Source organism: Parasteatoda tepidariorum, chromosome 8, assembly GCF_982258835.1.
Source record: "Parasteatoda tepidariorum strain Cologne lab strain chromosome 8, Ptep-v5.0, whole genome shotgun sequence".
NCBI classification, from domain to species: domain Eukaryota; kingdom Metazoa; phylum Arthropoda; class Arachnida; order Araneae; family Theridiidae; genus Parasteatoda; species Parasteatoda tepidariorum.
In genome coordinates, this window is record NC_141762.1 from 27369262 (window position 1) to 27441321 (window position 72060).

Sequence of the window (72060 nt, forward strand, 5' to 3'; positions counted from 1 at the left end):
TCATCCACTCAAATTCAAATACATTTTTTTTTTTGATCTTTTAGTGGATGGCACTTGATGTTAATACAGTTTTTTCAAATATTAATTCATTAATTAAATTTATTTAATTAATTATAGTTTTATATGGGAGAAGAAATTGTAATTATTTAATAAAAAGTAACTAAAATAAAAATTTTCTTTGTTGACTTGAATATGAATTGACTTTAATTTTTCTTATTATATTACTTGCTTTAATTACAATTAGACTTTTTTTTATAATAAAAAAATAACAAAATATGTTTCTGCTTATAAGCAGAGCGCCAGAAAAAATATATTAAAAAAAACGCCGGTGTTCCATCTGAGTGAAGAGTCTGTTCAGCGCTACATCCCTGCTAGCTCAGTGGGTTGCCTTCGCGATTCCCGCAAAGACAACTCCGGGGCTTGAGACCTACCCAGCTTCAAATGGATGCGTCAATAATTAAACTTGTTTAACTTGTTTAAACTTGTTAAACTCTAAATTATATTATATTCACTGTAATATATTTCCCTTTGAACCAAGTATTAACAAACTAAAAGAATTTCATTTTATATAATAAATTGAAAGTTTTAATGTTCTTACTCATCGATATGATGCCAACCCTTGAGGCCTCCCACCTCTTTGCTAGTCACTGAAATTAATGAATGCATATAAATAAGCACATGGAATAGAACATTTCAGCTTTTGCTTAAATTCTTAAAATTAAATTTGTGTTGTTTTAATCAAACATTTGGAAACAAAAATTAAACTGAATAAAACTGTTAGAGGACCTCATATGTTTGATATACAGACTTGCTATCGGCTTAGAACATATAGCAAGAGCATGGAGCAAGTCTTTAAATATATTTATAAAAATGTTCATACGATATTCTGGCATTTTTTTTAAAAATATAAAATCAATAAAACTAAGTTAATGACATTCCGAAATATTTTAGAATGGAACATTGTAATTCCCTGTTGCGTCAGAACAGAAAAAAAGTTGGAGTTTCCACAAATTTATTTCAAAACTTATACAAAATATGAACCATCTTTTAAAAACCAGAAAAAATAAAACGTCTTATATCATACTTAACTCTATCAGAATCACGAAGTACAGCTCGAAGCAATCTTTGAATAGATCTGACAGGAGCTCTATTTTGCGTAACTATGCATGTTACGTTAAAAACTGAAACAAAATAACTCGAAATGGTCGATTATTGTTATACATCAAAGCAAAGTTTAAGATCAACAAGCAAAGTTTATGAAAGGATGTTAATCATCCACGACTGTTTTAATAAAAGAATTCATAGTTTAAAAATTTTATTCTATTCAGTATAAAAATGGATCACTTACGATTTTGAAATTGCTTAATCAATTTAATTACCGTTAGCACAAAATATAGATAAATAGATAAATAAATAAAAATAAAACTAGAAAATATCAACAGTAAGACTCCCGATGGATTATTATTAAATGCAGTAAAGACAATTTGATTATTTACAGCTAGCAAAATAACATAAAAAAGGCAATCCTAACTAACTTTTGATCTAATGATCGGATTTTCACTTTCCAGGACTTATTCTTAAAGATTCGGAGGGGTAATCTCAAATATGCTAATCAAATAGCACAGATGATATTTTAAGTTACGAAATCAGATACAAAAACTTATTTTCTCTGAATAAAGAAGATTTTTTTGGCGAATTCAGATTTCTGATCCCCAAAATGTAGAGGATGACCAGAATCTGGGAAATATATTCCCAATAGTTTGGTCAGAAGAGTGATCCGAAGTTTGGACTCTATAATGTTATTTTTACTTTTTGCGTATCACCCCATATCCAGAAAATTCTTTAAGCGAATTAAAGAAAATTTGGCACATTAGTTGTAAAATTCATTTATCCAAAAATAATTCGAGGCAAAAAAAATAACCTTTAAAGTATTTATCTTTTTTTATTATATTTCTTAATTAGTCGAAAAAATTTTGAATTGTAAGGTATACAATTTTTTTTTCGTGATTTTAAAGAATATAATTTTAAATGGCAAAATACAAAAAGTGAGTGAAATCGGTCGAATAATTTCTGAGAATTCGAATTTCAAAAAAAGTCGTATTTTAAAAATTTGATTTCTCAGGAACGGTTATCTCAATTCAAATTCTAGGAATGTAATCGATGTCCAATAATAGCTACACAGTAATATTAAAACGAATAACATTTGAATATCTTAACTGATTAGATTTTTTATTGTAAAATTACGAGAACAAATAGTTGGAATATCCAGGTAAAGTGTAATAAAAAAAAGTAACTGTATATTTTTCAGTACAGTTTTCTCAATCCAAATTCTACGAATGTAACCTATATTCAATAACAGCTTCGCAGTAATATAAAAACGAATAATTCTTAAATATCTTAACGGGTTATGCCTTTTTTTTAAATATTTAACTGCTTGTTGAATTAAACATTCTTTTAAAATGGTTATTCAATTTTTAATAATAATTTATTGAATTAAACATTTTTTCGGAGTCACTTTGATAATTATTAAGAAAAATTCAAAATTGTTCTCAATAGAAAACTAAAAAAATAATATTTATGGCATCTTTGTTAAAATTCAAATGAAAATGTAATATTACGTTACACTGATTTTTTCCATTGTTTTAAAAGCTTAAGATTTTTTTAAGAAAGTAATTATAAGAGTTCTCTCACAATAATCACATGGTTGTTGATAAAAATTTTCGCGCGCTTAACTGAGCATTCCGCCAACAACACATAGCAACAATGGAAACATATTTTTTCATATCCCGTAATCAATTGAAACATTTTCTTTACAACGACAACTCTGGATTTTTCAAAACAGAATTTAATCATAAAAATATTGCAAAAGATTGGAAGAAAAGATTTGAAGGAAATTCAGTCTTCCGAGTGAATATCGTCTGAGCATTCATGCAAAGTAACTCAAATGAAATATTTTACAGTTTCTCAGACGATAATCACAAAGCAATAATTCTTCAACTGGAATATGAGAAAGGAAAAAAAAAGCAAACGATATTTAATATTAGCATCCCCTGGAAAATTTAATAGCACTGTCACTGAAGATGAAACAATTTTTTTAAATATCCCGAGGCACATATTTTCTATTGAGATATTTATTGATGTGTAAAAATAAAGTTTTCATCGATTATTAAGTGGGAATCATAATGCGAAAGAATCTTTTATTCAATATTTTCTAATCTTTAGAAAATTAAATCATAAACTTAAGATATCATCGTGTATAGCTTAGACTGATGTTGAAATTATTACTTTTATCACATATGCAATCAAGCTATAAATAATTAGGAAAAATACAGTGCCGAGCTGCCAACTTTCTACACTTTTTTTGGGGGGGGGGATTTTTAGTGATAGCTGAGTTTATGTTTTAACGTATGATTAAATTTTGAAATTTGATTCAAAGTAATTTTCTACACTATTAATTGTACAGAGCTGCCAACTACCATGCTTCTTGGAAAAAAAATTTCTAGTGATAGCTGAATTTATGTTTTAACGTATGATTAAATTTTCAAATTTGATTCAAAGTAATTTTCTACACTACTAATTGTACAGAGCTACCAATTACCACGCTTCTTGGGAAAAAAAATTTCTAGTGATAGCTGAGTTTATGTTTAGACGTATGATTAAGTTCTCAAATTTGATTCAACGTAATTTTCTACACTACTAATTGTACAGAGCTGCCAACTACCACGCTTCTCGGAAAAAATTTTTCTAGTGATAGCTGAGTTTATGTTTTAACGTATGATTAAAATTTCAAAAATTTCAAATTTGCTTCAAAGTTATTTTCTACACTACTAATTGAACAGAGCTACCAACTACTACGCTTTTTGGAGAGAGAAAATTCTAGTGATAGCTGAATTTATGTTTTAGCGTATGATTAAATTTGCAAATTTGGTTTGAAGTTATTTTCTACACAACTACTTTGCAGGGATCGATACTTTTTGGAAAATATCCTTCTAGTGATAGCTGAATTTATGTTTTAACGTATGATTAAATTCTCAAATTTGATTCAAAGTAATTTTCTACATTACTAATTGTACAGAGCTGCCAACTATCACGCTTCTTGGAAGAAAAAAATTTCTAGTGATAGCTGAATTTATGTTTTAACGTATGATTTAATTTTCAAATTTGATTCAAAGTAATTTTCTACACTACTAATTGTACAGAGCTGCCAATTACCACGCTTCTTGGAAAAAAAATTCTAGTCATAGCTGAGTTTATGTTTTATCGTATGATTTAATTCTCAAATTTGATTCAAAGTAATTTTCTACATTACTAATTGTACAGAGCTGCCAACTACCACGCTTCTTGGAAGAAAAAAATTTCTAGTGATAACTGAATTTATGTTTTAACGTATGATTAAATTCTCAAATTTGATTCTAAGTAATTTTCTACACTACTAATTGTACAGAGCTGCCAATTACCACGCTTCTTAAAAAACATTTCTAGTGATAGCTGAGTTCATGTTTTAACGTATGATTAAATTCTCAAATTTGATTCAAAGTAATTTTCTGCACTGCTAATTGTACTGAGCTGCCAATTACCACGCTTCTTGGAAAAAAATTTTTAGTGATAGCTGAATTTATGTCTTAACGTATGATTAAATTCTCAAATTTGATTCAAAGTAATTTTCTACACTACTAATTGTACAAAGCTGCCAACTGCTACGCTTCTTGGGAAAATAAATTTCCTGTGATAGCTGAGTTTATGTTTTAACGTATGATTAAAATTTCAAAAATTTCAAATTTGCTTCAAAGTTATTTTCTACACTACTAATTGTACAGATCTACCAACTGCTACGCTTTTTGGAGAGAAAAAATTCTAGTGATAGCTGAATTTATGTTTTAGCGTATGATTAAATTTGCAAATTTGGTTTAAAGTTATTTTCTGCACAACTACTTTGCAGGGATCGATACTTTTTGGAAAATATCCTTTTAGTGATAGCTGAATTTATGTTTTAGCGCATTATTAAATTTGAAAATTTTATTTAAAATTATTGTCTACCCTACTATTTGAACAGAACTGCATATTTTTCCTTTTCAAAGTAATTAATGTAACCAAAGAAACATAACGTCTATCAAAATGACAATGCTGTGATAAAAATATTTGGCTTAAAAATTAGTTCAAATTAATTCTAGTGGTGTTCTATATTGGATGACAAATATACAGGATACTTATAAATATTTAAACTAATAAATTGAAAATCTAATAATAAAAATATTCGATAGCTATGCTTTAAAATAATCAAAATTCAATCTTATTTAATTGATGTACATTAAATATTAATTCAATTGGCGGACACGGTTACGATGCTTCAAACTCATGGTAAAAACATTAGTAACTCCACAAACTTACAATATCTCCTGGTTATAAAAGAAAAGGTGCTCTAAACTATGTAAGGAAAGAACAATAGGAAGAGCAAACAAATAAAATGAAAGGCAGATTCCTCAAAAATATATGCAATATTTTCTACAAATTAGTAAAAATATTATTCAAAAGCGACTAATTTAAAAATGAAACCTTTCATTTCTGTCTATGAATATAATGTTCTTAAATATATTGAAATTCGGAATAAATTTCTATCTCTACAACTATACATTCCTTAAATCGATCTACTACTCTAAACTTAAGCAAGAGACATTAAATCCTAAAGATTAGAGCTTTCAGCGTTAGATAAATACACGCTGCATAAATAACTTACATTTGTCGCAAAATAACCTGTTATTTAGTTAAAATGCACTAAAGATTAAGTTGTGAAGGAATACGGTTTAGTATTGTAACGTAAACAGATACTGTGTTTGCGTAACTTAAACAAAGAGAGCTGAAAATGAAGTTAAAACTATTGCGTTTGATCTGATTTCATAGATTTTTGTAATCCCTAATGTATACATTTTTTAAAATGATTTACGAAATTCAATTAGTTAGAAATGAAGGAATTGGGTATATTTATCATATTTCATTAGCCTTATGGAATCTTAATAAATTTTTAGAATGTAAACTTAAATTTTAACATTGAGGAAGCTTTCAGAAATAATATAAGTTGAGATGTTTTGACCTTTTAAATGCTCACGTGGTCTAAATTATATATTTTTTTCTGAAACCTTAGAAACTGAATAAATAATTATGGCGATACTACGTTGTTATTGTTTCTAATGGCACGTATATAAGCACGCATTTTTAACTGTGACCATTTTAGTAGACACACATTTCGAGTTGTGGCCAGATTTAAGATCGCTCACCAACGATCTGTTATACAACTAATATACGTGTATAAAAGACAAAAAAAACTTTATTTCGTATCTCAAGCGAATTTTAGGTGCGACATAAGTAGTTAAAAGTATGGTTTAAATTCAAGAGCTTGTCAATTAAAAGCAAGGCAAATGAGACTTCTCAATATGTAGAATGCCCCTGGATCACCACCAATCATTAACATTTACAAATTTAGCGTGCTTTTGATGTAGCAAATTCACACCATAGAAAGTTCAAAACAGAAGTTATCTAAGAATCTGTCAACAGGGAGACCCACGATTAAAAGCATCAAAATTTTAACATTAAAAATAAAAATCGAAAAAAAAAAATCATTCTCTTTCTGTAATCAAACAGGTTCTGTTGTTTTTAAATCTTTCTCCACCTCTGGTATGATTTATTAAATTCAGATTTATTTTTAGCTTAACTATTTGTTTAATTATTTGTAATCATCAGTTATTAAATTCTATAGAATAAGATGACTTGATCGCATCAATTGAAACAGGGTCCTCACTAAGCATTCCCCACCATGCCAAATGCGATAAAATCGTAAATCTGGTGAATAAATTGTGTTTTGGAGAATGGTTTTTTTTCCACTGGAAAGATTTATATTATATAAAACGCTAATACGTACGTATGTATCAATAAAACCGATGATATTTCTTTTCTCGCGTTGACAACGGTTTTCATTTTTAATTGATAGGCTTCGGCGCGCAAGAGCACGTAGTGAGCATCATATGGCTAATCGGGTGAATTCTCACCGAATTATCAAAAATATTCTCACAAAATTATCTTCATCGAAGCCGATGCTTTACATCCTGCGTTCAGTACTATTTCATATTGTTTTACAGCACATGGTTATAGCTCTCTGGTGGGAAAGACTTTAAAACAAAACTTACAACAGTTACTTTTCTCAATAACTGAAATTTAGAATAGTGTGATTAAAAAAAATATGTGAACTGTTGGCAATTTCAAATTCATACTGAAATGCACAGGTTTATAACTTTCTACAGTGAAAAGTGGTTGGAACTTCAGTGTTCAAAAAAGTATACAAAAGCTAGACGTTAAGAACGTATCCAATGAGCGAGCAAAGCGAGCATCGGATTGCGAAGCAATCCAAAATGAACTGCGAAAGCATTTCCGGGGGTTGGCAAGCGCCAGCGAGCAGGGGACGAAGCCTTCTAGTATATATTTATTTAACTCGATCTTACGTCAATTGCGTCAAAATGAATTTTTCAAAACAAATCAGTATTTTCAGTAGATGATAGATGTAGCGTCGCATAACAAATTAGAATTAGGTCTAAATAATATAGGCTTGAAACAAACTATCGTAAAATAATTTTCTATGGGAAAAAAAATAATCATAAAAATTTTTTAAGATTTGCATTTGTCAAAGACTTTCGAAAGTTGGCGAATACTTTTGATATTAGGCTAATTTACTGGCTAATAATTTGAAATCGTTAGCGCGGGCCCTGAGAAGGGATAATGGTGACCCACTTAAGAGGTAGACTTTTGGAACATTTAATGGCAACCGAAGAAGGGGAAGACCAAACACCATATGGATAGATTTGCTAGAAAAAGATCTTAAAACCATGGATATTAATAGAGGGAGAAACCTAGTGTCAGATCGAGCGAAATGGAGACAACTAGTTGGAACGGCTCTCCTGGAAGAGAGAAGGCCTCAGCACTGATAAATTTAGTAGTTCATCGTAACGAAAATTAACTGCGCAGTGGAGGATTATTAGAAAGATGCCACTTTGTTCTGGCTGCTAAAAGATCAAATTTATTGTTTATGGTAACCCGTGCTGAGGCCTCCTTGCTTCTATTGCTGTGCGGCCTGTTCTAGTCTGTCATACTGTTGGAAGAAGAATATATGTTTGCCATAGTGTGAATTTTTTCAAAACATTTTGACAAGGATTTTAAAATGCACGTAAAAGGCTGCGATTACGATACACGTTGTCTAACAAAGAGCCAACTACTTGAAGAACTCTTTTTTTTCTTAGTGCTTAACAAAGATGTTTCAATTTTCCGTCATCTAAGGGATATTTTTAATCCACAAATCTTTTGAAAAGTCAAAATTAGGGGATAGGTTTGCGACTTAATTTTTACCTACAATGATATTTCCTTTATTTTGTACAAACTTGTTCTAAATTCTATGAAGCCGGTGCGTATATTTTAGCATACGGAACTGAATAGAATAGCAATTCCTTCATGAAAATGTGACATTTTCGCCGAGTAAATAGGTAGGGATGATGCTGAATTGTCCGCGTGGAATTATATTGGTCTAGGATGCAGAGACTCTATGGTATGAAATTGTGAATAATGGAAGGAGGAGAGAATTCATTTTGAACTACAATTTGTAAAGACTGCCCTATTCTTGAATTCTGTCGACATATTTTAATTGCATATGCCTTTGAAACGAGAACCATGAATCTAGAAAACAAACTCAATGTTTTAAAAGACCAAAAATTCATAATACATGGCCAAAGTTTGTGCTTGGTATGGATCCTGTATAAAATATTCTAAAGAAGGTTGCCGAAGTTCTATTTGCAAATCAGTCTGTAATTTCTTCATAGATCATTTTTCATGCATAAAAAGTTTCTGTTGACTATTTCTACGGGATTTTATAAAGTTCGTTGAACAGCTGACCCAATTTTGGGTTTACGACTACTAATGTTAAACCTTAGCTTTGTAATTTTGAGCGGAATAAAATAAACAAGGAGATTCCTGGATCAAGTATTTGGCGAAAATTGAATGCATGGAAGACTTTTTGATGAAAATGACCCACATTATTGAGTTATATGGAGAGGAAAAAACAGAAATACATCCGACCGTTAGCTTGACTTTAAGGGGACTCTAACCCACGATCCGTCTACCACTGAAGATATTTTACGTCAGCACATTGGTCGTTGCGATCCAGTTGTGGAATTCGTATCGACCAGACATTGCTGGGATTCGAACCAAGTTCATCTCATTGGAAGGCGAACGCTCTATCCCCTGAGCCACCATTGCTACTTTCAAAGTGATTATCAAATTACGAATGATCAAAAACTATGATCCCTTTTTATCATTTGCTATGATTGTTCAGCGACCAATCATAGGACTTTCGATTCCATCGATTTCACGAGCACATATCGCATTTAAGAACATAACTGGCACATGTTATGCTCTTAAATTTGGCGGAGTCGAGAATTGAACCCCTATCCCTATGGACCGGAATCCGATTCTATAATCACCGGGGTACCACGTCTTTAGAGAGTTGTTGACGTCGTGAATTCAGATCAATATTTAATTTTTATAAGTGGTGTTTCACTGTCTATATCCATTTAGGATATACAACTGCTAATATTAAGCTCTGCAGACTTGCAATTTTGATCCCAACCCAAAAGACAAAGAAATTCACAAAATTGAATTTAAATATTTAAAAAGTACTGTATACCTAGTGGATTCCATGATTTTAATTTCATAACTTGGATCCAAATATTTGAATTATGTTGCATTTTCGGTTGATAGTGCTAAATTTGGTAGACTTGCAGCTTTGAACACAACTCAAAAGACAAAGTAACTCTTAAAATCAAATAAACGTAGTGTGTTCTAAAGTAGTGTATTCAAGACAAGACATTAATTTTGTTTTATAATGAGAGGTTGCTGATTTGACCCATATCAGATTTACGACTGCTTATGTTCAAATACGAAAGCTTCTATTTTTTTTAACGGAACCTAAAAGACAAATCTTCTGAAGTAAAATTAAAACTAGAATGATTTCCATGTAGAGGATTCAGCTCAATAAATGAATAAGCATATTTTAAAATTGGCTTTGCAAAGTCGATCTATAATGGATTGCGGCTACTAATTTTCAATCTCGTAATCTAGTAACTATGAACCTCATTCAAGAGATAAATGAACTACTAAAATTGATTTAAAACAAGGGCATAGTATTTTCCACTTAATAGATTCAAGTGAATAAATAATTTTTATTAGTAACATTAGACAGATTTTCGACTATTAATTCTGTTGTAAACCAGTGTTTTTGAACTTAGCCCAAAAGGCAAAATAAACTCTTGGAACATCTTGGTCTTCTGAGAGCAAATAATCTGAATTTGTTTTACATTGTAAGGATGAAATTAGTTAACAAATCTCGACCAAGTTTGTAATTTAACAGGTTTCTTAGAAGGAAAGTAAAAATAGACATTAACCAAAATTGCCTTTTCAATACTTTTAAATTTAATTATAGATTAATTTAATTGAAATTTAATAAGTAGAGAGCCTTTATCACTTATTTCCAAAAGTTGGCTTTCGTTATTAAGGATTTCTTAAACTTTTGTATATCTATTTATTATTTTTTTTTCTCGTTTAAACAGAGAAAAAGGAAACAATCACACAATTATTTAATACTGTAAAAGTTTATCGATTTTTACTTGTTCTAACAAGCAGAGATTTTTTTTTTAAAAATTAATTTGACTTGTTGGGTACATTTAATTAGAGAACTAGTTAACGTTAATCAACTTCATCTGTTGTATAATCAAACAAGAATATTTGACCTTCCAAATTATCAGTAACTCCAGATCCCTCTGAAATAAGCGATAATCTCTCTTAAGCTAGTTTTGATTGCTCTCTCTCCCTAACTAGCAATTAGAAAGATCATAAGCTGGATCTGTAATTTAGCTTCACTAATTGTTTGTGTTTTTCTTCTTTCATCATGGCTGGATTAACGAAAGTTTGGCTTACTTTTAGAGAGCGATGATTTTCTAAAGCCTTGATTTTTGTTTCTAAACAAAGAGGTGATTCATTTAATTATTGTATGATAAACATAGAAATAAATATATATTTATAACTATACAAAAATCTAAGCAAAGTTCAAAAAGCAAAATACTTTGTGATTTAATGACCAGGTTTTCTCGTAAAGGAACGAATTATTAAGAGTCATGCCAACTTGCTTCTGACAGCGAATAAATATTTTTTAGAGGTAGTCTTTTGATGTATGATTCTTGGTTTAAAAATTCGATCTATATGATTTTAACTCTACTTTTGAATAATTCGTATGCTAATGTGATACGCCACTTTGTTACAGTTAAGTAGTGTTCAGCCTTTTGAAAATTGGCAAAATTAATCGAAAGTCTGCAAATTTTATTTTGTAATTCTTTACAATTTTTAAAATATTTCGTTGAGTCCTGAGCAGTTGAATTTCTGGATTAATATTACAAAAAACTAGCCTTAAATATGCTAATCAAACAATATTTCAATTGCGATCGAATCAAACGATTACGATCAGATTTAGAAACAAAATTTGTCTTAATTACCTTTATTTATTTTATTTTATTTTACAGATTCAGATATTTGAGTATCAATAGCGAGTAGCCACATTATGGAAATTATGGTTAAAGCAGTTTTGGAAAGAATGGTTGAAACTTTAGGCACTTGATTGTTAAGAATTCAAATCTCGTAATTTTAAATTTTTATATTTCTCCAGAACTACTTGAACGATTCTCTTCAAAATTAAGTAGATTAATTGGTGTAAAAATTTGTACAAAGAAGATGGAGATAATGTGTACAGTTTTTTGCAAGGTTACTGATTATTCTTATAATCATGCATTGATTTTTTTTTCCCTATTGAAGTTGGAACTTTTTTCGCTTTAGTTTTAAATTATGAATAGGCAATTTTGTGTAGTTTTTTTAATAATATTTTTTAAAAAAAAAGTTTTTGTCTCAAGTCATGGAGCTAGTGCGAACAAATCGTAATATTTATTATTTAGGCTATTTTAAATTATAAAAAAATAAGTAAAATCTAAATCGAATTTCCATATGCGTTCCATTCTTCTGAATGGTGCCGAATGCTGGAGTCCCCGAAAATCTTAAAAAGAGAAACTTGAAACTTTTCAAAATAGATACTTAAAAATCTTCTGGCCCAATAGTATAACAAATAAAGACTTTTTAACAAAAGTTAATAAATATCCCATCTGTTAATGAATACATTTTAAAACGAAGATAGAGATGGCTCGGCCATATACTAAGAACAGATAGAAACAATCCTGCAAATGTTACAAACTCAGTTCGGGGGCTTAACCGAAAGAGAAAAAGAGGGAGACCGAGACAAACATGGCAAATATGCATTAAGGAAGATTTGGCACGAAGAGAAGAAGTAAGTAAGTAAATTGAACTGATGTTAAATTAAAACTGAAGGTTTAGTAAATAATCTTAACCTTTATAATAGTTAATGTTAAAGTCTAATAAATATATAAATTCCAATTTCTTCTATTTTAATAATACTAATATTTGCATAATAGAATAAAATTCCGTGTTTAGGTTGCTTGTTTAATCCATGGATTTAATTTAAAATAGTGTAACATATAGTTCACTAAAATGCTATATATGCTATATAAAACTAATGCTATATTTGAATTCAGGGCACCAAATTCACATGAAATCACCTCAAAAAACCTTGGTACCAAAACCACTGTTGACCAGTGTTATTTATTTTATTCTATAAAACTATTGGTTGTTTTCTTAAAAAAATATCGAATGTTAATGAAGACAAAGTATTTACATTTTTACTAGTACTTAATATAAAGTCCGAGTTGCTTTAAAAATTTAAATTTCTCTCTATTTTTCTTGTTTTTAAATATTCTCCTATGTTGAATATAATACTATTTTATAGTTTATAATCATCATTAATGCCTTAAAATAATTAGAAGAAAAAATGAGTGTTATTGCTTAGATTCATTGCTTATTTACTTTTCGAGGATTATTGATAATATTTTTTCATAATATTGATTTTTCTTATCTTAACTTAATTTTAATTTTGCTTTACTTCTATTTTAAAAGTTTGTCTTTTCATACGAGTTAATTTTTTTCTCTATATTTAATGGCTGATTTTTAACTACGTTCCAAATTAATTTCTTCGGACGAATAAATTAATTAATTTTCATTCCAAAAAATTTATTAAATTTTAATTTTTAAAGTTAAATTTTTCTTTAAAGTCTCTTAGTGTTTAATAGATATGGTAAAGTGTTATATGTTAAAGTAAAGTGTTTCGTTGGAGTAAATAAACAAGAAAAAAGATGCAAAAAATGATACGCTAGCAGAGTTGTCAACTTTCTACTCTATTTTGAAAGATTTCTTCAAGTGGTAGCTGAGATTATGTTTTAAGGTAAAATTCTTTGAATTTGTCTTAGCATAGGCTGATAATAACGATTGATTGATTGAAAAGTTTCATTTTTTTGTGCATAATTACGTACACACAAATATATTTCTCACTGAAAAATGTAGAACAATGATTAATTTGGATAAAATAATCCCTATCACTGCTTTTCTATTTACTTCAAAATTTCTATAACTGCGTTTTCTGGCATCGCTGACCTTTTTAACAGTTGCCTAATTTTTAATTTTATGTTGTTAGTATTTTTTTCTTCAAAGTTTAAGGCTTTTCTACGTCTTGAAAATACTCACAAACTTAAAATTTGGCAACTCATTAAAAACACTTCAAAACATAAAATAGAACAATAAATATTCAAAAATCCTAATTAGTTACTTAATAAGTAAAAAAATCGCGTTCATATAATATCCCATAGGTTAAATTGAAGGAAGTATTAATCCCTTATCTGTTTGGCAGGAACCTCTAAGCTTTACATTTTATCTTAAATTTGCAATCGTGTAACAGGGGGATTAGGGCATGTTTTATTTAATACTATAAGTTTCTTTTTAGACATTCAAATCTATGAACGACTCAAAAAATAACAATAACTAAGCCTAGTTAATATTTGAATGAATTTTTTGATTTAAAAGTTGTATTTAAAATATGCAGTATACCTTTTGCTAAAATCGACGTTGTGTATTTAGATTTTATTATGTTTCATATCGAATTATTTTTATGTCATTTATTCATCCAATATCGCTTGTACGAGTATATGTTTTAAAAATTAACTTGAGAACAATCACAATCGTTTAACATAACAATGACTTAATCCAAAACAATGAACAAGTAGAGTAATATTGTTCTCAATATTTTTCATTTTTTGTATAATCCTGTTCAAATATTCAAGTCCCAGTTATTTATGGTTCATTATACAGTAAGAAAAGAATGATGAAATTGTATCATTAAGACTTTAACTATGAGCATAAAAATCGTTTTAATTAATAACGATCTCTGCCTTATTGCTGCAGACAATTTAACAAAATCGTCTGCAACTAGCTCGAAGAAAGTAAAACAATTTACATCACAGCTGTTTTTCTTTTTTACCTTTACCTGGAGCTCAAGGACATGTGTCTTTGACAGGCAGGAACTTTTTATTCATTCTCCTTCGACTTATTCCTGTTTTATGAGAAAACGCATGCTACCGTCACTGTTGTTAATCCCGAACTGTCACGTGATCTCGGAACATCAATAACTGACAACTATTCTTATTATAACACTCTCTATCGTTTCCGTAGATAATTTTTACTGTGGAGCCTACTTTCTGTTTTTATTTATGCTGCAAGTTGATCGCACTGCATATTCGCGTTATTTCGGAATAAAAGAGGAATTTGAGTTTATAGAAAACTGGATTTAAAAGTAATTCAAAATGTTGGATTTTTGAGATAGAAAATTATTTTTGATGACGCTAGAGAAAGAAAGAAAAATAAGTTTTTTCTTTATAAGAAATATTATTATTATTCTAAAGAAATAGATCGAAGATTTGTTGAAATAAGATAAGTTTTAGAAAACTTCAAAAAAATTTTACTTTACGCTTTTTAATAAAACTGAAGATCTTTCTATAAATGTCTTTGCATGCTTCGATATTTGTTCAAACTACGAACAAGAAATATATAAATTGCCCCTTCACAGAAAACTCGATTATGCTTTTATGTTTGATATAAAAAGGGAGCAATAATTCTATGTAGCAAAAGTAAATAAAAATTTTCAAATTTTTAATACTTGCTCAAGACACGAAAGTTTTTTTTTAACCAGTTTTCAAAACTATAAAAATATAATAGAGTTATTATAGTATTTATATTTATACAAGTTTTTTCACGTTTCTTAGTATTTCTTAGGTTTTAAATCTACATTTCATATATATTTCTTTATATGCATATTTTTTTATGTTTAAAATACGCATTTCAATTTTTAAAATATAAGTGCATAAATTTTTTAGAAAATAATGGTTTCCCAGGATTCATCTACATGGATAAGACAAGTATTTCATAGTATTGAGTTATCTGGGCGCAACTGATATTTTCTTAATAAAAATATAATCATTTTTAGAAAAGTAGATTTTTTTCTTCTTTTAGAATTCAATGTTTTTAAAAACAGCCACAGGTTATTAGTCAAGTTTCTCCGATTTTCCTCTTTATTTCGAATGCAATTGGGAGAATATTTTTTTATCTCTCTTTTTAAAAACGCATGGCTTTTTGGAGCAAATTTAAATATGGAGAGGTTTATAGCAAAGTGGCATGTTTAATGCATAACAAGGGATAAATAGTTTTTTAATACGAAAAAAAGGAAACAATTTATGACATTTAATGCATTTTGTAAATTTCTTCACGTTGCTTCATAATAAGGATTTTCTTAAATGCTGGTTTTGTATAAATACTCTTTAAACTACTACGAAATTTTATCTTTCCATATTTGCATTAATCCGCATCTAACATATTATACTTCCTTTGGAAGAAAAATCTCGAGCAGTTTAAGTTAGGATTTACTACGAAATAAGTATTGGAAACATAGTTTTCTGCTTAAATCTTCTCTTTTTGCTTGATTAATTTGATGCAAATAAATGCAAAACACCCTGAATACCTTTTGATCTGATTTTTGAATTTTGGATACAATAGATATAGATACAATAATACGTATTGGGAAGTGGACTATAAAAAGGTTTTTTTAATTAGTGAAAATATTATACTATTAAATTTAAATAGTCCTTAAATAAATATATGCAAGCATAAACATACGTATTTTTTTTCTTAAAGTAAGAGGGATTTAATCAGTTTAAGAAACGGAATTTTTGACTTCAAAATTTAGTAGATATGAATGACTAGCTTTCGAGATTCTTTTTTTACAATTTTACAATACAATTTGAGCATGTATTTTTATCTTTTACAACTTTTACAGTTTGTACTTTCCCTCATCACTTAAAAAAATATGCTATTTCCCTTTTAACGTAAATTTCTCATGCTTATTTCTGCCCATTCTCTAGTTTTGTTTGAGAAAAAGCAACGATTAACCTTAATAACACATTTTTTTATAAATACTGATCATATTTTCATTATCTACTAGCACTAGCTGAATACCCGTTCTTTGTATGGGATGGAAAAGAATAAGCAATCTATATAGATCAATAATAAATAAAACAACGAAATCCGGCACAAAATTGGACATACCAATACAATTACTAACACTAAAATAATTCCGCTTTTTTTTAGAATTATTATTAGATTTGTTGCTTTCCGGTGGCTTTGCGTTTTCAGATTAAGTAAAACACGCTTTTAGTAGTTCATCGAATATCAAAATGAAGATTAACTGTATTCAGAGCAATTTGGAATGATGCTGTTGTTCAAGGGCAACTCATGATAGTCAAAATTTACCACAATGGCGTGATTTTCTCCAGTACTTGTCCCTTTAGAAGGACTCAAAAAAGCTGTGATAAAGCTCCCAAGCATCCATTCAGTTTTAATAGGTATCAAAATTATTATAATAATAATTTGCATCTATATTTCTACATTTGATACCGACTAAAACTGCACTAATTACCATAATACCAAGAATACCTATTACCAAAATTAATTAAGCACTTATTACTGGCATCAATTATTATTGTCAGTAATAATATATCGATTGTTTACATTTTTCCTAAACTAATTTGTGTCATTTCTGTACTAATTTCAATTATAGTACTTAGAGTTAATGGATTATTTTTATTTCAGTTAGTACTTATTACCAAATTTAATTAGCATTATTGGCTTCAATAATAGTTTGGTGATTTTTTAAGCTTCTCTTAAAATGATTAATACCACTACTTTTATTATTAACTAGCCGCCTAAGGCGGCCAGCTGTCCGCCACGCTGAAGGTTTTCACAAATAAAGTTTTTTAAAACATAGCAGGAAATCTGAAGATTAGTGGACAATTAAAGTGTTCCTGTCCTGCAATTTTGTCTTCATATCCAGTTCTGCTGCAGATGTGTTATAGCTCTTGAGGATGTTTGAAATTATATAGCTACAACGCTTAAGAAGGAAAAAAAACTAAAATGCCAAATACATGAAAAGAACACGAAAACGAATAAATTTTTTATGGTATCAATTTTTATTTCTATATAATTTTTTATGGTATCAAATTCTATTTCTATATCTGTTACGTCAAGCACTCAGGTATTATAATTTGATCTAGTTGTGCTTGTATAATTTTGATCTAGTTGCGCTTTCTACGTCATTTTGTTAACATCGTTTGGTTTGTTATTTAACATCGTTTGGTTTGTTATTTCTAAGTTAACTTTCAAAAAATTGGCTGGCATCAGCATTTTTATTCTTTAAGTTGTTTACTTTTTCTTTTGGAATTCGTTCCTTTTTAGCGAAATGTTTTTCAACCTAATCGAATTCTTTGCCGACTGTTCTCTGTATATATAAAGAAAATAAAGTAAATATTTTTAAAGTGTTGTGAAAAGAATTTTTAGTTGTACAAAGTACTACAATATCGCTACAAAAATTATCGTTTTCGCTTAAGAAAAAAAATAGAGCGTGGAAAGAAGAAAAACTTATTATAACAATTATGAACAGCGACAAATATATCAAAGCGAAGCGTTCTATTTACGTATCGAATATGTTGCCACATTTTTAATACAAAAGTTAAACTTTTCTCCACTTTAATAAATGTAAACTAATGCGAACTTTACAATTAAATTATTAATTCCTTCGTATATTATTGGTTTAAGTTGTCGAAAATAAATATTTCAATTGTAAGGTTCGCATTAGCATACATTTATAAGAGTGGGGAAAAGTATATGCATTTTTTAATAGTTTTTTGAATATGGCTCTTTGAAGACGAAAAAGCAGACGAAAAGCATAGACTTACAAAATGACTGATAACTAAATAACTAATCCAAATTTTTGAAAAAGAAAAAAAATACTTCTTCATTATGTCAAAACACAATTATGTGCCGAGTTTCGTGCCTGGGCGAGGCTTCTGGGGCGATATATTGTGATTACAGACACACACACACACACACACACAGCCGCTTTTATTATTATGTATAGATGTATAGATATTTCTTTAACATAACTTATTTTTAATTTCAAAGAGCAATTACTAACAAAATTAACTAAGCATCAATAGCACCAATAGTAACATGACGATTTTTTACGTTTCACTTATATCAATTCGTACTATTTCTGCATTAATTGTTTCTAGTACACAGTTATTTAGTTATTCTAATTCGTACATATTATCAAACTTATTTAAGCCTTAATGGAGTCAATAAAAGTATGGCACTTTTTAACGATTCCTCATAAATAATAAATGCATTTTCTCCATTAATTTTGTTTTCTAGAGCATACTTTATTTTTTATTTTAATTGGGTACTTGCGCTTCAAGAAGTAGAAGATCATCTATACCCACACATGTGATCTATGACAGCAGTGCCAGCTGATCGTTTGTAAGAAAAATGGCGAGTTAAAGTTGAACTTAGCTACTCCACGTAAGTTAATGAAAGTGAAGTTAATTGAATTCAGCACCGTATCGCACTTCGAATATGTTGAAAAATAATTCTTTTTCGACTACAACTTCTACTAAAATTAGATTTATTATTTGTTTATATATTTTATTGTAACGGCGATATATTTTTGTTTTGTGTACCTGGCATCTTCCATGCATAATTAGTTTGTTTATTTTCTATATGGCATCGTGGTAATCTTTGTGTTAAGATAAAAATATAAAGTGGAAGAAATGAAATCTTTGTGAAATAATGTAGTATGTGCCAATTAAAAGACTTGATACTTGATGGGCTTGACTTATTCGAAATAGAATGGACAGAATAGTTGCTAACGTAAGCAAATGTCACGGCAGCCAATCGGGATCAATTTACAAACACAACGTCACTTGCGCGTATCCCATTAAAACCTGTTACCAACTGTCATTAAGCATTATTGACGTTTGTAATAGATGGCATCGACTTTTTATGCTCCTCCTACAAATAAGTGCTATTGTTCCTTTAATTTTGCTGATATTTTTTCTGACATAATTATTAAAGAATAATTTAACATTAAGGAACATACAACAAACTATTTCTCTTTAATAAGTTCTATAATCTACCAAATATCACTGATGTAATTTTTAACGTTTTTGAAAGAAAGATGATCATCTGTATCACTTTCATTCTTATCAATGGCGAGTTCCAAATTTCCATTTCTTACACGGTTCCATAAAATGAGCTAATTGAAAACTCCGAACAACTTTTAGGATCGGGGAGTAAATTTGCCCTTTGCAGTGGCTGTCCAAATTTCAGGATGATAGAACAAACGATTCTTAAGTTATAAGAGGGACATACACTCAAACAAACCAACTCTTTTTTTTATTATTATTTCAGATGTTGCGATATTAGTTTGATTATGAATTCGAATCGATAAATTTACTTTACTTTTTAACATATATTTTTGATATAAATTTTCAATGAAAATTCTAGTTAGTTTCTGAATTTCCCTTAATTTTTTTTTTTTGATGACTTTTGTAAAACCAGTAAAAGAAGCTCATATTAATTATAATCTTGTATACAAAAAAAATTCATTTACAGTAAAAAAAAATTTATTTACACTTCTAAATTTTATTTTTCTGCATCTTATATTTTTGCCTTCGTCAACAACTTGTTACTTTCCACTTAAAATCTCACATTAATTTATTGTTCCACACCAACACTCCTTGTTAACTTTACTGATTTAAAGGTAACATTCTGAATTATTATTTTAGCTTCATATTTCTGCAAATACGGACAACCTTTTGACAAAATATGATAAAAGAATGTTAGTTTAATTGTAAATCCATAAAATTACCGTCATTCTTTAACATACATATATCAAATAGGAATTTAAATTCTCTTCATTTACAGTATCATATTGAACAGTATTAAATTCATTTACAGTAAAATTTCACAGCATGTATTTTTAAATTATAATATTTTACAACTTGTATATTTAGATGCATCTTTTCATCGTTGCATTTTGAAAATATATGCTTTCCACATAATTCTTTTTTTCTCATTGCTGCTTATTGCATAGCATTCTAAATTCTTTCTAGTTTTCTATTTAAAATAAGATCAGAACAGTATATATTTTAAACAAATAAATCACACTTGCAATATATCTATCTAATTATATATATACATAACTTTTTACAACTTATACTTTTAATATTACTTTTTTTTTATCGAAACTTAACTTATAAAATCGTTTCCTACAGCTTTGCTTGCTCGTTTAAAAGTAACGTGCTAATGTCGCATATTTAAACAAAATATTTTTTTTTTAAACATGATCCTATTTTTTTAATAACTTGGACTACTTTAAATTTGCTTACAGATCTATGAATTAATCCACATTTTTTAATGTGAAAATTTATTTAAATAAAAGTTAACCTTCTTTTAAATTTGTTTTCTTTTATATCGGTCATTTTATAATATTAGTGAAAAGAATCTCATAAATTATGGCACAGTGTGTGAACAAAAAATATACACTTACAGAAAAATTTAAAAATATATTTTTTAATTAATTTTTTGAAAATACATTTTTATAATAAAACTTTTACAATTTTTACTTTTGCCAGTACCGTTTTATTTTTACTTTTCAAAAACCACGTTTTCCATTTAAAAATTTTTTTTTTTAACTTTACTATGCATCACTGTGTATTTTTTTAATATTTACTATGTACATGTTTGTTTAAAAGTAACGCTCGCATGCATAATGTAAACAAAATATTATTTTCTGAGAAAACAAATTAAAAAGAAATTTAATTTTTAATTAAAATATATACTAAAGAATATAAGGTTAAATTTATAGATCAGTTCTCAAATCAACCTTAGAACAAGATATTCAATAAATATCCAATAAATGTTTTCTTTTAACATCAATTTATCGTTTTATATTGCTGCTCTTTACTTTGTATTAGTGGACGTTTAAAAATAACGTTCGTTTATAATATAATAGCTAATAATATGATAATTAAAGATATGGGTCATATTTACATTCAAAATTTTAAACTAATGTTAATTTGATTACAGATCTGAAAAATTTGTCCTTATTCTTTAATATATATTTTAAATGAAAATTAAATTTCTTTTAAATTTGTTTCCTTTTTTTAACGTAAATTCATAGTGAATTATGGTACTATTAAAAAATACGCATACACTTTCTGTAAAATTTGAAACTATATTTTATACTTATTTCTTCATCTCTATTTAAACTTTCGGACAGCTACGTTTTCCATTTAAAATCTTTTTTTTTCTTTTTGCATCAATTTCCTGTTTTACATTGCTGCTCTTTACTTTAAATTCATGGTCGTTTAAATAACGTTCCTATGTATTATGGAAACAAATATTTTTAAAGATATGGGTCATATTTATGTTGAATGTCTTGAACTAATGTTAATTTGATTACAAATCTGTAAATTTATCCTTTTTCTTTAATATATATTTTAAATAAAAGTCGAATTTCTTTATAAAACTTTTTTTCGATGATTCTATAATCCCAGTAGAAAAGCTCCTATAAATTATGGCCCTGTTTACGAAAAAACTTTCTTCGCTTTTATAAATGGCGCCAAAAGAAAGGAATTTTTTTTATTCATGATTCGTACATGATGGACTGCCGAAATCGAATGACATGACAGAAGTGGGGCAGTCCTAGAAGGAAAAAAAAACTAAAGATTATTTATATATATGTATATATATATATTAAAAAAAGAACATTTTCCATGTAAAAGATGATAATTATTATAAATGATGCTGGCTATTTAAATACTGACTTATCGTCTTTGAATGAAAGCGCTTTTTGATTGCCGTGTCAGCAAACTTTCATTCGCCATTTTTCACTGGTGAATTTTTTTCCTTAGAGAATTTCATGAAAAAATAAATAAATACGCGTTTTTGAAACTAATATGAAATTCTAGAAAAAAATAATAAATAAAAGTTCACAGGAGTAAAGAGAATAAGATAAAGACAAAGATTAATGATTGATTTCCAATTTTTCGTTTGATTTGTAGCTCGATTCCCAATGATGTGAACCAGGTTCGAATCAAAACAACAGCAAGAATTTTACTCCCGGTTCGCACTTACCAAAGTGAAGTAAAATATCCTTAAATGGCAAACAAGTCATGGGTTAGAACCCTCTTGTTGTCAGACTAACCGTGAGATGTTTTCTTTGTTTTCCTTCCCATTTCACTCAAATGCGAGATAGTTCCATCGAAAAGTTCTCCTCAAAAGCTAGTTTGCTCCGATGCTTGGTCTAAATGTTTCCTTGTCTTCTGGGCTAGGTAAAGAATTTCAAGGTTATGTAGTTGAACATTGCTCATTGTAAACAGAGCATAAGGTTCTCTAAGATCGTAACAAGCATAAGCATATCTAACAAGCATATCTAAGAGCATAAGATCGTCTGTTCAATTCAGGTTATAGAATAAAATATTCTGGCATCCAGAATGAAAAAAATATTCAATGATAAATTATATCAAATTGAGAACTAAATACCCTTAGTTTGCGGGCAGCTTCAAAATCTCAAATACTTTTATTTTAATTGCAAATTTGGATTCTTCAGAAAAAATACAGAGATTTGCAATTTGTTTTGTAGATGAAGCTTTAATCACAAAATTAAAATGGGATATAAATTATTCAAAATGGAGATATCTCGAGATTTTCATATCAGATCAAAAAATATTAAAATAGACGAATTTCATATTCTGAAGAAAAAAAAATTCTGATTAAATCAAACTCTACTCAAATATGCTCAATTAATATTGGAAATATGTTCTATCTAAAACAAAAAAATAAGCTACTTACAGAAAAAGAATATGAATGAAGAAACTGTACTAATTCGTTTCAGGAGAAATGTTGCAAAAAATAGCCATGCTACTATTGACGCCAATGATGATTAATTGTTTTTAGTAAAAGGTTTTAATTCAAATGAAAAAAATGAGCTATATAAATTGAAAAGCAAATTTAATGGCTAATGTATACTAATTTGTTAGGGAAAAACGCATAAAATCGTCATACTCTTAAGGTTAACTACTTTTAATGTATTTTAAAAAAGAAGACAGGTCGAATCGGAAAATCAAAGTAACTAGTTTGATTTTCTTCTTTTTTTTTCTGCAAAATAGTTTTTAAATTGACGGCTTTTTCTAATTCTTAAAAGTTTTTTTTTCAGTTGATACATTTTACAAAGCAATCAAATTATACACTGACTCATATTTTAATTTCCAATGCATAATGAGTTACCATAGCAACTGTTCATCAATAAACCAGTGCAAATATAGTTATTGGAAAGTTAACCACTGCCCAAAATTCCCTTCTTTAGCTATAATATTGCAGAAAAAAATTTCAGGACAAAATAGCAAGATTTTAGACTTTTCATAATCTTAGACATAATCTTTTCATAATCTTTTATCAATCATAGACTTTTATCGATTAGTTTGAAAATCGATATCACGATTGCATTTCTCTATATCCGATGTAGTATTCTCCAATGTAGTATTATTGTAGTATATTTTATCGGGTTCGATCCCGAATGGCGGCGTGAAAGCCCTACCGACTTTAGATAGATGGGTAACACCGTGTCTGGGAAGTAAAGGCAGCCTGCGCGCAATGTCGATCACATTGCCCCAATCATGCCATTGGTCATAAAATTGTGGAGCTTTATTGGTCATGGCTCCCCTATCCTTCACCGGATTGTTGTGGGAATGCTTTGCTTTTGTAGTACTATACTATTGCTGATTGATAAACCAGGTAATATATTGCAGCTCGTTATAATTCATTTCAGGATGTAGTACAATATTAACCATCAGTGTTTACATCAGTGTCATATATAAGTGCAAACTTTTTAGGAAATCTGATTGAAAAAACATTTCTTTTATAAGGTTTATGTGAACAATATAATACAGGCTTTAAATATTTATTTTGCAAACCGATGCCACGATTACAGTTCCACAATTATAATCTATACATAATAATAAGCGCGGCTGTGTGTGTCTGTTTGTCTGTCCGTAATCACAATATATCGCCCCAGAAGCCTCGCCCAGGCACGAAACTCGGCACATAATTGTGTTTTGACATAATGACGAAGTATTTTTTTTTCCTTTTCAAAAATTTGGATTAGTTTTTCAGTTATCAGTCATTTTGTAAGAAAATCTATGCTTTTTCGTCTTCAAAGAGCCATATTCAAAAGACTATTAAAAAATGTATATACTTTTCTCCACTCTTATAAATGTATACTAATGCGAACCTTACAATTGAAATATTAATTTTCGACAACTTAAACCAATAATATACGAAGGAATTAATAATTTAATTGTAAGGTTCGCATTAGTTTACATTTATCAAAGGGGAGAAAAGTTCAACTTTTGTATTAAAAATGTGGCAACATATTCGATACGTAAATAGAATGCTTCGCTTTGATATATTTGTCGCTGTTCATCTGGATATGAAGACAAAATTGCAGGACAGGAACACTTTAATTGTCCACTAATCTTCACATTTCCTGCTATGTTTTGAAAAACTTTATTTGTGAAAACCTTTAGCGTGGCGGACAGTTGGCCGCCTTAGGCGGCTAGTCTGACATAAAAATTACAATTTTAGAGTAAATCATAGTAATGATTACACTGGTGGATAAATTTTTAATACTGGCATCATACAAATACGTCATCCAGTGGCTTCCCCTGTAGTTTCCAAATTCCTCAGCCTCCTTTGACTATTTTATTTTATAACCGTCGTTGAACAGCCGACCCAATTTCATGGGTTTACGACTACTTACGTTCAACTCCGTAGCCTTGTAATTTTGAACCAATACAGAAGACAAGGAAACTCCTGGATCAGTACCCCCAGAGGTATTGATTTGTTGTGGGAACATGGAGGACTTTGAGACTCGACAGATTTAACGTGCATCAGTCACCATTTACTACACGGGGAGTCTTCGGCCGGTGAGGATCGAACCCACGACCTCTTGGATATGGGCCCAGTGCCCTACCGACCAGGCTATCCTGGCCCCAGGAGAGCAATTGTTTGGAACCCACGTGTTGCCATCTATTGTCACCAAGCTTTCCACGTGTGTTCTTCTTTGCCTATTTGAACAGTTGCGTGCGTGCACTTCGCATTATCACTAATTCCGGGGTACTCACTGTTGACCGCGGCGGGTTTAATCTTCGCTTATAGAAATACTAGATCTTGCGTAATTAAGATGTCAGGTTATCAAATTTTGAATTAATTTTGCTCCTAAAGTCACGGATTTTTCTTTAAAAATAACATATTTGTCGAAAAGTACGAGTTTAAAAAAGTTATCATAACGGAGGGCCACGTAAATGCCGCGACAAGGTTCTAGGGGTGTTAAGGGACATAATCAGGATAAAAATAGCATGGAAACCGATGCCCTGAAACGTCATCGTCTGCGTATAGGGTCACTTTTTCATTATGAACTGTTCAGAAGCATACGAAGAAATAGATCATTATAGAGAAGCGCGTTTAGCGGCGTATTACCACATTTCATGACATGGTTTCCTATGCGATTTCGTGCTCTCGATGATGTCCTCTAACCTCCCTAAAAACTTGTCGCAACATTTATCTGACCCTTTTTTTATATAACGTTTTTTGACTTGTACATTGAAACAAAAAATGCTAACAATGTCGATTAAAAAATACTGTAGGTTGAAGAGAGAAACTTATTGCAGATTTGAAATCAGTGATACGAAAATATCTCATATCTGTCAGAAAAATCTCATCCCGAAATCAAAAACAAATGTACGCCAACATTATCAACTAAAAGAAATTCCGGAATGTTTTTAATCTTGTTAATAGAGATACAAAACTTAGCTGTGTCTGATTTTAAATTAATAATGTACTGCCAAACGAAAGTTAAAGATTATAAAATTCTGTGCAATATGGTAAAGAGTTATTTTAGTTAGAAAGTCGTTTATAATTACATTAACAATTATGAATAATACATTTTACCGAGCGAGCAATTTATAACGCAAATCATATTTTCATTCCCAATGCTTCAAGAAACGATGCGTTACCATAGCAACTCTTCATCAGCAAAACAGTGCAAATATAGTTATTGGAAAGTTAGCCACTGCTTAAGATTTCCTTTCCTTGGCAATAATATTATTGCAGAAAATAATTTAAGGATAAAATAACAAGAGTTTGAGTGACAAGTTATTCGAGAACTAATTCGATTCGGAGGAACGTGTGCGTCGCCCAACCTAGTGACGTTATTGACTGTGACAGTTTTCGAAAGTCTTTCTTTGTGGGGAAATTAATTTCATTGTTTGCTACAAACGTTCCAGAAAACGTTCGATTGGAGGCCCTCTAGACTGTTCGAAAATGGGATGAACGTCAAATTCGAAATCAATACGTAGACATTAAGAGAGTTCAATTAGAGAGACAGTAGAGTTAAGACTTTACGACTGAAGTAGAGTCTTCTGTAGGTAAATTTATGTGATATGTAATGCAAAATAGAAGCCCTGCAGGATTTTGAGAAATTTAGGTTGTCTTTTAATTTGAAATTTACAAGGTTATTTTGTAAAAATTGAACCAATCTTTGTTTAACGCATATCTTTATATTTTTGCGATTTTCGTGAGCAGTATTTTTATTAAAATATTTTATTTTTTAATTGTAAAAAATTGAAAAGGAAAAGGATATTCATTTACATTTTACTTTATTTACTATAATGAGAAGTAAATTAAGGGATATTTCAGAAGCTTGCTGCGAAAACTGCGCTGTACAAAACCTTAAATCGCATACCATATGTAGAAAAAATCACCGACAAATTTAAAAATAGTAGGAAGGGGGTACGAATGTGCATCTTTTAAAGCTTTGCGAAGAAAGCCAATTATTTTCACACCCAATTTAAAACTTAGATTGAAAGTTCGTCAACGGATAGAGTTGTTGACCAGAACAACTATAAACCATATTTTCAGCCTTATTTCAGACCATTTAAACTGAATGTGTGCATATCTATTAATTTTGTCTATAAACAAAACCGTGTTCTTACTGAAATTGCTGGTCATTTTAAAAACGTTGTTTTAGTTTTTCTCAATTAGTAGCATGATCTTCTGATGAACATGGCAGCATATTTTATAATTCATTGAAAATAAAGCCCTGATTTCCTACACCTGGTATCTAATTTTTCAAATTGTCTTTCATTTTTTTCTACTTTCAATAATACTGCAAACACAAACTATATATGGTACAGACAAAGCATTACTCTGAAAGAATCCTGCTGAGTGGGAATTTGGATAGTTTAAATACCGAGTAATCAGAACATCTCCCAGATCAGACTTAGAAGCTATAATATAGAGTACACAATTTCATAATTAGGGAATTCACAAACAACTGGAAGTGAAATAATGAATAAAGCTGTATATTGGTTGTGAAAACACAGGCAGTAAAAACACTGTGAAGGGCAGCAAAAATATACTCAATTGGGTATACTATAGCCTACGTCACAGATCGTGTTATTCCTACTAAATTTAACTAGTAAACAGCATTTTCTGCGAACCTGATTTCTAGCAACAAGTAAAAGCATCAAACGAAGTGTCTTGTTTATAAGTCGCTACTCGCCAGGTTGGAATTGTATTAGTCTAGTTCCTTAGGAAATAATTTATATTGTTGTTTTACCGAAGTTTATGAATTTAGTAAGCATATTTAAAACTCAGTATATTAATTAAACTAAAAGGTAAATGTTATTCCTAGTAAGTGGAAGTAGTTGTGCTTTTTTTCATTTTATACCCAATTTTCCAAGAAATTATACTGTATGCTATTGTGGCAACACAGAGTTTCTTTTTAGAACTCTGCATAGCGTAGCGTATCTTTGTTTACAGCTCTGTATATCATGTAGCGCCATCTTCTGTCGACTTTTATATCTATTCTCAAAAATTATGTATAAAATAATTTAGGTATTCAGCTAGTTAAAATATGAAACCCAAGAAAAGAAGCTAAATTTGTTTCATTCATATTCAAAAATATATTAATAATTGATTTTGGAAATTAAAGAAATTTCTGTGATGTATAACTAACTATATCTCTGAGATTTGAATAACTACAAATAACTGAAAACTTAAAAAATTATTGTTTAAAAGTGTGCCGTGTTTGGAAGATTTCACCTTTACCACAGAAAAAGACACTGGTGCTTCATGCTGTATTTCATAAATTTATAAAATGCTAAATAAAATATTTCCCTCTTATTTTTCCTATATTGATACACAACAATAAAAAAGGTACAAAAAATATCTGTGGGATAAACTCTGCTTTAAAGGGTTAAAATTAACTTGCTCAATAGCTAATCATATCACTTGACCAGCTAATTAGCCAACAAATTAGTGAGGTTTTGATATACTTGTCGTAAGAGGCATTACGTTAGTCTATAACTTATTTTTCGTTTGATGTAACTATATACTGAATACAGCCGATAGCTCTTTATAACGCATATTTTCAAAGGCGCGAATCACCGCCATTTCTGCTATAATTCAAATATTGCATTAGATATGGAATTTTTTTCGTTTTGAGGTTGAATTAGCTTTTTAACTTACCCAATGCGTATGGCAAAAATTTGGTCACACGCATCAGGTAAAGAATTACTATTTGTTTATGGCAAAATTTTGCCATTCGCTTACGAAAAAAGTTTAATGTAAAATTTTACCATAGTCAAAACCCCATGAGGGATATCCTATGATATTTTTACGGTAAGCCGACGGAAATTCTCCAAAGGATATATTTTACTCATTTCATCTTTCTGTTTAATACCGCACTTGGTTTATTAAACTCAATTTATAGATTGCATCGATTAAACCCGTTATATACAAAGTATTTTCTTTCACAGAATCATACTGTTTTTAATTTGACATCGCAATGAATAAATTTCTCATTCAGAGAAAACACCTAACAAATTAGTTTTATTTTGCCTAAGAAGAAAAGTTATTGCAAAAATCCCATCAATTTAAAGCATCATTTAAATAGTCTTAAATTACTTAGCTATAAAACAATTGCAGAGATGGCGTTCAAAAACTTGCGACTTTAAACATTTTAATGGCGATCATTTCCTTCTTACATAATACTTTTATAAAAAAGAAATTTCCAGTAAGTCCCAAACCTTTTAAAGACATTTATTTACAATTTTTTCTGCCATATTAAGATTTTACTAACTCAAAGAATTTACTAAAATGCTATTAACTTTAATTAATTGAAAAGAAATTGATTACTTCTTTATTTCGAAGGAAGCAAAAAACTAATGTAAGCTTTTGTTATTCTGACCATGTGAGCCAGATGCATTAAAACGCCCGCTAAAGCGAGTAATTAGATTTTTAAAATGATAGATGCCATCTTTTAAAATGGATTTTGAGAATATAAAAAGAGTAAATATTTTTCAATTTATCTTCGGAAACATTGCATTTAATGCTTGGAAGGAGCTGGAGATATTTTAAAAGGTAATTAGAAACTGGAACTAAACAGTGCATCAATTATCTTAAGTAATCTTTAATTATTTTTATTTCCATCTTAAAGGAGAAGTATATTATTCAATTTAATAATTGATTGCGTATATACTCTATTTATCCAATCGATTTCAAGAGTTTACTTTCACTAAATAAACTTATCGTAATTTAAATGCTTAGGCAACTAGGAAGTAAATAATTGCCTTAGGTACATATTTTTAACTCAATTTAGTTTCATTATTAAAAAAATTGAGGAAAATAAGGTAAAATGGCCCGATTTAATCCTATTATAACATTAAATTACCTACTTCACTTCAAATTATTCTACATAGAGTTCGTAAAATTGAAAAAATGTGTAGTTTTTCTCTATCTCAAAGTCTAATAAGATATGAGTTTCAAATTATATGGGTCACGTTGCAAATTATTTGACTAATAAAATCTGTAGCCCGTACTCTAGTATTCCCAAGTACCAACATCATTAAATGTATCTAACTGCCCTGGTGTGCTAAAAAATTGAAATAACAATGGAAGAATCTAGATACTATGTCTTATCTTAGTACCAAATTCGTAGAAACTTCATAGAATGTTCTTCCTTTTATTCCTCTTGACTAATAGAGAAGACTACAGTATTGGTATTTCTGGAATACAGCATTAATAACACGGAAATCAAGTTTCTTCGTTTTACACTTATTAAGCCTAACATCATAAAATATGTCTAATTCATTCCTTAATAGTAGTGTAAGCTGCAGCGTTAGTGAGCTAGGAAACAGCAATAATAATTCTGGAATTAAGATATCTAGGAAACATATATAATAATTCTGGAATCAAGTTTTCCCGGATACAGCAATGATAATTCTCGAATCAAACTTTCCCGGAAACAGCATCAATAATTCTAGAATCAAGTTAACCCGAAAACAGCAATAATTCTGGAATCAAGAATCCAGAAAACAGCAATAATAATTCAAGAATCAAGATAAAGAGGAAACAGTAATAATAATTCTGGAATCAAGCACCGTTATACACTTTTAATCCAAAGTACTAATACCATAAAAGTTTTCTAGTTAATTCTTGAATAGAAGTGCAGGACAGCATTAGTATCCTAGGAAACAGTAATACTATTTTTTGAATCAAGCTATCCTGTAGTGCACTAGTAATCCGAAGTATTAACACCATAAAACGTTTTTAATTCATTCTTGAGTAGAAATGTAATCACAGCATAGGTGTGCTATCTAACAGAAACAGCAATGAAAGAATCAAGCTACTATAAGTTACTCTAGTAAAAACTTCCTAAAATGTTCTTTTCGTTTTCATTCATGATTAACAGCGTAAACTTCAGAATTAGTGTGCTAGAATATAGCATTCATAACGCTGCAATCAAGTTGTTCCGTAATACCTTACTTTTTCCCAGTACATAAACATTTGTTCTTCGCGCAATAAGCATTAATTTTAAATGACAAATTATGTCAAAAAGTTAGTGATACTCTTTTAAACCCATTATCTGAACATCATTTCGAAATGCAATCAGTTGTACAACTAAATACCGACGTGGCACAGTAATTCATTTATAATTAGTATTCATGAATGTACAAATACTAACTCTTCCCATTTTAATGTAAATTAAATATAAGGTAAAGCGCACTTACAATTATGATTCATTATTAATCGATCATTATGTTTCAAAATGATTATTTACTAAGTTAAAAACCGATATTAGCACGAGGGATGTATAGAATGATATTTAATAAAACATTTCCTTCATAAAATTTAATTGGGAATTTATTAAGGTAATATTTAATGTCTAAACTTATTATGCATACTCACCAATTGAGCAAGCTTTTATTTCTGTAGAACAAAAGAATTATTTACGCAACTCAAAGTAATTTAATAAAACTGTATAAAATTAATACTTCTTTATAACTAATATAAAATTAATACATCTATAAGCAATTGATCTGGGCGGTATAATTTAATGAATTCTTATTAATCAAAACAGCATTTAATAATAGAATCCTTTTTTTAAATGAAAACATTGTGATCTATAAATTATAATTCACAGTTTTGTACTTTAATGAGGAAAAAAATTGCTGTCAAATTTGACGTATCTTGCTCAATCACAAAAGTTTTTCAGGACCGTAATTACATATACGTGATCCCGCCATTCTCTCTTCACGGCCTACGGTATCGTGTATAAGACTAGTCACCTGACTCGAGTGGTTCGAGATCATATGGACATGATATCAATACTGTACTCTCGAACTACATACCTTATTAGCACATTTACGATCTCTTTTGTGCGTAGACTACTGGCCATTAAAATTGCTACACCAGGAAGGAGAAGCACCACGAATGTGAAATTTGCAAGACGGATAAAGCATGTTGTGGTATGCGAATGATTAGCTTATCAGCGCATTCATGCAAAGCAGGTGGAGGTAGCGACACCTACAATGTGTATAAAAGAAGAGATTTGACAGTAAGTTTCTCATACAGAAATTGGCTTTGTACGTTGCTCTTGGGTAAAAAAAGTTTTTGTTATGCCTCGTGTAAGAAGGAGAAATGCCTACCAGCACGTGTCTGAGTTTGATCGAGTTCAAATTGTGACCTACCGGGATTGCGGTACATCATAACGAAGTATTGCTGTTCGCGTAGGTCGAGATTCCATGACTGTTAGCAGAATATGGAATCGATGGGTTCATGACGGTCATATAGAACGCCGTGCAGGATTTTAACGGCCCCCCATCACTAGCAGTCGAGAAGACAGACATGTTATTCACATGGCCTTAAGGGATCGTACAGCTACGTTACGAACCCTGAGTCAACAAATGGGGTCATTTACAAGACAACAAGTGTCTGCACGTATAATTCGACGTCGTTTGCAGCAGCATGGACAGTCAGTACCATGGCTTCGGCTACCTTTTGGCTCTGCATCACAGGCAGGATCACCTCCAATGGTGTGATCAACAACGAACCTGGAAGCAGGAGTGGCCTGACGTCGTCTTTTCAGACGAATCCAGGTTCTGTATACAGCATCATGACTGCCACATCCGAGTTTGGCGACATCGTGGAGAACGTTCAACGTTGGCAACTTTCATTCGAGATCGTCATACTGGCCCATCACTGGAGTTATGATATGGGGGGGGGCATTGGATACACGTCTCGATCACGTCTTGATCGCATTGCCGGTACTTTGAACTGCCGCCGTGACATTTCTGATGTGTTAAGGTCAGTTACTCTGCCTTATCTTCGAGGCCTTCAGAAAGCTACTTTTCAGCAGGACAATGCAAGACAGTATGTTGCCCGCTCTGTTCTGGCCTTCCTTGACACATATGTTTGCCTGGTGCTCCGGCCAGTACGTTCTCCTGATCTCTGACCAACTAAAAGCGTCTGGTCAATAGTTACCGAACGACTGGCACGCCACCACTCGTCAGTCACTACGGTCGATGAATTGTGGCATAATGTTGAAGCTGCATCGAATGCTGTACCTGACCATGCTTTCCAATCTCTGTTCGACTCGATGCCCTGGAAAATAACTGCTGTCCTTGCCTCCTTAGGAGGTTGCTCTGAGTACTGATTCCTCAGGATCTATACATCCAAATATCCTGGAAATTTAAGCACTTGTTCTTTCAACTATAATGTATGTGTCCAATAGATACCACTCTGTCAATTGTATTCCTTCCTGATGTAGCAATTTTAATTCCCAGTAGTGTATAAACTCGGCCTGGGAAAGCTCTTCTTACCCCTACTGAAGGGATTAAATGCTGTTAATTTTTTTTTCAGAGAATAGTAAAAAAATATTGTATAGATACTGATTACGATTTACCTTGTAATATGTTTAGGTAATAAAACTTGTTGTAAAAGCTTCTTTTTATATGTTAGTTTACTCAGATGCAGTAATGTTTCTATTCGAAAATACAAGCATAGTATGAAAGGTATGAAATCTACGCAAATAAGGTATAGTAACAAAGAGAAAATGTGCTTTAGAATTGTTTTAGATACATCGACAGTAAAAAAGACAAAACAAGTAATGTGATATTAAATAAAAGAACTTTACAGTTTTTTAAACCACCTGTAGATCATATGCTCTGTAAAAAATTCTAGATCAAATTATGGAAAAAAAAAGTACAGGCACTCAGGGTTCCGGGATTTTTCCCGTAAAATCTATTTTTACCTGAACATGTTTTGGAGTAAAAAAATATAATATACCGTAGCGTTTGCAGCAATAATTATCACCTTAAAATCACTCTAATTAAATTAATATTACGGTAAAATAGAAAATAAAAAATTTACTGTAAAAATGGATTTTACGGATGATGCCCCCGAAGTGCTGGTACTACCACAATAGAATCTGGAATTTTTTGCTTAGAAACATCAACAAGGTGTTTACAAAGCAACCTTCTCCACTTGAAAACAGTCTTGAATAATGAATTAGGTGAATTAATGAGTGAATAAATAGAACGTTTTAAATAAGTTCGTCTACAAAGCATTTAATAACTTTTAATTTAAGCGGCATGGTTTTACTTCGATTTCCTGAACTGAACTTGATTTATAAAGAATAAAGCTTAAAAAACAATAAATTAACGATTTAGAATGATAAAAAAATTTTCTTTCTGACTACGTTATACGACTTTGATTTAGAAAAGATTTATTCTTTTAAGAATAGCATGTTGTACACTTTATCAGAACATAAACTCCGTAGCACTTTATTTATTAAATTCCTTTTGAATGCTGCTTGACGCAAATCTATCTTAAGAATTGAATTAGCACCAGCACCATACACTCGTCTCCACTTACATTCCTTTTGCATTCATTCACATAAGAATTCTTCGGCGAAAATCATTGTTTCCACCAATATTCATAAAACTGCAAATGCAACGGCTCCCTGGAGCATTAATATGCCAGTATTCATTAAGAGCGCGTCAATTATTGTCTTATCGATGATGATTAGTTGTACAGATACGATACGTCATCTTTTCATCGATATTAACAAAGACTGTTTCTCCTTACAACTTGCGTAGCCTTGCTGGGTCCATAAAGGAGAAGATAAAACCAGGATGGCATTTAATTTATCGCCAGGTATACTTTTAGAATATTTTAAAGCCGGTTGAGTTATCTTGGAGTAGTATTCCCGGCGGAGTTGCATTATGCAGCTACGGCCTTATTTGTAACATGAACAGGTGGAAATATTAGCACAGTAAAAGGGGGTTTATACTATTATTAAATAGATATAAATATTTCTGAAAGTGCATCTCCTACTCTCACAGGAACTTGATCATTATTTTCAGTTGAAAGACGGTTGTATTTTAAAATCCTTAATGATACGAAAACAGCTATCTTGTTCTGGTTGACGTTTCAATTTACTTATTAAACAAAAACTATGCCAAGTTTATTATTTCGATCAGTTTAGTTTATAAATAAAAACTTGTTTTTTAAACGGTATTTTGTTAAACATTCATTAAAATATCTCTTTTCAATAAAAGTCTGCAGTTTATGAGTATTGACATTCTTCGTCGTTGGTAAATGTTCCATAAAAGCATGTTTTCGATGTTATGTAAGACTGTTTTTGTTAATTTGGCGAGGTGTGTTTGGTTTATAAAAGAGAAAATAGAACCAGGATAAAGTTTAATTTATCACCAAGTGAATAGTTTTAAATTTATTATGTCATTTTAAACCCTATAGGGTTGCATTGCGTATTTACGGTCGTATTTGTAACATAAACTGGTTGAAATATTAGTAAAGTAAAATGGAATTTATGCAAGTATTAAATCGGTATAAATATTTCAGAAAGCATAATTCTTAAGTCCCATAAGAACTTGATAGTTATTTTAAATTTTAACATGTTCGTATTTTGAAATCTTCAACTATGTGAAAACAACTGCTCAAATTCGCAATAGTCTTGTTGGCATTTTAATTTGCTAATTAAACAAAAATTGTCCAAATTTATTATTTCATTTAGTTAAGCTTGCTACTAAGTGCCCTAGTTTGTGTAGAATTCATAGAAGTATCTGTTTTCTCTAAAAATTTTAATTGCTCAAATGCAGATTGCTAAATAATATTTTCGGTGAAAATTTAGTGAATATATGAATTTTTAGTGAACTGCATGTTTTCGATGTCTGTGTTGGTTGTAAACGTAAATGTTTTCTAATTACAATCAACACTAAACAAGTATCTCATAGAACAAACTCTTTTACTATCAAAAGTGTACACAAAAAATATATACATGTTGCCAACAAAAGAATAATGTAAGAAATAATATAATAAATAATATAATAAATAATCACTGCATCTGCGTTCACGCATTTGCGTCTGGTAATCACTGCATCTGCTTTCACGCACTTGCGTCTGGAACATCCTCCCCACCCTGATCAACCTCAAGAGGAATGATGAGTTGAACAGGTCGGGAGATTTCTACTAGATGCTGCAGGTTGTGAAGGAATGGTTGTAAGTCTTTTACCGGTAAGAAAATGGGATGGTGTTAATGATTCTTCAGGATCATCATTTCCTTGTTCATAAACTAACGGTCGACTATTTAATGCGGCTTCAACACCAACTAATGCTGTAGAAAGACCTTCTTCATCTAACAAGGTTCGACCTAGGGATTTTCGCAAACATCTTTTTGTTAGTCCGATCAAACGTTCCCACCATCCTCCCCACCAAGCCGCTCGTGCAACAATAAATTTCCACTTAACTCCCGTCTGGGCATAATATTGCTGAACTTTTGAAGATGTCAAGTTGTCCCATAAAATGGATAACTCTTTATTAGCGGCATGGAAGGTAGTGGCGTTGTCAGTGTATATTGTATGAGGGACTCCTCTTCTGCCTACAGATCTTTTTAGGGCCATGAGAAATTTGTCAGTAGTGAGATTAGAGACTAGTTCAATATGTACGGCACGAGTAGTTGAGCAAGTGAAAAGCGCGATATAGGCTGTATTTAAAGGTTTCAAGTTGCGAACATAAAGTGGGCCGGCGAAGTCTATGCCAATAGTAGTAAATGGAAGGCAAGGTGTAATTCTGTCCCTAGGTAAAGGAGCTTCGATTTGTTGACTTCTAGATGCCTGTGAGAGTTTACAAGGTAGACATTTATAGAACACTCGTTTAATGGCTTCACGTCCTCGTATTATCCAGAAGTTGGAACGAATCTCTGAAAGTACTATTTGAACACCTAAGTGATGAAGCTTCACATGTGTGTAGTATATGAAAAGATGTACAAAAGGATGAGATCCATCAAGAAGCAAAGGGTGTTTTTGCTCATTTTTGAGCGATGCGAACTGTAATCTACCTCCTAATCGTATGAAATTTTCTTGAAGAAACGGGTTGAAACGGCTAATTTTTGAAGATTTTGGCAAAGGTGAATTATTTTGTATGGCGTTAAGCTCTGCCGAAAAGCATTGCTTTTGTACTGTAAGAATCCAATAGTTTTTTGCTGTGTTAAGCTCATCACATGTGAGGTCAATAGAAATGCGTTGCTTGGATCGACAGTTATACAAGAAACGAAATATCCATGCTGTAACTCTAAGAAGTTTCATATATGAACTGAAGCGCGATATATCAATAAGAGGTTGGCAAGAAGTTATCGATAAAGATTGAGAAGCTGGTTTACGTAGTTCAGCGTAAATATCTGGATTAGCGTAACTCAGTTGTTTTGAAGGCCAAAACTCTGATGATTGTGTCAGCCAGGTTGGTCCTAGCCACCAAAGATCCAATGATTTAAGCTCTGTTGGTGCAACACCACGAGACAAGTGGTCGGCAGGATTTTCATTGGCAGGGCAATGCCGCCATTGTGTTGGATTTGTGTAATTGAGAATTTCGTTTGTTCGGTTACAGACAAAGGTTTTCCACCGATTTGGATCAAATTGTATCCAATTTAAGGCAACTGTTGAGTCACTCCAAAGTGTCGCTGTGTTCCTATCCAGTTTAGTTTCTGTACAAAAATAATGGAGTAATCGAGCACCCAATAATGCGGCTAACAGCTCTAAGCGGGGAAGTGTTATTCTTTTCAGAGGAGAAAGTCTATTACGACTGCAAACCATTCGAACATGAAATTTAGTATCTTCTTTGAATCGTACATATAACAATGTTCCGTAAGCACGTTACGAAGCATCGCAGAATACATGAATGGTAACATCAGCAGAAGATATTCCAATCCATCTGGGGATTCGAATGTTGTTTAAATGTGGCAAGTCCATAATCCATTTTGACCACCTTGATGCGATAGAGGGGGGTAAAAGTTCGTCCCATTCAATACCACATAGCCATGTATCTTGAAAGAGAATTTTTCCCACTACAGTAGATGGTGAGAAAATTCCCAAGGGATGAAAAATCTTTGTGATTGTTTTCAGAAGAAAGCGTTTAGTGACCGGTTCCTTAAATAAATCGTGGTCATGCTCCTTAATATTTTGATGAAACGAATCTTCTTCTGTATCCCAATGAACACCTAAGACTTGAGTCTTACTTTTAAACTTTATTTTTTCTTTCTTCCATTCGTTTTTCAAAACTTGTGAGTTGGTACTCCATTTCGCTAAGGGAAGGCTTATAAGACTTGTGAGTTCTCGCATTTCGTGAAATAGGGTCTTCGCTTCGATTTCTGAATCAACTCCCACAACGAAATCATCCATGAAAATATTGCCTTTTAGATGTTTAGCTGCTGTGGGATAAATGTTGGAGTACATGCAGCATAATTCGTCAAGTGTAGCTGAAAGAAGGAATGGGCTGCTGGTTAATCCAAAGGGTAAACGTGTAAATTGATAGACCACAATTTCATTCTCTAGCTGCAAATGCCCATCATCATTTTTCCTAGTTTTGAACCATAGAAACTTAGTAGCACATCTGTCTTTTTCCCACAAAGTTAATTGTAAGAAAGCCTGACTTCCATCACCAATAATTGCTTGTTTGTGAAGACGAAATCGTAATAAAGTGGCTAAAATTTCTGGAAGTAAGTTGGGACCTTGTTCTAGAACATCGTTTAATGATGGATGGCCTGGTGTGTGAGAAGAGGCGTCGAACACTATTCGTCCCTTAATTTCTGCGTTCTTCTCTTTAATTACTACATGATGGGGTAAGTAATAGCTTTTTTCTTCTTTATCATGTTTTTCCGGTGCTATTTCAACTTGCCTTTTGTCTGTGTAATCTTCCATGAGTGTAACATACATTTCCTTTAAGCTAGGATCTGTTTGGAGCTTCTTGCACAATGTATTGAAGCGTTTTGATGCTACGTGATAGTTATTTGAAGAAAGAGTAACGTCTTTCTTCCAAGGTAATCTAACAACACGACGATTTTCTAAGACTTCATAAGAACTGCGAAAGTCTTCCAATATTTCAGAATTGCGAATGGACATTTCTCTGTCTTGCATGGCTTTAATACCTAAAGTATCTAAGTCCCAGAATTTCCTAACTTGATCATCCAAAATATATGGTGATGTGATGCTGATATTATGAACTGACGATAAAGAAGCGACAGATGTATGAGATCTGGATCCAGACAAAATCCAGCCAAAGATTGATGGAATGAGCACAATTGTTTCCGAAAGTCTGAAAGGAATCTCAGAATTCACCACCGTCCAGTAAAAATCTGCGCCAATCAAAACTTCTATAGGCATGTCTTGCAGAATGTCATTCGGGTCAGCAAGCTTAAATTTTTTCTTGTTAGCCGTAGAAGCAATCTCTAATGGAACTGATGGATGAACTGCATATCTATTAGAACTTTCAAATGCATGTAGATAAATTTGTGACTGATTCCAAATACTTGATAGTTTAAATCTTACTTTTCGTCTCGATTGAGCCTGATTTGATGATTCGAATGCATGAATTTCAAGTGAATCAGAGCTAATAACATCTAATTTTAGGTAGTCTACAAGATGTGAATGAATGAAACTGGTTTGGCTTCCACAATCTAAAATGCATCTTGTAAGCTTAGTAATGCCAGTTGGGCCAATTATATATACTCGAGCAGTCTGTAAGTGAGTAAAATTAGGTGTACGAGTATCTATGTTATTTGTAGAAATAGATTGGCTAGGTTGAATTGAACTGTCATTTTTACAAATAGAGACATGGTGCTTCTTTTTGCATCTTATGCAGAACGCTTTATCTCTGCGAAGGCAATTTTTTATACTATGGCCACGATTAGTACACAGGAAGCATCTACCAGAGGTTTTTAATTTTTGGATTCGAGTATCAATATCAGTTATATTCGTACAATCTTGCGGCCAGTGACCGTTAATTTCACAGAAGGGGCAAAATGGAGATGGTTTTTTAGTCTGGTTAATCCTTTTAGAATTCACATGCAAGGCTGCAGTAGATGTTTTAAATGTGTAATCAAAGCTTTGCTCACCTCGAATTTTTAGTGTTGTGAGAGCACCTTCTACTTCTTCAGATAAATATTGCACTAGTTTATTCATATCACCTTCAGATATTTTCTCTCTTTTTGCGTAAATGATCCATCGGCGACAAATATCATCCGGAAAGGCACGTAAAATTTTTGGAGCCAAAACTCGCCCGTAAGCGTTGATATCCTCTCCTAAAGCCGTTAAAGCGTTTAGTCTTCTGTTGCATTCTATAAATACTTCATTCAATGCAATAGGAGTGGGATTACGTATTGGCGAAATATTCTCCAAAAAGTCTAAATGGGCTTGAATTATTCTGTTTTTGTCGCCATATCGGTTTTGAAGAAGAGCTTTTGTAGTTTCATATGTGCTGGCACTAACACTGATTCCGTCGACTAAACGTCTAGGTTCATCTGCTAAATATCCTCGCAAAAACACATGTTTATCAATTAATGATAGACTATTATTATCGTCAATAGAAGATTTAAATTGTTCCCAGAAACACTGCCATTGTTCAATATCACCTCGAAAAGTATCTAGTTTAATAGTAGGGAGTTTCACTGTGTGAGAGTGAGAAACGGGTAATTGCATAACGGGTACTTGTGTAACAGGTATTTGAGAAACGGTTACTTCTGGCGATTGGAACGTATTATATTCAAAATTAATTCTACTACCAAATTTTTTTGCTTTAAAGATAGCGAGCTCGGCATTATCCACGTATTCTTCACATTGAATAATATCATTGTCATAATCATCATCTGTTAATGAACTATGAATGTCATTATCCAATTTCTTCATTTCTAACAAGCTATCGGAAAGCCGATGAGTAATATATTCGACATTTTCATTTAAAGTGTCAGAGGTTGCAGAAAGATCAGAATTTAATTGAGTAATAAATCGAGTAACATTACCTCGCACTGTTCTTCTTTTTCTTTTCAAAAGTACCAGACTATCGCCAAGTTCTTTGTCGTTTGGTTTCTCCATCATTGAGTAATACTGATGTTTGACGTTTTGCTAGTTTTTTAAAGAGTGACTGCGTAAATTATTCATCTGATTCGTATTTAATTTTAAACCGAGTTGTTTCGGCACCAAAATGTGTTGGTTGTAAACGTAAATGTTTTCTAATTACAATCAACACTAAACAAGTATCTCATAGAACAAACTCTTTTACTATCAAAAGTGTACACAAAAATATATACATGTTGCCAACAAAAGAATAATGTAAGAAATAATATAATAAATAATATAATAAATAATCACTGCATCTGCGTTCACGCATTTGCGTCTGGTAATCACTGCATCTGCTTTCACGCACTTGCGTCTGGAACAATGTCAACAAAAACTCTTTATCAACTTGGCGAAACTTATTTGGTTTGTAAAAAAAGAAAGAACTAAAATGGCATTTTACTTACCTCCATGAATAAATCCTCCATGAATATTTTAAAGCCGGTAGAGTTATCTTCGACTAGTATTCCTGGTAGAGTTGCATTGTGCAACTATTGGCATATTTTTAACACGAATTAGTTGAAATATTAATGCAGTAAAATAGAGTTTATATAAGTATTGAATAGATATAAATATTTCAGAAAGCGTAATTTTTACTCTCGCAGGAACTTATTTTTTTTTTTCATTTAGAACATGTTAGTATTTTAACAATGAGAAAACAACTGCCTCCAAATTGTAATAGCCTTGTTCTTGTTCATGTTTTAATTAGATTATTAAAGCAAACATATGTCAAATTTATTATTTCGTTCAGTTAGACTTGCTTCTAAATACCATATTTGTTTACAAATCAGTAATTTGTGATAGAAATCATGGAATTCATGCTGTAAAAATCTGAAATTAATGTCAACATTTAAATAGTCGTTTTTGGTGAGTGCTCTAAATATATATATTACCATTGTTAACGAAATATTTTGCACACTCAGCGATGCTTGTTTGTCTTATAAAAGAGACGAAAGAACTAAGGTTATATTTAATTCATCTCCAAGAATATTTTAAACCTTGAAGAGTTATCTTGAACTAGCATTCCCAGTAGAGTTGCATTCTGAAACTACGGGCTTATTTGTAACATGAACTAACTGAAACATTAGTACAATAAAGGGAGTTTATACAAGTAATAAATGGATAGACATATGTTCCTTAAGGCGTTATTCTTACCCTCGCACGGAATAGCAGTTTCATTTGAATGATGTTTTCATTTTAAACTGTTTTAACAATAGCCTTTAGGTTGTATTTAACAATGTGAAATCTTCTATTACTAAGTTGTAGTGAGTTAACTTTTAAGTTGACTTTTCATTTGTTTTATTGAACAAAACAAAAATATGACAAAACAGTTTTTACAAATTTATAACAATAGTAGTAAATTCATGTTAATATTAGTAGCCTTTTTACTTTCTAAGACATCATTTCCACGTCTACACATCTGAATTAGTTTACACTGAATATTAAAGGTTATGCATTGAATCGTTTATATATTACGGCTTAGAATTCTCATATCAATTTTTCTTAAAAAATGATATATAGTGGTGGTTTTAAATTGAAGTGGGGTTTTAATTCCGCCACTATAACCTTAAAATTGTTTATTTCTTTAGTTTAGCATTTAATTATTTTTATTTGTTTAAAAAAACTGACCCGTGAATATACACAATATCAAGTGTAAACAACTAAAAATTATAGGAATGCTGAAAACATGAAAGTTAAAATATACACTTTATTATGCAGTTAAAAAACTAAAGAAAATCTACCAACTTCGAAAACAATGAAACACAAAACGACATACGATAAATAAAATGTATAAAAAATTTTTTTTCTAAAATAGCATAAGAAGTTATGAAGAAAAGGTGTAATATAAAGGATATGTATATTTATTCGCACGATTTCGAACTAAGTAATTCGAAAATTTTGCCATTCTAGTTCATACTGGAGAGGCATTTATGTCAAAATGAGCATAAACTTTGTCAACAGGTACTTTAAAATTATGTTGACGCCTGCTAAGACGAGGGAGTTTGTAAGTTGTAGGGCATCCAATTTTCCTTATCAAATTTGTGGCAGCTTTATTATGAGTGAATGAGGCCAAATAAAGTCCTTTCTTCAGTGGAAAAGACATCATCAGCCTTTTCATCATGGTTTCGGCAACGGCTATATGATCAGCATACAATGGTGCGATTAGCGGGACATTTAATATACTGCGTTTTATGCTTCCAAATCCAACACATACTCCATTTTTGAACGCTATTAGAGTTTTAGTTTCTTTTGCTTTAAAGCTCAGTTCCAATGCCAGCTCTCGATTAAATCCACAGATTTCAAAATCGTAATCGAAAATGAAAGGTAGGTAAGATGCGTGGAACGGAACGATTATAACATCGTCTGGTAGAGAATCTACGAGATTCTCTGGGTGGATTATATCTTCGAGAGTATCGTTTTCTTGCACTTGGAGATCTTCCTCAAGGAGAGGGAAACCAGCTTTCGTTTGGTACATGCTTACTTTGTCTGGAACGCCATTCAGAGATGCGTTTCTACATCCTAAGTGATCCATGCAAACATCCCAAACCTGAAATGAAAAATCTGTTTAAGATAGTTTGCTGACTTTTCAATCGAGACGGGGTACCACCTTCTTCAGAAAGATGCCACTTCTTAAAAATAGTCCGTTTGAACCTCTCTGGGAGGGATATTTTAAACTGGAATAGCCTATAAAAAATTTTTAAAGTCGAATCTAAAGTTAAGGAAATGTTTTATATGAAGATAAAAGATTTGTTGTATTACTGTTCTTTGTAATTCTACTAGGGGACTATAGTTATTAATATTTTCAGTTTCAAAAGGATTTAAAATTAGAAACTGTGGTAAAAAAGGTTAGAAATTTTAATTGACTGTATGACGCGCAGTACGAATTTGATTTTTCATCAATTTCAAAGATCTGGATTTACCAATTAACCTACAACATATATATGACGGTAAAAACCCGAAGTCCTATAAATTCTACGTCTTACTTGTAAAACCTAGCTTTTAACAAAGTGACTTGATAAAAGTTCGAAGTAAGCTTGAATGTGATTCTAGTTTAGCCTATTACCTAGCCTTTACGGTGAAAACTAAAAGTTACCAAGCCACTTTGGAAACTTCTATGTTTTACCGGTAAAACCAGGGTTCACCCGATTTCGGACTTTTACAGTTGTTAAGGTAAAAACCCGAAATCTGGTTTAATCAAAGTCTTACCGACTGAAACTTACAATTTTCTAAAGTCGCTTGGTAAAAGTCTGAAATATGCTTGAATATGATTCCATTTCTGCCTTTTACTAAGCCTTTGGAGTAAAACCTAGGAGTTACCAAGCCACTTTAGTAAATCCTAGGTTTTGCCGATAAAACTTAGTATTTACAAGATTTTGGTCTTTTACAATTCGGTCTTTTATAACTATATCTAAAGAAAGATTTAGATTATTTGATTATAGATAAGCTTTCCGTCGCAGGAATTATGGGATATCCTGCAGCTACAGATATTCCATAATCCATGAAATTATGGGACTTAAGCGAACGGTCAGAAGAACCTTAGATATTGTGAGGGACTTTCTTTCTATGTCTGTACATGTATGCAACATGTATGATTATACATTTATGGTAAATTATTTTGAATCGACAGAGTCTGGTTATTTTAACAAACTTTAAAACAGTCTTAGCGGGGTAAGAATAAAACATCATTTTTACAACGATTTTGGGCATTTGGTTCTCGGCCTAAGTAAACCACACCTCCCACATGTTTTTAAAAATGTTTAAAATTGTCAAACATCAAAGAATCACCTTTTTACCAACTCCCATCCCTCTATATGCCTTCTTAACAGTATAAAAGCCAACAAAGCAGTAATTTTGCTGTAGACGCACTGCACAACAGAACCCCAGAACAATTCCTGTTGGAAAATTTAAAAGAAATATATAAACTTTAACAGAAGTTATAATAATAATGATTGTATTTTTTTCATCCAAATACGAAATAGAATAGAGCAAATCTGTTCAAAAAACAATTTCAAAGGAGAAATACAAATTTTTTAACCGTTTTACGTGCCCTAATAAATCAAGAACTGTTGCATTTTGTTTTAAAATTTAGTTGACTGAGGTTTGAATTTTAAAAGAGTAAGACTTTCTTTAATTTTATTTGGGTATAACTGGTACTGAACTAAATCGAAATGTATTAAATTTTGTTTTATGTAATTTCTTTTTAGACCATTTTTAATTCTATGTTACTTTATTTTTATTTTTAAGAAATATGTTTTGGGGGAAATTTCAGGGAAAAACTAAATTGAACGCATAGAATTAAATTTAAATTAATATCAATAAAATATTGTTTTGTTAATTAGAAAGATGGGTGATTTCACAATTAAAATTTTTTTAAAATTAATTTGCTTAAAAGTTTGAGAAAAATGACATTCCAAATAGTTCCATAGTTCAAATGACCTTTTTTCTATCATATTAGGCCTAAAATATTACCTTGACATTTTTCAATCATATTTGGCGTAAAATATTACCTTGACATTTCTCAATCATATTTGGCGTAAAATATTATATTGCCCTTTTTCTATCATATTTGGCTTATAGTAAAATCTGCGAAGTCAACAAAAAGAATATTTAAAATAATTGGCAAAATTTTTCTTATTTAAAAACCTAATGATTAAAATTCAGAAAAACAATACAAAATCGAAAAAGAAATCTATGAAGATATTTAAATGTGTAGGCAAATGTTATAAGCAAATAAATATTCTTGCAACAGTACATAAGCACTAAAAATTGGAAGAATTACAATAAATTATTTATTTTCAAACAAATAAAATTTATGTCAAATTAAATGTTAACTATTTTCACCCAAACTTTTTTACAAAATAAACTAAAATCTTCCTAGAATTACTCTTATCAGACCTATGTTTAAGATACATGCTTTTATTGATATATTTTTTTGCAATCGGGGTTTAAAAGCTGACTCCATTTTGAGTTTACGACTATTAATGTTCAATTCCATAGACTAGTAATCTTGAAATCAACCTAGAAGACTTGAGAGCTCCAGAACCAAGTATTGGACGAATTAGCCTTCGTGGAAGATTTTCTGCTGTTGCGTTACACGAGGAGGAAAATCGCAAAGACCTTCCATGGGTAGATCGCCGATGAGAAGATTCTATTTCTTGAACCGTCTACCATTAAAGATGTTATAAGTCAGCACTGTGATCAGTGTGAGCGGGAGAGGAATTCGTATCAACTAGCAACCGTTGTCATTCGAACCTTGGTCATCTCTTTGGAAGACGTATGCTCCATCCTCTGTGCTCCATTGCTAAATTTTATTTTATGACAATCGTTGAACAGACGACCCAATTATATAGGTTTGCGACTACTAATGTTCAACTCCGTAGCCTTGTAATTTTGAACCCAATCCAGAAGACAAGGGAACTCCTGGATCGAGTATTGGGAGAAATTTGACTTCGTGGAGGACTTTTTGATGGAGCTAACCAGTATTTGCGCTACATGGAGAGGAAGACCACGAGAACCTCCCACGGTTAGCCTGACGACAAGGGGACTCTAACCCATGATCCGTCTACCACTGAGAATACTTTAAATCAGCACTGTGGTCGGCTCAAGCCGGATGCGGAATTCGTATCGACTGGGATTCGAACCCGGTTCGCCGCATTCGAAGGCGAACGCTCTATCCCCTGAGCCATCACGGCTCCATTGCTAAATTTTATTGTTATGGATGTCATAAAGTAATTTATGCCAAATTTTGGTCAGAGAAATGATTCCTACGAGCCTATGGTACATGCTACGAGTCGGGCCAGATACCTTAGGAATTCATGAGCTCAAAATGAAACAAATTCTAAAGTGGTAAAAAAGATTTAACAAATGATAATACCTGACATTAATCGTCAGTATAAGAAAATGTGATAGTATTAGGAGAAAAAAAAATTTTGAAAGAAAATATACTTTCATATCGGATGATCCTCCATAATGCCGATGTCATTTTAAAAAAATCTTGTTTATAAGTATAAAATGACATTCGTGGAAAATCCCATTCCGTTTAAAGATTTCTTTTAAAATTTACAATAAAGTACTTAGAAGATTGGCTGAAACCTTTTAAGTTTTCAATATATTTAATTTGGACTTTTCTCATAAGTTACCAAATGCCATTCCTAACAAAATTGTGGAAATGCTTTTTTTTCTTCATATTTTCTTTTTGCGCAGCATGAAAGGACTTTTTAAATGCTCAAATCTTGTGCAAGTTTTGACTACATTTTTTTTTTCAAATTTTGAAAAGATAATTTTGTTATTAGTTAAAAATTGCCCCGAAAACTTCGTTTAGGTTTGTTGAATATTTTTAAATTTATAGTAAAACAAATAGTTTTTATAAAAATATCCCTACCTTCATAAATATTTCCGCTAGTCTTACGAAATTTAATACAATTATTACTTATAATAACTATATTACCTAAATTATTGATACAAGTTACAAGTTTATTACTATATTTTCTGACATAGGGTGTTCAAAAAAAATCTTGAATCTAATTGCCGGTCATTCAAACCTCTGAGGCTCTTTTTGAAACCTTTAAACTTTATTGAGTGGAGTGAGAAATTGCAAGATCTCCCAGAGACTATTCTATTTCTTTTTTTCTGTTTTCGTTTAATTCTTCGATAAATCAAGATATTATGACACAGATTATCCGCTAATATTAAGGACATTAATGACAATTAATATTAATAACATAACAATATATTAATCTTAATGACTATATTATGGCATTTATTTATTTCCAAATCTGAAAAATTGTTTCTCTCTTTTCAAACTATTATTTTAAATTATTTTTAATTTTAAACATAAATCGGATGCCATTGTGTAAGTAATATGTTTACATTTAATAAAAGCATTGCTATGATTTTAGTAAAACAAATCTTTTAATAATTGTAATTTATGTCTTTTAATAATTTTCGAAAACTGTTAATTGAAATAAGGATGACTGATATTTTGCTGATATGGTGTAAGTCTATTGCTACGTTTTCTGAAAAAGTTATAACAAAGTTCTAAAGTAATTAGTACCGAAAGTTCTAGAGTGAGTTAAACTTTGAATTTTTTTTAAGTCACTACTGTGAAATAATTAAAACAGAGTAGCATTTTATATAGATGTTAAGATTATTTATATCTGGAGCTTAGCAAATTCACGGTTCATTAAATTTTCTAAATCAACAATTATATGTTATAATGTTAAATATTTAAATATTATAAATATCAATTTCAAACTAAATGGTGGTAGCTTAAAATATTTAACTTATCATTTATTTATTTTTATACAATAATAAATGTTTTTGTAGTCAGGAAGTATCACCATAAGAGATATTGCTAACTTTCAAGATATTACCATTGTCAGTGACAGCCACTTTCAAACTGTTAGGGTCGACTTCTTGCCACATCTGCAGACTATAGGGGCTTATATGCCAGCCAGTTTCCCTGTAAATGTCTAAAACTTGAGGCAAATCTCTTTTCTTCAAATTTCTTACTCTGAATTTGACAGGCTCACTATTAAATTTCTTTCCGTTCAGCTAAATATAATAGTGTAGTTATAATACTAATTCAAGAAATGTATTTTGCAGAACTAAAAAGACTTAGTTTTGCTTTTATGTTAGTCAAGAAATATAGTAGGGAGATTTCGCACTTTTGCGTTAGCTTCCATACGCAAAATTTGAAGCAACTGCGTATGCCTGCCTTAATTTTAGATGCTACGAATCTTTATGTTATGTTAGAGTAATTAATGCTACAATGACAAAGCTATAAGCACACAGTTTATAGCTGTTAATTGGGTATAATATAAAAAAAACACAACTACTTCCACTTAGTAGGAATAACATTTACCATGACGCAATGTTAAATTCTATGCCACTATCCACATAAATGCCACTATCCACATAAATCAATTATTAATCGAAAATCGAATATCAATTACTTTTCTTTATAATGCAATAAAATCTGGCGAGCAGCTATTTAAACGATCAAACACTTCGTTTGTTTATTTGTGGCTTGAAGTTAGGCTCGCAGAAAATGCCGTTCTTGGGTTAAATTTAGTAGGAATAACACAACCTGTGACGTAGGCTATAGTATACCCAATTGCTGTTTTCTGCTTAAGCTGACCTTCAAACTAAAAACATGGACATGGACAAGGTAAAAATATACTTGAGGGCAGGGCTCGAAAAACCGCCCGTCCTCGGCGGTCAAAAATTCCCCGTGGACAACGAATTTCTCAAATCCGACGTCCGTGCGGACGGCAATTTTCCCGATAATGTTCGTGATACATTTTCAATTTTTGTTATCCTACAAAACTCTAGCTCCTCACTTATAAAGTGTCCCTCTAATCTAAATATACAGCAACATACTGCGTATGGAGGAATTGATGCTTTCTCTGTCTGGGAGTACTGCAGTGGTTGAAAGGGGCTTTTCAGCAATGAACTTACATAAAAACACACTACGTACCTTAAAGAAGTAGCATTATAAACGCAATTATAAACATCTACCTAAATGGAAAACCCTTTTGAGATTTCTGTGCAGAAACCTCAGTAAATCATCGGCTTGATTGTGGAACTGGCAAACGTCATATTTGATTCATTTAATAAACGCAGTACCCTCGGATAAATTGACATTCCAGACAACTTGACCTTTGTCATTTAAATTAATTCATAAAAGAAATAAATTATTTCATAAAAGGAGTACTAGGTTACTATTAGTAACCTAGTATATACTATATAATGTAATGCGTATTACTGTATAATATAATCCTAGTATTTGTAAGCCTAGTAACTATTATTTCATTGTGCAATTTATATAAATGTTTATAATAAATAAGAAAAAATTATATTTTTATTTATTTAGAAGCGACGGGTTAGTTTCAAAGGAGGACGGGTACATTGTTGGACAAGCCGTCCTCGGGGACGGGTAAAATTTCGAGCCCTGCTTGAGGGTGCCCTTTGGCGAAATTGACGACTTATATTTGGCGCCATTCCTGTTTGCGTGGAACACCGTGGTAACAGGAATGGCGGCCAAAACGTAATGATATTTCAAAAAAACATTGGAAAATTTCGACAAAACATCGGCCAAAACTGTATACATTGCAATGAACCCAATATAAGCAAAATTAATAAACCCAATAAAATGCATTTTGAATCAAAGCAAAAATTAATGGAGTAAGCACAGAAAGAAAAAAAAACAACTCACTTCTTCATTAAACTTGAATATCCTCAGATTTAGGTGCACGGAATTCACTAATAGCAGTTAGATACTGTCTAAATTTATCATGAATAGAATCTGTGTACCTCCATCGCCACATAAATTCGGCGAAATACGAATTGAAAATGGCATCTGTGGTACCGGACTGGCGGACATTTTTATGACTGCCCACATACCTTCAATCTTATTGATCAGAAGCAAAAATTACCTTACCAGCCGGTATCCAAAGTAGAACTAACGAACCTCTGAAATTACATATACCGTTGAACATTTAAAAATAACGCTAAAATCTAAAACAATCAGAATCACGATTGGGTTTCAACATCGCCCAGCTTGGCGATCAACGGCAATCACAACTTGGCGAGAATCAAGGGCCACCCTCAAATATAGTCTACCCTCGAATTTGAAGAAATGCATTGATGAAATTTAGAAATGAATAATGCTTTATTACAACTACCTTTTCTGTGTAGTTTAAAGCCAACTACTGTAAGTTATAGTAATTTGTGGACCTCATATATAAACTAAATTTCTTCAATTTGACCACAAATCTAAGTAATAAGCTGCATTCTTTATCGCTGAATTCATCAAAAACTACCGATTTTTTCTGCTCACAGAACTGCAGTTTTACGTAAAGCAAAGCATTTTGATTCGTTTGCCGCTGCTTAGTGTGTACGTCAATTTTAAATATTTGTTTTGATTTTGTAGTCACGGTTAAAATGATATTCTACTACGATAGCGCATATGAATAAAAAAATGGATACAAATTTAATAAAAACATTAATTAATTACATTTTGAATGTTAGCATCTATTACACCCAGAAGAGCTATTTGTTGATTCATCATAGACAGAACAAATTCAATTAGAGTGCTGTTATTTTTCCTCAATTCGAAGCTAATCAGGCAGTGATCTATAAGAAGCAAGAAAATTTCCTTTAATTTCATAGAGTAAAGCAAGCCATCAGTATTAAAATAATAGAAGCCTAATGTCTCCTAGAGAAACAAACCTGTTGACTTCTCTAACTTTACATCGAGGAATTTCTCAAATATCATTAATGTAATAATTTCATAAATGTCATGAATTTCAACATTATATTTTACTGTCAGTAGTAATGTTGAAGGCATAAATATGCTTATTCTTTTTCGTCCAAACGACATTTCAGTTTCAAGTTTATTAAATTTCAATACTAAAATTTTTTGAGCTGTAATGGCTCAGTGGCTTAGGCACTGAACTGTCATTCCCAAGAACTGGGGTTCGTTCCCCAGTGTTGGCTTGAAGCCCACCCAGATTCAAATATATAGATACCAGTTTGTAAACGCAGAGCTAAGCACAATTCCACAATTATATCGTTGGTCACGAAATTGTGAAGCCCTTACGGGTCACGGAGGTAACTCCGTGACCCGCTTGGACCACAATGGGCAGTTGCGGAAATGCTTCCACTAAAATATTTTAACTGAACTATTAATAATAGTAATTAATTATTGACAATACTTTTTATCACGAATTTTCAATTCACAAACTTTATACTATTATCATCCTTTAAATGAAAATATAATAACTTAACTACTTTAAAATCAGTACTTATCGTTTATAGGTACCGTGAAGCCAAGTTTTCCAAATAGTAGAAAACAGCCAGGTTCTAATTTACACAAGTCATCAGCTACCCATTATTAACATAGGTGTATCGAATATGAAACTATCATAAATATTATGCTAAGTCATAATTATTGAATTCGATGATTTTCTGAAAGTTATTTAATTTTATTAGGGTAAAAAAAATATTGACATCAATGTAGAATTGAGATACTTGGAAAAATATCTCGATATATATTTTAGACAATGCAATGCGATATTAAACTTTGCACACATTTTCCATGGGTGTTAATGTTTGTGTGGGTGACAACTCGAAAAAGCTATTACCAACACATGATTCTTATAACCGATAGGTTAAAGATGGAAGGTTGGGTACCGACAGCGGATAGATGCTCCAAACGTCCATAAATTATATACTTGAATAAATGTAAAGTCTGATTTTAACTTTTTATAGCAAATGCTGATTTTCTTGATTAACCTATCCTTCGGTTGTTGAACTATGCCATTAAGTCATTTTCTTTTAAATTTATTCTTGGCATTGTGCACTGTTTTAGATCCTGGAATTCTTTTAACTTAAAGAAATTCATCACAGTTAAAGTTCATTTCGTTTCTTGGAAAAAACTCTTAGAATTAAATTCAATGGTACGCATAATAAAAAAAAAAAAACAAATAAGAGCACAGTTAGATTTTAATAGAGTTGTCATTTTGTTTTATTATCCTTATAAAGCATCATTGAGATAATTAGCATATTTTTTTAAAATATTAACCCATATTGTACGGAGCATATTAATAACAAATTCACTACTATACCATAATGATCTGTCAGAAACAAAAATTAAATGCACTCTCCCTTGGGAAATATTAGTTTACTAGACTTAAATATTGTCTTGATTTTTGACTGTCCTATTTTAAATCACAAAACGCTTGAAAATCTACTTATTTAAAAACCGGTGAACCAGATGTAGCTCGCAGATTGTAAATTTAGAAAAGGAATATAGTGTAAACGATGTAAGGTTTATAAAATATGTAAAGAAATGTCAATTTCTTTGCTTAATTCTATCATAAAAGACTGTTACAAACTAAGAACAGTTGCAAAAATAGCATATTATCTTCCAAAGTTATAAGCGTATTTTAAATCATTTTTCATAATAGAATGTATTGTTGTCTATAATAAAGAGGTTTGTAATATGATGAAATATATTCTGATAAGAAAAGTGCTAAAATGTTACACGGGCTGTGTATGGTAATCGCATTTCAAAATATTAATAGGTGTTTTGATTTTTGGTACAGATTAACGACTTTGCAAATTAGCAAGCTATTGAACAATTTTCAAACACCTGATCATAAGAAGCAATTTATTTTTAAGAAAAAAAAAAGAGAATTTCGAATTAGTTTAATAAAAAATTTCAAAGTATTTTGAAGCTTATAAAATTTATACTTGTTTTTCGTGAAAGTGAACTTTTGTATATAAAAAAGTTATTGCCGATTAATGAATATATGCCAATTAACTCGGAAAAAAAACACTATAGAGAATACGAAGTAAGTGTATATCGGACAATGACAGTTAACTTTAAAACAAAATATTAGGTTGTAGAGATTACAGGTTATTTATAAATATATACATATATTTATAAAAATATTTGAAAATAAATATATATTTGTTGAATTTTATTTCTTAGAATATTAAAAAAAAAAATTCAGTGGAATTTTTAAAACTGAGGGAGACTTGCTACGAGAAATCTACATTTGAAATCAACATTTTAATAAAATATGAATTATGATTCTTAAAATAGTAAAAACAATTAAAAGAAATATTTAATTGAAAGGAATTCTTTGGAAATTAATATTATTTTTATCTAAATTGTTTTAGAATAAATATAATTTTCTTTTGTATTTCATCCTCAGATCATCCTAGATCCAGTTACTCATACAAATAACTATCAATACTGTTGGATAATTTTTGACAAAAAGAAATTGTATTTGAAAAATCAATTCTCAATAGATTAACGTAATATAATTTATACTTACGAAAATAGAAGAGGGGGAACAGTCTACAGTTCTTCCAGCCAGCAGAAACTTTAAGTTGTCGAAATACACGCACGTTTCTCAAATTTATGTGAAAATGAAGGTTTATTTTCAATAAATATTTCAGAATAAAAATCAAGAAAGTTCTGACAGCTGAATAAATCCATAAGAAAAATATATAATAATAATAATGACTAACGTAAGCATCGAATAACAATAACTCTATTGTGCCTATTAATTCAAACTCCTGTAAATAAAAATGTTAACTTTGTTTATTACGACAAATCACCAATAATATTTTTTTTATTCAAAATCATATTATGCGACAAAAAAAAGAGAAAAAAAGATATTCTAAAAAAAAACCTCACAATCTGTATAACAGCTGAGCCATATATCTATTAAATCTTAAAAAAATATTATTAAAAACATTTATATTTATTTGTTATTTAGACGTCATATAGTCCATTCCAGAACTTCGGGATTTCTGCGTGACGCTACTTATATTAACATCATTATTACGTCATGATCACTTATAACAGACCGTTAAAAACCAGCTCAGATTTTCCCCACAACTTTTCAGACTCCTTACAAAATTAAAATTTTTTCGAATGAAATTTTCCTATATTTTTCTTGTTGACTTTTTTTCAAGTATTTTGAAAAAAATTAAAAATAAGAGGATTTTAATGTCTTACTTAGACAGTGCTCAGACTCTACACCAACTAGTCGGTGAAAATAAGAAAGTCATAAATCGCATTTGTTAAATTAGTTACGTTGCAAAATTTTTTACGTAAACACTTATAAGTGCTTACGTAACAAGGATTTATATTTATAAATGTTTGTTACGTTAAATTTTATAACTTATTTTTCCTGTAATATTAATCTTTTTTATTCTATCTTTTGACCCACCTATAATATTTATTTTTTGTATTCAAAATAAAAAATTCGTAGAAATATTTACAAAACTATAAAAGCCCGAAACTGGTAAAAGAAGAAAATTTATCTTTGACTATGCTATTTTTTTTTCCTTTTGTATTCATTACAAAAAAAAACACAAAAATATTGATTAAACTGTAAAAGCCGGAAACCCGTAAGGGAACAAAATCTACCGCTGATTATCCTATTACATATTTCTTTGTATTCATAGTAAAAATTTCACTACAATATTTACTAAACTATAAAACCCCGAAAAAATTTGAAAAAACTAGTAAAAGGGCAAAATAGTTAAAGGAATTTTTCTAACTAACAATCATCTCTTTAATTCTTAATTTTTAATAATTATTAAATAGTATTTTAATTATTATTAAATATTATCTTTGAATAAAAAAGTTTTATAATTGAGCGCAATTTTTTTTCAGTTCACTTAAAAAGCTCTTGATATATGAGAAAATATGATAAAAGTAAAATTATCGTTAATGGATCTCAACTTTCAACAGCTCTCCTGACCAAACTATTAGGATCATATTTTCCAGATTACAAGACCAAAGAATATCAAAAGTTTAAATTAATCGAAAAAATGCATTTTTAATATAAGGAGGGGTACTGTGTCTGATTTCATAACTTAAACTATTATCTACATTAATTAATTATCGTGTAAAAGGTTAGACCCTTAAGCCATTTAGATTGAGTCTTAGAGCAGGAAAATCCGATCATCAGACCAAAGGTTATTCAGGATGATCAATTTTCGATTTTGCTCGCTGTTCTATATTTTGTATCGAAATTCTGTTTATTTGAATAAAAATATTAATCTTGCATAAAACTAAAATAAACATTTTTTTCAGATTTTTTAGATCTTACTTTCATTTTATAATTTATACCATGCCCTTGTCTAGTGGTGCATTCATTTTGTTTTTGAAAAAAAAGCATAATCTTTATATGGTATAATTGGTGCTAACGTAGGTTAAGTTCGTGAAGTAATGAGATTGTAAACTGTTCCCAAATGGTTGGACTGTGACGTATAAGCAGTGTTGATTCATTTAGGAAGAGTATTAAGTTACCAAAATGGAATCTATCAAGTTGTTGTTGCTTATCCTCATAGATCGGACATCAGTCAGATCAACTCCAAAAAGTTGTTGACAGCCAGAACAGTCAAAATGGAATCTATCAAGTTGTTGTTTCTTATCCTCATAGATCTGACATCAGTCAGATCAACTAAAAAAAGTTGTTGACAGCCAGAACAGTCAAAATGGAATCTATCAAGTTGTTGTTGCTTATCCTCATAGATCTGACATCAGTCAGATCAACTCCAAAGAGTTGTTGACAGCCAGAACAGTCAAAATGGAATCAATCAAGTTGTTGTTGCTTATCCTCATAGATCTGACATCAGTCAGATCAACTAAAAAAAGTTGTTGACAGCCAGAACAGTCAAAATGGAATCTATCAAGTTGTTGTTGCTTATCCTCATAGATCTGACATCAGTCAGATCAACTCCAAAGAGTTGTTGACAGCCAGAACAGTCAAAATGGAATCTATCAAGTTGTTGTTGCTTATCCTCATAGATCTGACATCAGTCAGATCAGCTCCAAAAAGTTGTTGACAGCCAGAGCAGTCAAAATGGAATCTATCAAGTTGTTGTTGCTTATCCTCATAGATCTGACATCAGTCAGATCAACTCCAAAAAGTTGTTGACAGCCAGAGCAGTCAAAATGGAATCTATCAAGTTGTTGTTGCTTATCCTCATAGATCTGACATCAGTCAGATCAACTCCAAAAAGTTGTTGACAGCCAGAACAGTCAAAATGGAATCTATCAAGTTGTTGTTGCTTATCCTCATAGATCTGACATCAGTCAGATCAACTCCAAAAAGTTGTTGACAGCCAGAACAGTCAAAATGGAATCTATCAAGTTGTTGTTGCTTATCCTCATAGATCTGACATCAGTCAGATCAACTCCAAAAAGTTGTTGACAGCCAGAACAGTCAAAATGGAATCTATCAAGTTGTTGTTGCTTATCCTCATAGATCTGACATCAGTCAGATCAACTCCAAAAAGTTGTTGACAGCCAGAACAGTCAAAATGGAATCTATCAAGTTGCTGTTGCTTATCCTCATAGTCAGATCAACTCCAAAAAGTTGTTGACAGCCAGAAAGTCGATGACAAGAAGGGGAACGGAAATTAAGTCCGCCCTAGACAGTCCGACACAATCAAATATATGTTTCGGTGAGACTGATTGGATACAGCATTTTTTACAAGTCGGGTTAATTTTTGTGCCACGTTCGATTGTTAAACAATTTAGGTGACCAGTTGAGAATCTGGAGCTTCGATCGCAATTGATTCCCACAAGGGTGCCAGCATATGTTGCTGCGTAGCGTTGGTGCTTAGGTGGAGTTTTCCAGATTGAGTTTTGTCTGTATTTTTCATTGGAGTAAAAATCCTGATAAGTAAGCGATGACCCGGTGGTTATATCTTCCTCAATGCCCTCTTTGTCCTAGAGGCTAATGAAAAGCAATAAAAAGTTTCTGAAGTTGAATAAAAAGGTCTAAATTTAAAGTAATTAAAATGAATGTCAGCAAATAGGCGACATTAATCGTACCACCATCATGGGCACAAAAGAAATGTACGCATAATTAAATAAAAGAAGAATTATTATGATGAGTATCAATGCAAACATCTATATTAGTTTTTGGATGTCCGAAAACAACAAAAATCAGACATAAAACTGCAATCAAAAAGTGGTTTGAAGTAAATATTGCTTTTGTTGAAGTTTTTCTTATATCAAGCTGTTTGTAACCAATAAGCGTATTGACAGATAATTTTAACACGCACTTCATTTTAACAAATACTATTGCTTACGAAAGAAACTAACAGTTAATCACATTTCAGGAATTTTAATTCGACAACGGTATAATATTAATATGTTATTGGCGTATAACGTCGAACGAAGAAATAAATTAGCCTTTAACATAATTTAATTCATTCTATGCGAAATTAAATGACACCCACTATGTCATGTTATCCATGGGTGTTAAAAATTTTAAAAAGTGGTGTGGAAAATAAACAAACATTAATTATCGTTTGTGGCATTTGTGACTGTACAGGTTATGAAATTCCTCCGTTACCAGTGGGAAATATAATTTTATAAAGGGGAATTCTCTGATTTAAAAATTAAAAATTTAGTTTTTTATTTTGCAGAAACAATTTTTTAATTCCTTCATGCCTTACACATTGCTGACCGAGATTACTCCTCTAGGACTTGTGCATTGAAATATTCAAATTTTTTTTAAGGATTTAAAAAGTACTTTTATGTAAAAAGTGGTAGAGTATTTAAACTTAGAGTAGCTTGATGTTTTCGTTTGTTTGCTACCACAAATATCGCGGGGGATCTACATTCAGATCAAAACAAAGATATTAAGGGGCGTTCCTTTCCGTATGGTCTCACCGAACAGTCACGATAACCCAATCATGCCATCAAGAAAGACTGCACAACATTGAAAAGACGTGCAGCAGATGAAAAGTTAAGATAAATGCAGACAAATCAAATTTCAGTATAGCCAGGCAGCATGAGACAAAAGCACAAATAACAGAAAAATTACTATTTCTCGGAAGTTATTCCTATAATCAGCAAAGCCAAGTGTCTTGGAGTTACTACAAACACACAATTTCAACAGGAAAGAATAGATCAAGACTACTTTCTAAAGAGCACAAGGCGAATATAAATCACTGAAATCAATAATAGGCCACTTGTCGAGACTTTACAACAAACGTCTATGTCATGTGCACATGCCTATACACTTCACCCTCATGTGCGACAGCAACAACATCTCAAAAGCACAAAATCGATACCTTCCTAAACAAATTATTACGATAGATGCTAAATTCACGCTGACTCATGACCAACAGAAACATTCACGGAGATTTGAAACTACACGAACTCAGTCACTATATTGAAAAATTTGAATACATCATTTTACAAGACCATTCACGGTAACACTGCTAACTTCAACACCATATTTCAACAAGAGCTTATCCACACAACGGCTGAACTAATCCAGTCACTTTTTTCTTTCTATCGGACACTGTCTTTAGTACCATTTACAAACACTGAAGATGTCAACACACCACGAACAACCCTACTGTCAACAACTTCCTTCTCTAACAATATATATTAGATGTGACAATTTAGATATTAATTAAATAGCCACCGATGGATTGGTTGGTGTTGCCATCGGCGGTAGGTGCTGAGATGTAGACAATAATTAGAATTAGAATTCAAATTAGAATGAGTTAATATGCATAATATGCACTATAAAACTGTAAAACAGTGAGACGAAAGTTACGGGTTTACGAACATTTTGTGACCAATAAGTTACGTTTAGATAAAAAGTACAGTACTTTCATGCATTTTACAAACTTTTAAAAGTGGAAATGAAAATGGAAAAAATTTCCATATTTTAATATGTTTATGTACTCTACATAAAACTTTTGGAGGGAAATATATATGTATGAGAATTCAAAGTTGTTAGATCTATAAACTTTAAAGTGATGTCTTAAAAATAGAAATCTCTACCAATATAATGTTAATTTACTACCAAAATTATAAATTTTTAAAACTCGTAGAAACACTCAGCATCGGTTTCTTACAGGTCATTTCAAATTTTAAAGATTATTGTCTCAATTAATACAAGAGTCGATATTTTATTATATTTGTAGGAACAATGTCTCTTACCCATATCTTCCAATATTTGATGTTTTTGTACAGTGCGCAAAGTAAAAAAGATATCTCTCTGGATAACGTTCGTTCTAATGATCGGATTTTCACGTATTAAGAGTCAGTCATAATGGTTCTTGGAAGTGAATTCAAATTATGCTAATTAATCATAGCTAACTATTAATTAAATTACAAAATCAGACACAAAAAGGTACTTTGTTTGAATAAACGTATATTTTTTGTTACATTTTTGGATTCCTGACCCATCAAAATAGGGGGTAGACAAAATTTCAAAAAGATTGGATCATAAATTGGGGGTATAGGAAGCTATACGTCACAAAAACAGCCAGGGATTGTCACCGCTGCAAATGAGTAATTTACGATAACCATAGACTATTTCAAGAGAGCAGTACCTAATTTTACTCCGTTGCTAAGCAATCGAGTTCACACAATTAAAAGAAGGAAATAGCGGACGAAGAGGTTTATTTATTAATAGTTAATAGAAAAATTTCTCAAATTTTATACACAACAGACTTTTTTCGAGCTGACTAATTTCGGACCTAAAAACAAAGAATGTTAACTTTCTAATATCTTTTGAAATTTGAATTGTTTAATAAATTATTCATAATTTTCCAAGATTTTAGAATTTGAACACATGAACTCTTTATCTGACATTGCTTGGGTTTTTACTTCGTTGTTTTTACTTCGTTGCTTGTTAGGGTTTTCCATTAAAATCAAATTAATATAGCTTATTATAATTATATACAAAATTCTAGAGATAATCATTTCTATAGCTTTGATCGTGTCTTTTTTGGCAAAAGAGATTAAAGAAACAAAAAAGTGCATGAAAAAAATTGAGTGTATGGTAATTCTAACGCACATTCACGAAGTTCTGCATAATTTTTAAATGGTTCACGATATTTCTTTTTACTGTAATTGCAGATATTGGTGAACAAATTTGTTTTACGATTCTCAATATTACTTTATATATCTGATACGATACGATACTTTTAAACAGAATTCGCTAGGTCTTTAAGATACTGAAATGGTGGCAGCAAAACTAAGTAGATAAATAGTTTTTTTTCGTTTATATTCAACGCAATGTTCAATTTCATTTACTCCAAATATTTTGTTTAAAAGTTTTCATATTAAAGTTAAAGTAGATAAATCCATAAATACAATAATAATACAATATAACATAAATACAATATCCATAAATACTTTAAGGACAGCTTGAGCCCTGTTAAAATATTAAAATACACATTTTACTTCGACGAGCATAAAAAAATTTTCAAAATAATGATCAAGACCAAAAATGTAACACAGTATATTTGATGATGAAAACTTTATTCGCTTCAAAAATTATGAAGATGAAAATAAATGTCGACATGCTTCGAGCTCTCAAAAATAAGCACCCATTTTCAAAACTCGACAGGAGTGAATAACTTGTTCCGTCTATTTTTGAACTTTCAAGACAAGTCAGTCAACAAGTTAACTTTTACTGTCATTTTCATATTTTTTGATGTCCGTGAAGATTTTATTTTTTCGCCTTAGTTTCTTGGGATTATTCAATTATTAACACAGTATATTAAATTCATGCGATATTAAAGTGAGTTTTACGTAAGATAATGGCATAGGCTCTTAGATTGAAAAAAAAAATTTTCTAAAAGAAAATCAAAGCAGTATATATTTTTTAACGCGTAACCATTTTTAAGGATGCCAAAAAAATTCCGTTTAAAGCTGAAATTTCAAAAGTCGAATGGGAAAATAGAAAAAAAAAATACCTATCACCAGAAATAATCAAAAGTAAAAACTACTTGGACAGTTATTTCAAACAAGTTAACGTTTCTGTCCGACTCGAAAATGTTTAAAAATGTATTTTTTATTTATCGATTCTAAAATTTATTCAAGATATATTTTACGGTATAATTTAAGCGCACTTCGATAGAGTTTATTTTTACACCCTTATTTGCTTAAAATTATTATAAAATTTGATTAAAATAAATTATTCAAGCTATATGATTTAATGCATCCATAGCTTACTAGTAATCCTACGCATATCTTTATTCTTGATACCGCTATCAATAAATTAATGGAGTGAGCTTAAGTAAATAATAATAGTTAAATTGTATCTCGTTACATCTTTCAAGCAATAATATGCTTCGTTTAAACAGATTCAGGAAATAACGAAATTATTGAAAGGATTCTTTGAAGCAATATCATTCTTATACTCTTATGACGAAATGTAGGGAAAAATTGTATTCATAATTTCTGTTAAAAGTATCTTAACCCTTTGTTGCGTATTTTTTTATCAAAATAGTTTCAAAAATTGAGTATTTTTTATCATATTTCAAATCAGATGATGATTCTGAAAATAGCACTGGTTTGGAATTTCCTTATAATTTTCTATCTTCAATATTTGTTGAACAAGGCATTTTCCTGATTGCAAATTATACTTCAGTAATATCGTTCGAATTGTGCTTAGTTAAAAAATAATTTTTACCAAAAGTAAATTTTTTCTTACATCTTTTTTTTAAAAAGCACTTTCTTACAGTTAACGGTGTAATGTATAAGTTTAAGTGTCAAAATAAAATTGCAGTTCAAATTTGTTCATTTAAAAATAAAACAGCTCTGGTTTTTTTAAGTGCACTAATATGTAGTTACTTTTAACCAATGAAGCAAAGAAGTAAATAAATAAATAGTACACACACATATATATCCTTTCTTACTACCAGAAAAATGTTTTTTGTAACTGGAGGTTATGCTTTAATCTTTTTGAGGGTCTAAAAGTTTGAATCAAAAATTTTAGTATTTATCTTCATATATACTTTTAAAAAATTTTAAAGTTGTTGATTGAAAACAACGATTAAGAATACCACAACGTCGTTGATTAAGAACGTAGTTTATAGTATAAAAACTATATAAGTATCAGTAGTTTGAGTTATTGTTCACAGTGTCCATCCTACAAAAAAATTAAAATCATAGCCAATTATAGCTAATTACAGCCAATTTACATTAAAATTACAAGCAAAAGCTTTAATTTAATTTAAAATTAACAAGATACTTAATTTTTAGGTTTCACTTCAATTTAAAAATAGCATCTTTGTCAGTTTCAGAGCTTCACTATTAGCCGTGGTAGTCAAAATACCTCTTTCCATTTTAAAGTAGCGTGAAATTTCATAATTCTTTTACCACTATTTTAATTTTAATAGAATACCTAATTATCTTATCAAAAACAAGGGAGGTATTTTTTGAGCTGAGAGGGCATTTGTATAACATAAATAAGTTACCATTTTTATCTTATAGCCACTTTTAATACCATTTTAAAAAAAAAGAAAAATGGGTTAAAAAGCTTAGCTAAAACTACATCGGTTAAAATCACGCAGTACTTAAACAATCGGAATTGACTTCTATCTGCAAAATAACTTACTTTAAGGGTTCTGTTAACAATCTAGTAATTCATGACGCGCAGGTCTTTGATTTGAGCTGGAATTCAACGCCAAATTAGCAATTTGATACTGTTCGATAAGGTAGTGGAACATGCTTAATTGCAAATAGGGTGGCAATTATTCCCATTCATTTCACTGAGTCAGCTTTCTAGGCAGGCGTCGTTAAATGCAGAGCACGGCTTTAGTCAATTATTGACGCAGTGTTGGAACAGTATGGGGGTATCTTGATAAAATATGTATATTATTCCGGAGAACCATCTTAAAGGTAGTTAGCTATGGCTCTTAGTACAGCAAGAGAATATATTTTATAATGACTCACGTTATTCTAGTGTAAACAGAATTATGTGCTGTATTCATGAAGAATGATGAATAACGGTAGATGAAATTTCTAAAGTAATAACTAAGGGTTGTTTTCTAAATACCGTCTTATCTGTATGTTTTTAGAACTCTTTCCAAAGATGAATACTAAGATGAATCCATTAGAGAGAAATAAATAATAATAATTAAGGGTTTGTTTTCTAAATACCGTCTTGTCTGCATGTTTTTAGAACTCTTGCCAAGGATGAATACTAAGATGAATCCACTGGAGAGAAATAAATAGTAATAATTAAGGGTTTGCTTTCTAAATACCGTCTTATCTGCATGTTTTTAGAACTCTTGCCAAAGATGAATACTAAGATGAATCCATTAGAGAGAAATAAATAGTAATAATTAAGGGTTTGTTTTCTAAATACCGTCTTGTCTGCATGTTTTTAGAACTCTTGCCAAGGATGAATACTAAGATGAATCCACTGGAGAGAAATAAATAGTAATAATTAAGGGTTTGCTTTCTAAATACCGTCTTATCTACATGTTTTCAGAACTCTTGCCAAAGATGAATACTAAGAGGAATCCACTAGAGAGAAATAAATAGTAATAACTAAGGGTTGTTTTCGAAATACCGTCTTATCTGTATGTTTTTAGAACTCTTGCCAAAGGTGAATACTAAGATGAATCCACTAGAGAGAAATAAATAGTAATAATTAAGGGTTGCTTTCTAAATACCGTCTTATCTGTATGTTTTTAGAACTCTTGCCAAAGGTGAATGCTAAGATGAACATGAGATCCATCTACATGAGATCCATCTACATGAGATCCATGATGAACATGAGATCCATGACATGATCCACTAGAGAGAAATAAATAGTAAAAGTTAAAGAAAATGGGTCAAAAAAATTTAACCCATTTTCTATAAAGCACAATTTTTAATAAATGTGTATGAATACAGTTTTCTGCTGATGTAGATGTCCAACATTTTGTCCTGCTGTACCTCACCTGACCTAGTCCAGGGATTTCATGATGGTTGTTCGGGATTATTAACTGCTCGGACCGCGATGCAACTATCCTGGTCACGGCACCATGTATGCCATAATGGAAAGTAATTTTAATATCTTATTCTGATTATTGCTCAGCTGCCAAATAGCAAATCTCTACATTCATATTTAAATTTTTATAAACATAAAAGTGAACTTTAATTCAAAAGAGATATAAAACCTTTTCCTATTTAAAAAGTTTAGAGCGATGTAAAACTCATTAACAAGTAAAATTACTTCTCATATATTTCTTGTTATTGAGTCACACAGTCTGTGCACGAGTACATTTGAAGTACACACATTTCAAGTTCATTTGATTAGTTTTCAAATCCATTTAATTGATCATTTCCTTACAATTAGGATCTTAACAAAATGTTCTTACATTATATTATACTAGGGGGCTAAGCCCCCTGTTCGCTACCGCTCACCAACCCCGATTATTGCTTCACAATAATTGTCTTTTCTTGGCAGAAAACAATTTTTCTACTAAAGTTAAAACTATTCACTTAACATATATGTACTAAAAGGAATTCTGTTTACTTACTCTTGTGCCTCTACTTCCCACGTCTAAATATTACTCTCAAATATTACTTCACCCAAATATTAGATCTCTAGGTGAACGGAAGTGATTTTTCGAAGTAATCATTTTTTAAAATAACATTTATATTCTTATAGCATTGTACTGTTCAAACAAATTTGATGAGTTCACAACCATAATTTAATACTCTCGCTAATAGTAGCAGTACTGGAAAATAAGTTTAAATTAGGGATACAAAAATATTTAAAGAAAAACAATACCTTTACGACTATTGTTAATTTTGTGCTGATGACAACCAAAGCAATATGGAAATGAATGAGGGAAAACTGGATCCTACCACGTGATTTTCTGGCCAATAAAAATGCACCGACAACAATGGAAAACTGCGACACCATCATTAGAATTTTATATATAGTAAGATTCACAGTCCAATCACATTAATGTGACCACAACCTACTTCCGACGTCAACGTGAAATAACCAATCACAGAAGGCAGATGGCAGCGCATTACAATGGAATGTATATAAAGAATGTCCTAGGGCATAGGAAAGCATTTCAATCGCTGGCCTAATGCAGAAACGTAGCAATTTATCCGACGTTAAAAAAGGCATGATTATTGACTTTCGGGCCAAGGGTGGAAGCATTACGGAAACGGCTAATTTTGTTAACTGTTCGCATGCCTCCATGGTAAAAGTTTACCGTGCATGGCAAAATGGTACTATCCAAAATCAGCGGCGTGGCACATGTGGTGCACCACGGGCTATAGATGGCAGAGGTGAACGAAGACTACGGAGATGCGTTCGGGCGAATAGACGTGCAACTGTTGAGCAACTGGCCGCCCAGATGAACTAAAGAGCTACCAAGAGTGTATCCTCAACAACGGTTCAGCGAACATCCAGTAGCTGTCCGCTCTGCCAAAGGTGGTTATTCTGGCTTTTGACAGGTGGTCACATTAATGTGACTGGACTGTGTATTTTATTTACAAAGTGTTCTTTATTTTTGTAGAAAATATCGACTTTAAGAGAAATAATAATGGCTGAAAAGCTATCATGGGGGGTTGATGAACGGAGTGAGCAGGAAACGAGACCTCCAGGTTATTAGTAAGTGGTAAGACAGTTGCACTCACTTTTTTATAGAGTCAGTTAACATTTTATTTTTAAAAAGTAAATTTCATCTGAATGATCTTGGATGAACATAAGGATAATTAAATTATTAATTTATAATAATGACCACGAAAAATTAATACGAAAACAAAAATTTACAATTATTTATTTTTTTAGTTTTATCAGGATGTGCGAAAATTGTAATATTTTAACGATATCGGTTGAATAGTTAAGACTGAAACTGAAAAAGATTATATAAAATTTTTGTTTCAAATTACGAAAAGTAAAGCTTTCTGAACTCTTATATAATATCTATCTCCAAAAATAACATTTGGTTTGTCGGTAGATAATTTTTTTCTTAAATCTGAAAATTAAATAGTCATTTCTTAAGTACTTTTTTTTTTCTTTAATATCATTTAACTTTTATTAAATTTTTCTTTAATACTGCAATTTATGTTTTCTATTATAATTTGTATAATTTTAAGCCAAAAATAACTAGATCTTCTAGGTTTAGAAATGATCCTACCATGTGACTTTTCTGATCAATGAAAATATTCGAAACGAGACGATGTCAAAAATCGTTTTATGACAAAAGATAAACACAAAACCTGAATTATCAACTACTCATTTTCAAAATAAATTTTACTCTTCAAAAATGTTATTTGAAGCACAATAAACCACCAAAGAAATTTTCATTATTATCACCACATTTTCTTTTAATATAAACGTCACATTAGATATTTTGTTACGTTCGACCTATTATTTCATAAAAGAATTTTCAACTAAATACATTAGAGACCTAACTCTTATTTATAACCTGACTCTCTCGAGAATTTTGAATAAGTATTTCTCTGTCACGTTTCCTAACTATCACTAGTTAAATTCTTAACATATAAAGACCTTTTAAACGAATATTGATTAGCAACATTTTGGAACAAAAAACACCATTGACGTGTTCTACTCTCAAAGGGCATGCCTTGCTCTGAACACATGTAAAATAAATAAGGAGTTTTGAAGAAAATTCAATTTCATACCTTTGAATCATACATCTGTTAAAGAATTCATTCTATCTTAATTTTTTAATGTGTTCGGAATAAGAAAAATGTACCATAAATGTAATTACATTCACAACAAGAAAGAAAATGGCATTTTTAGAAACCTTTGTCCCAGAAGAGCCAATTAAAACCGTTGATTAATTATAGCATTCGCGAAGTATATTTTACGAACGTAAAAAGATTAAAAGAAATGCACTAATGTTTACTAAATTAAGTTAGTTTACAGGTTCATTGGCGTAATGTGGTAAATAAAATACTCTAATGGTTTACTAATAAGATTTTATTTGACTTAGATAAGTTTTTCTTAATTTTGAGGTATGTTAATGAACTAGAAAGAATATTATAAGATTTGTTTTTATGATTTAGATGGGAAATTAACATTACTTAAAACTGGCTTTAGAATACTTAAGGCGTCAATTTGACGAAGTAATTAGTGCACTTAGGGAATTTTAAATATTTGGAAAAGTCGAAAGAAATGATTTGCATATAAATAAATTTGAATATCAATTTTTTGGTATTGAACACGTAATATATTAAAATTATATGTTTTTTAAACTTTTAGTATATGTACTTCTAATATTCTACCTTTGAAATAATAATATTTTGCTGTTGAACTTTTTTTATTGTATGCTAGCTTTAAATATTTTGCTGTTGAATTTTTTTTTTTTTGCACTTTGCTAGCTTTTAATATTTTTCTGTTGATTTCTTCACATTTTGCTAGTTTTTAATATTTTGCTGTTGAATTCTTTTTTACATTTTGTATACGCAATATACAATGACATTTTGTATACGCAGTTTTGTATACAAATTGTATACGCAATAAAAAAGCTCCACATTTTAAGTGCCTGATATTTGAAATTTTAAAGTATAAATACTATATTGCTTAAAGAGCTGGGCAAACTTTAAAACGGACAAATCACGTAAATAATTTAAAAGTTATTAAACTTTTTAAAAAAATCATTAATTTGGCGAGACTTTTCTATCTAGATGAAAACGATCAAAACCAATGAATACTTCTTAATTATTGCAATTTTGTGAGCAGATAATACAAATTTGGAGTAACTTTTTAAATATTAAAACATTGGATCACAAACGCTTCTGTTTTTTCACAAAACTGTTGCTTTCCTTCATATTGACGTTTTGCGTTATTTTCACAATTAGCATAGAAAGCGCTCACTAAAGAAAAGCGAAAATTGACTTTATAAGTCATGAACAACTGTTTACATAAATCTCATATAATTCACTAAAAAGCATTCTTTTCATGCATATTACGAAACAATCTTCGGAAAACAAACTTATATATGGGTGACCTCTAATTTAAAAAAAAAAGAAGGAAAGAAAAGGGAAAGAAGGGAACGCAAAATAAACAAAAAATGAAAAAAGTATATCGTAGATTTTAACTTTATTTTTCTGTTTACTATAACTGTCTAACTAAATCTCTAATTGATCCTTTAGCGAAATGGACAGACTAAATCCGTTACATGGTTTTGCAGTTCTTTCATAAGTATCTATTTGAAAAAGCTTTCAGAAATACTGAGTGTTCATCCATTAACAGTGTAAGATTACTGCTTCGATCAATGAAAGATGATAAAGCTTGTTGCAATAATCTCGCTCAGTGGTTTAACTCACTCTATCCTTTATTATCCAATAATAACCGATAATGGCTACAATTACTGATAAGTTGATATTCTGTGAGTGGATTACATTATTAGTGAAGATAGTAGTTGGATATCAAGTTTATCGAAATCAAGACTATTTCTAGAGGTTGCAAGAGAAAATATAATTTTAACGTGTTCTACAAATAGTTATTCACTGCGGTAAATAAAACAGAAATAATGTGTTGAAATTTGAAGCATTTATAAATTTTCTTCCTTATGCGATCTTGGATTTTTTTTTTCTATACTGAAAATTAAACTTGCATGATTTTCGGAGCAATTTTAAAAAATAAATATATCCAGTTAAATTTTATTTGCATTTTTAAATTCAGAGTTTTACGACAGGTAAACATAGTATCACGTTTGCGTCAATGAAATTTAAAATTTTGTGAGAAATTTTTAATATGTCATAACATTTGACAGCAATTAAAGCTTTTCATTTTCCATCTTTTTAAAAACTCAATATTTGTTTACTAGTCACTGAAAACATGTTTTTAATGTTATCCTTATTATTGTTGTTGTTGTTGTTCATTTACGTCGCACTAGAGCTGCACAATTGGCTATTGGCGACGGTCTGGGAAACATCCCTGAGGATGATCCGAAGACATGTCATCGCAATTTTGATCATCTGCAGAGAGGATGGCACCCCCGCTTCGATAGCCCGACGACCTGCATGCGAAGTCGAGCACTTTACGGTAGAACAGTTTAACGAGGACCAATACCGCACACCCTCGGTCCCTACGTAGGCTGATCCAAGTGATCATCCACCCGCACACTGATCGTAGCCAGTGATGCTTGACTTCAGTGACCTGCTGGGAACCGTGTCTTAACGATCAGTCCACTGCGAGACTATCTTTATTGCAATAACTATGAATGTTATCAAAGGATCCCTTTTCAATTTTAACTCAGATTATCTTCCTTATTCAATAATAACCAATAAAGAAAAAGATCAAAAAATGCTTTAAAAAAAGTTTAGTAGCAATGGTAAAAATGAAGGTAGTATGCCAGAGTTAAATAAAAATCATGTTCAATAAATGAACAGCATATATCTGATCAAGTTCCGTTTAAAAAAAGCCGTCACTTTTCTGATTTAATTACTTAGCATCATTAAAACTAATACACAATATGAAATTGTTATGCTACCTACATAAATTAATGAATATAATTGAAACATAAACGAAAGAAATTATTAAAATATTTATTTTTAACCATTCATTTCTGCCCAACTTCTAGCTCAGTTGGTTTCAGCTTTACGTTGCCAACACGAAAAAAAGAAATTTCATTTGTTGTGTATCAATATACGCATTTATCTTTAATAACCAGCAAAGAAAAAAAGTATATCATAGAGCTTAACTTTATTCTTTAATCTACTAAAAATGTCTTAACTAAACTTCTAACTGATCTTTTGCCGAAAAGGATAAATAAAATCAGCTACATAGTTTTGCAATTCTTCCAAAATACTGAACTATTTGAAAGAACTTTCAGAAATACTGAGTGTTTTTCCATTAACTGTGTAAGATTCCTGCTGTGATCAATAAAAAATGATAAAGCTTGTTACAATAATCTTGCTCAGTGGCTTAAACCACACTATCCTTTATCATCCAATAATAACCGATAATGGCTTCAATTACTTATAAGTTGGTATTATAAGTGGATTGCATTATTAGAGAAGACAGTTGTTAGATATCAAGTTTATCGAAATCAAGTCTTGAGGCTACAAGAGAAAATATAACTCTAATGGATCTTTCAAATAATTATTCGTTGTAGCTTTTAAAATAGATAAAACGTTTAGAAATTTGAATCGTTTCTAAATTTTCTTCCACTTTGTTTTAGTAAGGCAATTTCGAAACATTTTTCTTTTTTTGCCTGAATATAAAAATTTATCCTGCTTTCAGGAGCTACTTCAAATATTAAAAATTTCCGTAAAAACTTTATTTTAAATCTGAAGCATTATAAGAGGTAAAAATATTGTCACATTTATGTCAATGAATTTTAAAAGGCTTTTAGGAAAGGTTTTAAAATATTATAAAAATTGTCAGCATTTAAAGTTTTTCCTTTTCGATATTTATTAAAATTTAATATTTATTTACTTTTGAGACCATGTTTTTAGTGTTATCTTTATAACAATAACAATGGTTGTTGTGAATGTTAGCAAAGAAACCTGTTTTTCAAAGGCTCTGTAGTTGTTTGAAAATATGTTTTTTGCAAATGACACGCTATTTTCAATACTAATCTGAGTTGCACGTGACTGTTAGGGCAATTTTAGCCTATCATTGTCAAGTTTATCAAGTGTTGTTGATGCTCTTCGAGTTTAATTTTGAGAAAATGAAAAGCGTTTGTGGTCTAATTTTGTAATATTTAAATACTTACTCCAATGCTGCATTACCTCAGCTCATAAAAATTTGCAACAAATGGGGAACAATGCATTGATTTTGATAGTTTTCATCTAGGTAGAAAAATATCACCAAATTGGTGATATTTAAGAAATTTAATAACTTTTGAAACATTTAGTTACTTGTCCCTTCTGAAGTTCAGATAATTCTTTACTGTAAGATGGCATATACATTATAAAACTATAGCTTTTCTTCAAATTTGAGGTACTTAAACGGTAACTTTTTCATTTTTCTTTATGAAAGAGCTTAAAACCATGTTGACTCTGATTTGCGTGTCATCAAAATTGTCGTCATTTGGGAGATAAAAAAATGCTGCTTTAAAAAACTTTTAAAACAACTTCGAAATATTTTATGCTTTATTTTATAGCCTTAAAACCTATCGGTGCATAAAATTTAAGTATGAATGATTGGCACAAGGAAAACCTGACTGGCAAGTTATATTTTATATTCTGTAATATATTTAAATTTTCATTGGTTAAAAATTGTAACTTAAAATCGAAACTTATTATATTTGAATGAAACAGCGTGATTCGCATATTTATTTGTACACCGGTGACGTACGTTAAGTCATTTCTGACTATTGTTTCTTCATACTGTTGTGTAACTATGAACGAAACTCATTCTAAACTAATTTTCGTACCGACTCAATAGGAGCAATTTCATTCTACCAAAGTAGAGCCCAATCTTGGCTAAAAAGCTTAAATTCATACATTTCTCCAAAATTTAATTGTACATTAATTTGACACTTATCAAAACATTGAAGAAGTATTTTGTTTCCGCAAATTCAATATTTAGTTCAT

General features: G+C 30.8%; 3 protein-coding genes across 3 annotated transcripts; all 3 read right to left on the reverse strand.

Annotated features, from left to right (window-relative positions):
• Positions 1-36275: 36275 nt before the first annotated feature.
• Positions 36276-37934, reverse strand: LOC147805955 (uncharacterized). Its single transcript, XM_087149500.1, has one exon. It carries the CDS (start codon positions 37932-37934, stop codon positions 36276-36278), a length of 1659 nt encoding a protein of 552 aa, XP_087005626.1.
• A 60-nt stretch (positions 37935-37994) lies between these two features.
• Positions 37995-41207, reverse strand: LOC147805956 (uncharacterized). Its single transcript, XM_087149501.1, has 2 exons — positions 40898-41207; positions 37995-40855 (listed from the first exon to the last, which is right to left on the reverse strand). The coding sequence occupies exons 1-2, from the start codon at positions 41205-41207 to the stop codon at positions 37995-37997; spliced, it is 3171 nt and encodes a 1056-aa protein (XP_087005627.1).
• Positions 41208-43012: 1805 nt separating this feature from the next.
• On the reverse strand, positions 43013-54181 carry LOC107445895 (uncharacterized). Its single transcript, XM_016060384.4, has 5 exons — positions 54077-54181; positions 51247-51365; positions 48602-48782; positions 45015-45121; positions 43013-43776 (listed from the first exon to the last, which is right to left on the reverse strand). The coding sequence occupies exons 2-5, from the start codon at positions 51298-51300 to the stop codon at positions 43141-43143; spliced, it is 978 nt and encodes a 325-aa protein (XP_015915870.3). The 5' UTR covers positions 51301-51365; positions 54077-54181; the 3' UTR covers positions 43013-43140.
• Positions 54182-72060: the final 17879 nt, after the last annotated feature.

Coding starts and splice junctions, on each gene's coding strand:
- LOC147805955 (XM_087149500.1), bottom strand. CDS start 37,934: ATGGTTTGCAGTCGTAATAGACTTTCTCCTCTGAAAAGAATAACACTT.
- LOC147805956 (XM_087149501.1), bottom strand. CDS start 41,207: ATGGAGAAACCAAACGACAAAGAACTTGGCGATAGTCTGGTACTTTTG. Junction 40,856..40,897: donor CTTTAAAGCAAAAAAATTTG/GTAGTAGAATTA, acceptor TCCAATCGCCAG/AAGTAACCGTTTCTCAAATA.
- LOC107445895 (XM_016060384.4), bottom strand. CDS start 51,300: ATGATGAATCAACAAATAGCTCTTCTGGGTGTAATAGATGCTAACATT. Junction 45,122..48,601: donor AGTGGCTGTCACTGACAATG/GTAATATCTTGA, acceptor ATTTTCCAACAG/GAATTGTTCTGGGGTTCTGT. Junction 43,777..45,014: donor GGATGGGAGTTGGTAAAAAG/GTGATTCTTTGA, acceptor TTTTCATTTCAG/GTTTGGGATGTTTGCATGGA.